Here is a 60,948-nt window from a genome sequence, read left to right on the forward strand (position 1 = left end):
CCATATTACTTTTATGGTCAAAAAAACCACAAACAACCAAATCATAAAATGGGCAGAAGATCTAAATAGACATTTCTCCAAAGAAGACATACAGATGGCCAAAAAGCACAGGAAAGGATGCTCAACATCACAAATTATTAAAGAAATGCTAATCAAAACTACAATGAGGTATCACCTCACACTGGTCAGAATGGACATCATCAAAAAGTCTACAAGCAGGGAATTCCCTGGTGGTCCAGTGGTTAGGATGCTGCACTTCCACTGCATGGGGCAGGGGTTCAATCCCTGGTGAAGGAACTAAGATTCCACAAGCTGTGCCACTTGGCCCCCCCCCAAAAAAATGTCTACAAACAATGAATGCTGGAGAGGGAACCCTCCTACACTGTTGTTGGGAATGTAAATTGGTACAACCACTATGAAGAACAGTATGGAAGTTCCTTAAAAAACTAAAATAGAACTACCATATGATCCAGCAAGCCTACTTCTGGGCATGTATCTGGAGAAAATCATAATTAGAAAGGATACATGCACCCCAATGTTCATTGCAGCACTATTTACAATAGCCAAGACATGGAAGCAACCTAAATGTCCATCGACAGATGAATGGATAAAGAAGATGTGGCACATATATACAATGGAATATTACTCAGCCATAAAAAAGAATGAAATAATGCCATTTGCAGCAACATGAATGGACCTAGAGACAATCGTACTCAGTGAAGTAAGTCAGATATAGAAAGACAAATATCATATGATATTACTTATATGTGGAATCTTAAAAAATTATAAAAATTAACTTATTTACAAAACAGAAACAGACTCACAGACTTTGAAAAAAATTTATGGTTATCAAAGGGGAAAGGTGGGGGGTGAATGTAAATTAGGAGTTTGGGATTAACATATACACACTACTCTCCATAAAATACTCAACAAGGACCTACTGTATAGCACAGAGAACTCTACTCAATATTCTATAATAACCTATATGGGAAAAGAACCTGAAAAAGAATGGATATATGTATATTTATAACTGATTTACTTTGCTGTACACCTGAAACTAACACAATATTGTAAATCAACCATACTCCAATATAAAATAAAAGTTAAATTAAAAAAAAAACCACAAGGGAAGAAACTTAAAAAAACAGAAAAGAACAAAGTACACACACACAAACATAGGTAACAAAATGGCAGTAAGTACATACCTATCAACAATCAATTTGAATATCAATGGAGTAAATTCTCCATTTGAAAGATATAGGGTAGTTTTATTTTTAGATTTATGAGAAACCTCCATACTCTTTTCCACAGTGGATGCACCAATTTACATTCCCACCAACAATGTACAAGGGTTCCCTTTTCTCCACACCCTTGCCAACATTTCTTATTTGTGTTGTTTTTGATGATAGCCATTCTGACAGGTGTGAAGTGATATCTCATTGTATTTTTTTTTTTTTTTTTTTTTTTTTGCGGTATGCAGGCCTCTCACTGTTGTGGCCTCTCCCGTTGTGGAGCACAGGCTCCGGATGCGCAGGCTCAGTGGCCATCGCTCATGGGCCCAGCCGCTCCACGGCATGTGGGATCTTCTTGGACCGGGGCACGAACCCGTGTCCCCTGCATTGGCAGGCGGACTCTCAACCACTGCGCCACCAGGGAAGCCCTCATTGTAGTTTTGTTTAGTATTTCCCTGATGATTTGCCATGTTGAACATCTTTTCATGTGCCTGTTGAACATCTGTATGTCTTCTTTGGAAAAATGTCTATTTGGGTCTTCTGTCCATTTTTGCTAGGGTTATTTCTTTTTTTGATATTGAGTTGTATGAGCTGTTTATTTATTTTGGATATTAACCTCTTATCTGACATACCACTTGCAAATATTTTCTCCCATTTAGTAGGTTGTCTTTTTGATTTGCTTTATCCAGCCAGAAACAGAAAGATCGCCCTGGAACCTCTGGCCTGGAATATGCATGTCCATGAGTCAAGGTTCTTGGAAAGGAGATGAGGTCAAATACTCTGCACTTTCCTTCCCTTTGTTATTACTTTTATGGTCAAAGTCGGGAGATAAGCACCTTTTTGGTACAGCCAGCTGCTACTTGTTTTTACATGGTAGGTTAGACTTTAGGTTTTACAGTGTTGGGTGTTTTTATTTGGAAAGGCCCCCTTTGCGCAGCCTGGCATTCTAGTCTTGGTCAGGTACACTGTCCCCGTGATCCTTCACGGTGCCCTCAGGAAGCCCGAGGACGTTTTGCAAGTTCCCAGAATTTAGGGATTGATTTCCTGACTGTAGTAGAGGCAAAAATTGCTAAGGAACCATCCTTGGTGTGAACCCTCACCGATAGGCAGAGACTGGGGAAAATGAGCTGGGGCTTATGTATACTGTTATTCTTTGAGTGTTTGTAGGAATAAGCTGTGGAGGTTGAAAAGGAAGGAGGAGAGAGGTTGTTTTGTTTTTAAGAGAAAAGAAATGATTTTCTCTTAGATGCATCTCGAGTTGGGGTTTTTGAGCCAACACAGACTGCCAATGCTGTTTTTTTCATTTGGGGAGCAGGGGTTGGACTGAAATCACTTTGGGATTTTTTTTTTCTGCAACACTGGTGAATTTTGCCTTTTACAAAATACACTTATGCGGGCTTCCCTGGTGGCGCAGTGGTTGAGAGTCTGCCTGCCAATGCAGGGGACGTGGGTTCGTGCCCTGGTACGGGAAGATCCCACATGCCACGGAGCAGCTAGGCCCGTGAGCCATGGCCACTGAGCCTGCGCGTCTGGAGCCTGTGTTCTGCAATGGGTGAGGCCACAACAGTGAGAGGCCCGCATACCGCAAAAAAAAAAAAAAAAAAACCCCAAAAAAACACTTATGGAGATATGTATATATATATTTTTTAATCTTTTTTATAAGAGACTCTCTTCATTAGGTGTGCACCTCCATCCTAGATCCTGTTAGAGACATTGTTTTGCTGTCAGCTGGGTTAAAGGGCTAACCCTGCATGAGTTTGGTTATAAGAGAGTTTTGAAGTTTAAAAAGAAATGGGCAGAAGGTCTGCATAGGCATTTTCCCCAAGAAGACATGCAAATTGGCAATAGGTACAGGAAAATATGCTCTACATTATTATTCATCACTGAAACACAAATCAAAACCACAATGCAATATCACCTCATTCTATTAGAATGGCTATATCAAAAATATTAACTAAAAATAACAAGTGTTGAAGATGATGTGGAGAAAAGGGAATTCTGCTCATTGAAGGGAATGTAAATTTGTGCAGTTACTATGGAAAACTGTATGGATTTTCCTCGAACAATTAAAAATAGAACTACCATATGATCTAGCGATTTCATTTTGTTTCATATGCAAAGAAAACGAAAACACTACCTTGAAAAGATATATGCACAGATGTTCATTACAGCATTATTTACAGTAGTCAATATATGGAAACAACCTAAGTGTCCATCGAGGGATGAATGCATAAAAATGTTGTGAGATATATATATATATATGTATATATATATACATATGTATATGTTTATATTTATATTATTCAGCCATAAAAATGAGGAAATCCTACCATTTGCAACAACATGAATGGACCTTGAACACATTATGCTGTGTGAAATAAGTCAGGCCAAGAAAGACAAATACTGTATGATTTCACTTATAGGTGGAATCTAAAAAAACAAAACTCCCCAAAACCCCACCCAACTCATAGAAAATGAGATCAGATTTGTAGTCACCAGAGGCGGGGTTGGGGTGAGGGATAGGGAACTGGAGGAAAACAGTCAAAATGTACAAACTTCCTGTTTAAGACAAATAAGTACTAGAGATGTAATGTACAGCATGATGACTCTAGTTAACACTGCTGTATGATATATAGGAAAGTTAAGAGAATAGATTCTAAGAGTTTCATCACAAGGAGAATTTTTTTCTTTTCTTTTGTTGTATCTGTATGAGATGACATATGTTCACTAAACCAATTGTGATAATCATTTCACAATATATGTAAATCAAACCATCATGCTGTACACCTTAAACTTATAGAGTGATGCATGTCAATTATTTATCAATAGAATTGGAATAAAATAAAATAAGAAATGAAAGGGAGCCATTACCATCAACCTTACAGAAATTAAAAGGATTATAAGAGACTACTATGAAGAACTGTACACCGACTAATTAGATAACCTAGATGAAATGGACATATTCCTAGAAACACACAAATTATTTACACTGACTCAGAAAGAAACAGAAAACCTGAGCACCTATGACAAGTAAGGAGACTGAATCAAAACCTTCTAACAAAGAAAAGCCCTAGAACAGGTGGTTTCATTGGTGAATTCTACCAAGCATTGAAAGAAGAATTAACACCAATCCTTCTCAAACCCTTCCCAATAATTGAAAAGGAAGGGACAATTCCTATCTCATTCTATGAGGCCAGTATTATTCTGATACCAAAGCCAAATAAAAATATCATAAGGAAAGAAAATTACATACCATTATCCATTATGGTTATAGATGGAAACATCCTTGACAAAATACTGGTAAACTGAATCAAATAGCATATTAAAAGGATTATACACTCTGACCAAGTGGGATTTATTCCAGAAATGCAAGGGTGGTTTAACATGAGAAAATCAATCAATACCTTATATTGATAGAACGAAGGAAAAAAAGCACATGATTATCTCAATTAATGCAGAAAGGCATTTGACAAGATCTAACACTTTCATGAAAGAACACTCAGAACATTAGAACAGAAAGGAAATTCCTCAATATTATAAAGGGCACTAATGAAAACCCCAAAAGTAACCTCATATTCAATGGGAAAAGACTGAAAGCCTTCTCCCTAAGATCAGGGATAAGTATTCCCACTTTTGCCACTGTTATTCAACACTGTATTGTAAATTCTAGCCAGAGCAATTAGACAAAAGAAAGAAATAAAAGGCACCCAAATTGGAAAGTAAAATGTAAAACTACCCTATTTACAGATGATATGATCCTATATAGGGAAAACAACAAGGAATCTGCAAGAAAGCTACTAGAGCTAATAAATGATTTTAACAAAGTTGTAGGGTACAAGAACAATACACACAAATCAGTTTTGTTTCTATAAATCAGCAATTAACAATCTGAGAAAAGAAATAAAGCAATTCCATTTATAATAACATCTGAAAGAATAAAATAACTAGGACTAAATTTAACCAAGGAGATGAAAGTCCTGTACACTGAAAAACTACAAAACAGTGCTGATAGAAATTAAAGAAAACCTAAATAAATGAAGAGACATCAAGCGTTTATTGACAGAAATACTTAACATTGTCAAGACCTTCATACTACTCAAAACAATCTACAGATTTAATATAATTTCTATCAATATTCCAACAGCCTATTTAGCGGATATGGAAAAGTTGATCCTTAAATTCATATGGAATTGCAAAGGGCTCCAAACAACCAAACAATCTTGAAAAAGAAGAACAAATTAAGAAGACTCACACTTCTTGATATCAAACCTTACTACTAAGTTATAGTAATGAAAACAGTGACAGTGTGCTGCTAGGATAAGGACTGACATATAGACAGTGCAATAGAAATGAGAGGCCAGAAATAAGCTCATATGTCTATGGCTGGTTGATTTTTCATAAGTGTGCTAAGTCCATTCAGTGAGGAAAGAATAGCCTCTCAACAGATGGTACTGGGATGACTGGATATCCACATGCAAAAGAATGAAGTTGGACACTTACCTCAAACCATATAAAAAAGTTAACTCAAAATGGATCAAAGACCTAAACATAAAGCTACAACCACAAAATTCTTAAAAGAAAACATAGAGGGAAATATTCATGACCTTGGATTTGGCAATGGATTCTTAGATATGACACCCAAAGTACAAGCAACAATAACCAAAACTACATAAGTTGCATGTCATCAAATTGAAAAGCTTTTGTGCATCAACAGATATTAACAATAAAAGCAAAAATATTATCTACAGAATAGGAGAAAATATTTGCAAATCATATAACTGGTAAGGGCTTAATATTGTTTATATAAGTACTCCCACAACTGAATAGCAAACAAACAACCCAATTTAAAAATGGGCAAAGAACTAGAATAGACATTTCTGCAAAGAAGATATACAAATGGGCAATAAGCACAAGAGAAGATGATCAAAATCCAGTCATCAGGAAAGTTCAAATCAAAACTACAATGAGATATCACTTCACACCCATTAGGATGGCTATTATATATATAATTACAAGTGTTAGCGAGGATGTAGATAAATTGGAACCCTTGTACATTGCTGTTGAAAATGTAAAATAGTACAGCTGCTGTGAAAAGTTTACCAACTCCATAAAAAACTAAACATAGAATTACCATATGATCCGGCAATTCCATTCCTACATGTATGTCCAAAAAATTGAAAACAGGGACTCAAACAGATACTTGTATGTTAATGCCCACTGCAGCCGTATCACAATAGCCAAAAGGTAGAAGCAAGCCAAGTGTCCATCATCAGATAAATGAATAAACAGATACTGTTATTTACATACAGTGGAATATCATTCAGCCTTAGAGGAATGAAGTTCTGACACATGCTAAAATGTGGATGAACTTTGAAAAATTATGCCAGACACAAAAGGATACATATTGTATGATTTCACTTACATGAAATATCTAGATTAGGCAAATTCATAGAGAGAGAAAGAAGATATAAGGTTACCAGGGTCTGGAGGGAGAGAATGGGGAATTATTGCTTAATGGTTAGAGTTTCTGTTTGGATAACAAAAAATGAAATAGTGGCTTGGTTGTACAACACTGTAAATATAATTAATGCCAGTGAAATGTGCACTTAAAATGATTAAAATGGCAAGTTTTATGTTATATATATTTTACCATGATAAAAAACAGAGAAATAAATACATTCCTAGACAAACAAGAAAGAGAGAATATGTTGCTAGCAGCCCTGCTTAGTAAGAAATGTGAAAGAAAGTTCTTTGGTATGAAAACAAGTGACCTCAGACAGTAATTCAAATTCCCACACACACAGAGTACCAGTAAAGGTAATTATAATTATATGTAATATAAATATACACAATTAAAATTCATAATATAATTATAAATGTATAAATGCATATTTTTTCCTTCCTTAACTGATAAAAGCAATTGTGCAAAACAATTTGTATATAATGTACTGTTGGACCTATAACATATAATAATATTATATATTTGGCAATTGAAGCACAAGGGAGGTAGGGGGGAGCAAAGCCATATCAGAGTAAGGAGATGATACAAGATAGTAAGTTGAATCTATACAAAACAATGAGAAAAGAAGAAATGATAAATAGGAAGGTTAATATAACAAACTCTGTGACTACATATTTATTCTTTCTTAGGTTCTTTAAAAGACATCAAATTATACAAAGTAACAATTGTAACAATGAACTGTTGGGTTTGTAACATTTAGATGTAATATATATAACAATAATAGCACAAAGAGGGGGAAGAGGGAATAGAGCTATACAGGAGTAACATTTCTATATGTCATTGGAATTCAGTATGAATCTAAAGTAGATTCTGGTTAAGTTGAGATGTATATTGTAAGCCCTGGAGTCTAAAGTAACCAATAAGAAAATAACACAAAAATATAGTGAACAATAATTAAAGTATAATATTATAAAACTTAATGCAAAAGAAAGTAGGGAAGGGAGAATGGAGGAACAAGAAAGATATAAAACATACAGAAAAGAAAAAGTAAAATGGCAGACATAAACCCAAGTATTGATACATCGATAATAATATTAAATGTGAATGAATTAATCAATACAATTAAAAGGCAGAAATTGTCAGAATGGATAAAATAATATCCAACTACATGCTGTAAACAGGAGAGACAGTTTAGATTCAAAAATAAAAATAGGCTGAAAGTAAAGACATATCATGCAAAGAGCAACCTTAAGAAAACTGAAGTGAGTATACTATTATCAGCCAAAATAGACTTCAAACAAAACATGTTAAGAGAGATGAAGAGGTATACATTTTATAATCATACTCAATGATGAAATTCTGAAATTATCCCCCCCTAAGATCAGGAACAAGACAAAGATGTCTGCTTTCACCACTTTTATTCAACATTATAATGGAAATTCTAGCCACAAGAATTTGGCAAAAAAGAAATAAAAGGCATTCAAATTGAAAAGGAAGAAGTAAAATTATTTCTATATGCATATAACATAATCTTATATATAGAAAATCCTAAAGATTACACACACACAAAAACCTTTTAGTGCTAATAAACAAATTCAGCAAAGTTGCAGGATATAAGATCAACTCAGGGACTTCCCCGGTGGTCCAGTGGTTAAGACTTCGCCTTCCAATGCAGGGGGTGTGGGTTTAATCCCTGGTCAGGGAGCTAAGATCCCACATGCCTCATGGCCAAAACACCAAGACATAAAAACAGAAGCAATATTGTAACAAATTCAATAAAGACTTTAAAAATGGTCCACATCAAAAAACTTTAAAGAAAAAAATAAAGATCAACACAGAAAATCACTACTATACCTATACAGTAGCAATGAACATTCTGAAAGGAAATTAAGAAAACAATTCCATTTACAATGGCATCAAAATGAATAAAATACTTAGGGATAAATTTAACCAAGGAGGTACAAGACTTGTACAATGAAAACTACAAAACATTGTTGAAAGAAATTAAAGACACAAATAAACGGAAAGATCTCATGTTCATGAATTGGAAAACAATATTGTTAAGATGTCAACATTACTCAAAGTGACCTGCAGATTCAATGTAATCCATATCAAAATCCCAGTGGCCCATTTTGCAGAAATGGAAAAGCTTATCTTAAAATTCATAAGGAATTGCAAGGGATTCCAAGTAGCCAAAATAATCCTAAAGAAGAAAAAAGTAGAAGAACTCAAACTTCCTGATATCAAAACTTACTAAAAAACTACAGTAATCAAAACTGACATAAGGGTAGACATATACAACAATGAAACAGAATTGAGAGTCCAAAAGTATACTCTTACATTTATGGTCAATTAATTTTTGACAGGGTACCAAGACAATTCAGTGGGGAATAAATACTTTTTAACAAATGGTGCTGAGATAACTGGATAAGTACAAAATGCAAAAGAATAAAGTCAGGAACTTCCCTGGCAGTCCAGTGGTTAAGACTCTGTGCTTCCACTGCAGGGGCTGCAGGTTTGATCCCTGGTTGGGGAACTAAGATCCTGCATGCCACACACAGCTCAGCCAAAAAGAAAAAAAAAGAATAAAGTCGAACTCTTTCCTTACAATATACATGAAAATCAACTGAAAACGGATCACATATTATACGATTACATTTATATCAAAGTTCAGAATAGGCAAATCCGAAAAGACAGGAAGTAGATTAGTGGTTTCCAGGGACTGATGGAGGGAAAATGGAGAGTGACTACTACAGTAAGTCCCCTACATACGAACCTTCAAGTTGCGAACTTTCAAAGATGTGAACGTATGTTTGCATGTCGAATCACGTAATTCACATGTCTGGCATATGTTGTCACATGTGTGTATCTTCTACAAGTGGTTGTGCTTTTGTGTACTTTATTGTACAGTACTGTATAGAGGACAGTAGTACAGCATCTTTATTTCAAGCCCAGGATGACGAGAAAAAAAGAGCTACTACCCAGACATCACTGGATCGTTTTTTCAAGAGGGTAGATAGAATTGAATCCAGCAAGGAACCAGAACCTGTGCCATCAACATCAGGTGTGAGTGAAACTGCAGCTTGCCCTTCGTCTCCTATTGCTGAGGATCCTTCAGCTCTACCATCTCCCACCTCCTCTCCCTCCTCCAGTCAGTAACTCTTCTTGCCTGTTCACTCAATGCCTGCCCCTGTATGCCAGCTGTTGTACTGGACTACTGTACTTTTCAAAGTATTGTACTGTAAGATTAAAAATGTTTTATTTTTTTGTGTTTATGTATTATTTGTGTAAAAAGTATTATAAACCTATTACAGTACAGTACTATACAGCCTATTGTGTTAGTTGGGTACCTAAGCTAACTTTGTTGGACTTACAAACAAATTGGACTTATGAAAAATGCTCTTGGAACGGAAATTGTTCGTATGTAGGGGACTTTCTGTAATGAATACAGGGTTTCTTACTGAGTTGATGAAAATGTTCTGGTAGGCTTGTATCCCCACAGGAAATGACCCTACCTTGAGACAAGGAGGGCCCGGGGAGGCCTTTATGGCATACTCAGAGTAAATTGCATCTAGGTGTGACTACTACACATATAACCTTAGTATGGGGGAGCCAACATTTTTGGGTACAAAACATGTATCCTAATCAAACTCAGGCAATTAGTGTGCAATGGCAACAACATGCCTGGTAGATTGGTCCATGAGATAGGAGACATTGGTCATGATATAGAAGAGAGCTGTAGGAGAGATAGGTGCCAGTTTAAGCATCAAAGGGCAAACTCAATTCACTTTTAATGAGTGGCAATCAGAAGAAAAAATTGTGTTAGTGAGGACAGACCAATTAGAAGGGATTCTCTTTCAGAAGAAAGGAAAAGAATGGGAATCAGCCTGGGAAGATGATGAGGCTTTAGTGAACTAAACCAGGCAGATTCAATGAATAATGCTGGACAATGCTAGGCCTTGATGTTGGGAAAGGGCTTGTACCCTAATCCCCAACAGGGTCTCTTGATTATTTTAAAACAGATTCAGCCTTAAGTAGCAATGGAGCAATGACTCTTCACCTAGGGCAAATTTATGAAAACTTTTGGACCTTCAGACATATGGAAGTTCTCTAGGGGCAAAGAGTAATTTCCACTGATGCAACTCTGCTAGCCCTCATCCCAAGAATGGATCAAAATCAGATATACCCTGTAATGCAGTCAGCAGGAGTAAGAACCATACTGAATTACTCTCTTGTCCTTGCCATAGGAAAGAGATAGGCCCTGCTACACAACAGCACATAATGGAAACAGTCTCAGTAAAATCATGTAAACGCCAAAAATGACTAGCTTTGTCTCCCTATTAGGGACAAAATCATATGTTGAAGCCTTAACCCCCAGTAACTCTGAGTGTGACTGTACAGGAGACAAGGCCTTTAAGGGGGTGATTAAGTTAAAGTGGGGCCATTAGGGTGGGCCCTTATCTAATATGACTGGTATCCTTATAAGAAGAGGAAATTAGGACACACAAGGGGAGACCAGGGATATGTACACACAGAGGAAAGACCATGTGAGGACAGAGAAGACAGCCATCTGCAAGCTAAGAAGAGAGTCCTCAGAAGACACTAAACCTGCCAACACCTTCATCTTAGACTTCTAGACTCCAAAACTGAGAAAATAAAATTCTGTTGTTTAAGCTACTCAGTCTATGATATTTTGTTATGACAACACTAGCAAATTAATACATGTGACTTAGAACCTGGAAATAACCCAATCCTGGCCAGTTGCGACAATACCCATCCATAATAACACCTTGTAAACGAGCAAAGGTCAGTTATGCTGGGAAGGTATAATAAGTACCTCTCTTGATTCTTACTGGCCTGTGGAATGAAACAAAACTGGACTAAAACCATAGTGTGATACAGTTTAATATTGGCATTGCTCCTAAGATTCAATTATCTCATATATATATTGATAAGTGTATGTATTGGGAAACTGAATTAAAGCCTCGCCAGGATGTGAAATCAATGGGAAATGGTTGATGTTAAGAGGAATCTGATGTAGTTAACATCAGTTAATTAATGTGCTAAATAGTTCTACACAAGTTTATCATAAGGTACAAATAACTATAGGCCAAAGACAAATTAATAAAAAAATATGGAGATTTATATAATGGCTTTATAGGATGGACTAGTTGCTTCTTCATGTCTATCCCTATCCTGCACTGGCTCCTCCATGCTGGGCATACTCATGTTAATATATTACTACATCTTTTATATCAATATAAATGCTAAACTAAATGTAGGTACTCAGAAAAATACAATCATTTTCCTGTAAGAGAGCCAAAGGCCAAGAGGGTGAATTTTGCAGAAAGAGTTGACTTAGCAGGTCTAAGTTGCTCAAAATCTGCACATTCCCATTAAGAGTCTGTTTTCATAAATGGCCCGTGTCCAACTACCAGGAATTGAGCTCTTAGAATATTTTAACTCATAAAAGTGTTTTTGCACACTTGGAGGTTTGAAACACAGTCTATCAATATGTTTAGATAGTCTGTAAATAATGTAATTTATGGTGAACACTTGCTTTCCTTAAGGTGGTCTGTTTTGATAACTGTGATCAATCATGCAGGCATTGGGTACCTATGTGACCAAACCTCAATAAAAACTCTGGAATCTTAAGCAAGTGAACTTCTCTGGTAGACTACACTTCACACATGTTACAATCTATAGATAGAGGAATTAAGTGCATCCTGTGCAGTTCTACTGGAAGAGGACTCTTGGAAGCTTGTACCTGATTTCCTCCAGACTTTGCCCCATGTGCTTTTCCCTTTGCTGATTGTGCTTCATATTCTTTTGCTGTAATAAATCATAACCATAATTATAATGAATTCTGAGACCTAATGAGCCCTGAGAGTGGTCTTGAAGATATCTGACACAGGCACACTAGAAAATATCCAATTAACATAAAAGAAAGCAGTAATGGAGGAACAGAGGAACAAAATAGATATATAAGACATATAGAAAACAAATAGCAAAATGGCAGATGTAAATCCTACTTTATCAGTAATTGCATTAAACATAAATGGAAGAATAACAGCAGACCTATCAATAACATGACAAGAAGGAGAGTGAAGCAACATCTTTATGGTACTGAAAGAGAAAAAACCGCCAAGCTAAAATTCCACACTGGAGAAATATCTTTCAAAAGCAGAGGTGAAATAAACTTTTTCATACACACAAAAGCTGAAAGAATCTCTTACTAGGAGACCTGCACTATAAGAAATGTTAAAGGAAGTCCTTTGGGTAGAAGGAAAATAATATGTGATGGAAACCTGGATCTACACAAAGAAATAGAAAGCACCCAAAATAGATAAATTAAAATGACTTCTTTTTTTTTCTTATTTCTTTTCACATCTCTTTAAAAGATAACTGTTGAAAGCAAAATATAATAGCAATGAATTGTGGAGTGTAACACATGTAGAAGTAAAATGTATGACAATAATAGCACAAAGGCTGGGGAGGGGGGAATGGAAGTACAATATATTGTTTAAGTTCTGAAATGTGAAATAGATTGTGATAAGTTAAAGATGTATACTATAAGCCCTAAAGGAACCACTAAAAAACAAAGCATTATATCTAATAAGCCATTAAAAGAGACAAAATGGAATCATAAATATTCAATTAATCCAAAGAAGGTCAAAAAAGAGGAAAAAGCAAATGGGACTAATAGAAGACAAATAGCAAAATGGTAGATTTAAAAACCAAGCATATCAATAATCACATTAAATTAAAATGATCTAAACATCCCAATTAAAAAAAGAGACTTGGATGAAAAAGCAAGATCCAACTCTAGGCTGCCTGCAGGAAATCCAGAATAAACATAAAACACAATAGGCTAAAAGTAAAAGGATGAAAAAAACAAATACCATACTAACACTATCAAAAGAAAGCTGGAATGTTTATATTTACAGCAGCCAAAGTAGATTTCAGAACAAAGAATATTACTAGGGATAAAAGGAGACATTTCATAATGACAAAGTATCAATCCATCAAGAGGACATAGCAATCCTAAAAGTTTATGCACCTAACAACAGAGCTTCAAAATACATGAAGGAAAAACTGATAGAACTGAAAGGAGAAACAGACAAATCCAGAATTTAAGTCAGCGATTTCAACACCCCTCTCAATAATTGATAGAATAAACAGAAAATTTGTAAATAAATCAAAGACCTGAACAACACCATCAATCAACATGAGCTAACTGACATTTATAGAACATTCCACCCAACAACAGTAGTATACACATACTTTTAAAGCACACAGGGAAGATTTACCAAGAGAGACTATATTATGGGCCATAAGACAAATAAATTTAAAATTGAAAAGGATTCAAATTATATGATGTATATTCTCTGAATTAAATTAGTAATCAATACCAAAAAGAAATCTAGAAAATCCAATAAATATTTGAAGATTAAATAGCACACTTCTAAATAGCCCTAGATCAAAGCAGGAATCAAAAGGGAAATGAAAAAAGTATTTTGACCCAAATGAAAATGAAAACACAACATATCAAAATTTGTAGGGTATAACCAAACCAGTATTTATAGGGAAATTTGTATAATTAAATGCTTATATAAGAAATGTCTCAAATCAAGTTGTGGCCACCCAACCAGCAACATCAGTATCACCTAGGAACTTAGATATGCAAGTCCTTGGGACCTACTCCAGACCTACTGAATCAGAAACTCTAGGTGTGAGGCCCAGCCATCTGTGGCCCTCCAGGTGATTCTGATGCACATTCAACTTTTGATAGACACTCATGTATACTGCTTCTTGTTTTTATTGTGTTAGGGTTTCTTTCTTCAATAAGGAATCTACACAGTTTATACTGTTGTGAAGTTCACGTCCTTAAAAACAATCTAGTTTTAAAAAAAAACAATCTAGTTTTGAATAGACTGTTGATTTTGTGTCATTTAGAAAATTTCATGGGTTCAAAAGAGTCCTGCAATTGGTTAACCCTACAAATAATGCCTCATTTGCTAAAAAGATTCAAACTTCAAAAGACATAGTTACAACTGCTCTTGAAATCTGCAGAGGGGTAGAGGACAATCACCAGTGGGAAATGTGACCCCACTGAATAATTCCTACTGCTTATAGTAGGAATTCCGTTTATGTGGGAACCAAATGTAGTCAATTCCCAATCATGTTCAGTGATGAAAAGGAACAGAGACACATTAAATTTAAATGGCTGATAATATAAAATTAATTTGCTTGAAATATTTTATACCTATACTCGAATATGAATTTGTCTAATGTTCTGGAAAGTCACTTCAAACAAAATACTGAAACCCTAATATAAGCACTAACTCAGAAGCACTGATTCCTACAGTGGTAGACATCACCTTTCCAAACTAATTCAGTGCATCAACCTGAAGCAGATCTGGTCTCTATCTAAATTTGCTGGCTCACATCTTTCCTGGGACAAGGAGATAAAGATCTTGGTTTTAATGGGCTTCAGTTAGAGCTTCTGCTAATCAGTAGTAAACAAAATCTACACTGTATCAACATACTTAACTGACAAATACAGATGATAATTTCAACAAGAACATGAGAGCAACATTTGCCTTGGAAGAATTGTAATATGGGTAATCTATCAATTAATCTCAGTTTATTATGATAGTCTTCAAAAATAAAGGGAAAAATATAGTGAAGTCCTTCTAGGCTCCAAAGGGAAAATGCAGTCCATTCTACACCAGCTTTCCTTCCTTTCCCGGAATTTTTGCTGACTTCTGTCAGCTTTGATTCTAAGAAATGGGCTTCTGTTCTTTTCTGCTTTTTTTTTTTTTAAAAAAAACAGAAGGCCACAAGAGCTGCCTATGGGGCTATAGGAGTATAATTAATCAAGTAATCAGCCAGCCACCATTGTTAAAATGTTTTAATATCAATGTAAAATGAGATCAGGGTTTTACAAGCAAGTTTCAGAACATGAACATCCTTTCCTAAAATGATTTATCTTCCTTTCAGAAGCCTAAATATGAACACATATAAATCTTAGGGATTTTTTTTAATATCATGGTATTTTTTCCCATTTTAATACATCTAGAATTGACAAACATGCAAAAGAACTAAGTTCCAAATTAAAAGCCTCTAGTAGAAACATCCAAATTAAAAATGAAGCATTTTATTTTTTTATTTTTTTCACGTGGGAGATTTTTTTTTACATCTTTATTAGAGTATAATTGCTTTACAATGGTGTGTTAGTTTCTGCTTTATAACAAAGTGAATCAGTTATACATATACATATGTTCCCATATCTCTTCCCTCTTGCATCTCCCTCCCTCCCACTCCCCCTATCCCACCCCTCCAGGCGGCCACAAAGCACCAAACTGATCTCCCTGTGCTATGCTGCTGCTTCCCACTAGCTATCTACCTTACATTTGGTAGTGTATATATATGTCCATGCCTCTCTCTCGCTTTGTCACAGCTCACCCTTCCCCCTCCCCATATCCTCAAGTCCATTCTCTAGTAGGTCTGTGTCTTTATTCCTGCCTTACCCCTAGGTTCTTCATGATTTTTTTTTCTTAAATTCCATATATATGTGTTAGCATACGGTATTTGTCTTTCGCTTTATGACTTACTTCACTCTGTATGACAGACTCTAGGTCCAACCACCTCATTACAAATAGCTCAAATTCGTTTCTTTTTATGGCTGAGTAATATTCCATTGTATATATGTGCCACATCTTCTTTATCCATTCATCCGATGATGGACACTTAGGTTGTTTCCATCTCCGGGCTATTGTAAATAGAGCTGCAATGAACATTTTGGTACATGACTCTTTCTGAATTATGGTTTTCTCAGGGTATGTGCCCAGTAGTGGGATTGCTGGGTCATATGGTAGTTCTATTTGTAGGTTTTTAAGGAACCTCCATACTGTTCTCCACAGTGGCTGTACCAATTCACATTCCCACGAGCAGTGCAAGAGTGTTCCCTTTTCTCCACACCGTCTCCAGCATTTATTGTTTCTAGATTTTTTGATGATGGCCATTCTGACTGGTGTGAGATGATATTTCATTGTAGTTTTGCTTTGCATTTCTCTAATGATTAATGATGTTGAGCATTCTTTCATGTGTTTGTTGGCAGTCTGTATATCTTCTTTGGAGAAATGTCTATTTAGTTCTTCTGCCCATTTTTGGATTGGGTTGTTTGTTTTTTTGTTATTGAGCTGCATGAGCTGCTTATAAATTTTGAAGATTAATCCTTTGTCAGTTGCTTCATTTGCAAATATTTTCTCCCATTCTGAGGGTTGTCTTTTGGTCTTGTTTAGTTTCCTTTGCTGTGCAAAAGCTTTGAAGTTTCATTACGTCCCATGTGTTTATTTTTGGTTTTATTTCCATTTCTCTAGGAGGTGGGTCAAAAAGGATCTTGCTGTGATTTATGTCATAGAGTGTTCTGCCTATGTTTTCCTCTAAGAGTTTGATAGTTCTGCCAATAAAATGTACAATCTGGAAGAAATGAATAAAGTCTTAGGAATTCACAACCTGCCAAGACTGAATCAGGAAGAAATAGAAAATATGAACAGACCAATCACAAGCACTGAAATTGAAACTGTGATTAAAAATCTTCCAACAAACAAAAGCCCAGGACCAGATGGCTTCACAGGCGAATTCTATCAAACATTTAGAGAAAAGCTAACACCTATCCTTCTCAAACTCTTCCAAAATATAGCAGAGGGAGGAACACCCCCAAACTCATTCTACGAGGCCATCATCAGCCTGATACCAAAACCAGTCAAGGATGTCACAAAGAAAGAAAACTACAGGCCAATATCACTGATGAACATAGATGCAAAAATCCTCAACAAAATACTAGCAAATAGAATGCATCAGCACATTAAAAGGATCATACACCATGATCAAGTGGGGTTTATTCCAGGAATGCAAGGATTCTTCAATATACACAAATCAATCAATGTGATAAACCATATTAACAAATTGAAGGAGAAAAACCATATGATCATCTCAATAGATGCAGAGAAAGCTTTTGAAAAAATTCAACACCCATTTATGATAAAAACCCTGCAGAAAGTAGGCATAGAGGGAACTTTCCTCAACATAATACAGGCCATATATGACAAGCCCACAGCAAACATCATCCTCAATGGTGAAAAACTGAAAGCATTTCAAGTAAGATCAGGAACAAGACAAGGTTGCCCACTCTCACCACTCTTATTCAACATAGTTTTGGAAGTTTCAGACACAGCAATCAGAGAAGAAAAGCAAATAAAAGGAATCCAAATCGGAAAAGAAGTAAAGCTGTCACTGTTTGCAGATGACATGATACTATACATAGAGGATCCTATATATGCTACCAGAAAACTACTAGAGCTAATCAATGAATCTGGTAAAGTAGCAGGATACAAAATTAATGCACAGAAATCTCTGGCATTCCTATACACTAATGATGAAAAATCTGCAAGTGAAATCAAGAAAACACTCCTATTTACCATTGCAACAAAAATAATAAAATATCTAGGAATAAACCTACCTAAGGAGACAAAAGACCTGTATGCAGAAAATTATAAGACACTGATGAAAGAAATTAAAGATGATACAAACAGATGGAGAGATATACCATGTTCTTGGATTGGACGAATCAACATTGTGAAAATGACTCTACTACACAAAGCAATCTACAAGATTCAATGCAATCCCTGTCAAACTACCACTGGCATTTTTCACAGAACTAGAACAAAAAATTTCACAATTTATATGAAAACACAAAAATGAAGCATTTTAATTTACTTATTGGCCATACGCCCAGCAAAAAACCATCCATTCCCCCACACCTCAGAAAAATCACCACCAATTCATTTCTAGGTCATTGATGGCATTAACAGTATTTAGCCCTCCCTTGTCAACATCCAGACATCCCTGGTTCAGTCTGAGCAATTAGTGTTACATTTCCAGTTGCTGGAATGCCCCACCATCGTCTTCACTGCATTACACTTGACAAGGCACCTACCAACAATGCACATGGTAGGAAGTGAGCCATGAAGAACATAATGGCTTGAACGAAGAGCTAACTGTATACCCTGGATCTGCCAACTGAGTAAGGACACTAATGGAAACGTAAAATTATATGAGGCATTCTTTATTCATCCTCTCCAAGTTACCAGTGTGTATTGTACTAGGAAGTAAAGAGTAGAGGAAGGTGACAACAGCCACATATATGAAATCTCCCTAGAACTAAAAGCAAACTAAACAAAATGCAAACTAGAGTGGGCCAATGAACTGACTCCCATTTGGGTTTTACTTGTGGCTGCAAGCAACCTCTAAACTGAGGTTCATAAATTAGGGAACAGTTTAATGCACTGATGGATCAGCAATTTGCATAAGGACATTATTAAAATATTTTTGAAGAGCTGCGTGTGCTTCATTGCTGAATTTGGTGCCAACGGTCAAGAAATAGCTAAATAAAAAAACAAACCTCAAGTATTTCCTTTTAATATACCTATTTCCAAAACTTACAAAGTATCTTTAAAATGATTTTCTATGTCATTCCTCAAGTGAATTAGTCAAACAGGTAGAAACTCATAACTGTAATATTACACAATAGAATAATTTTCCTTCAATAACTTAGTCTGTTCCAAAGTATTTCTGTCCAAAATGTGTAGGTGCAACAGGATGAACTTCAGTAGTTAAAATTGTGATCTCTGGAAACTCTTGAATGATTGATTTGGCACCTTCAAAAAATAAAAGAGAATTGTCATTATGGCAGAATTTTTTGATAACATTACTTGGAATTCAGTAATTTTATAATCAGTCACTAGGTCTAATATTGACAGACCAAGAGCAATGACCTTTGGACACATAGTCAGACTTGGTTAATCTCTTAGTTTATATAATGTCTGTATCTGAAAAATTTTGATAGTAGTCAGACTATGTTTCCACCCACTCACTAATAAATTCTTAGAATCAAATTGTTTTCTATCCAAGATTTGAAAAATATATTCAGTTATAGCAACTTTTCCCCTGAAGAGTCTTTTTTTGTTTTATTTTAAAGGCAGCTGGAACACAGAGAATACAGTCCTTTCTGGAAACAGGATCATACATAAGATGCTGGTTTCTCAACTGGAACACTGTTGAAACAAGTGCAAAGACTTCTTTGTTATGTTAGAGAAAGCTAGCTTTTGAGAAGTTATGACTCTAGCTTGGGTGGGGAGGAGATGGAGGAAGAAAGGAAAGGGACTAGCTAGGATGCCAGTCAAACTAAAAAGCCATAGCAAGGCTGCCACGGAATAAGATTTTTTCATCTATAATGTCAAAGAATTAGTATACTATTCTAATGTATACTATTACAACTAACATGGTTACTTTTCTACTCCCAAAGACAGAAAACCCAATAATTATTTGGTTATCTCAGTGTTTACAATGCCACCTCTGTTATATGGATGGATAACCAAGCAAATTACCCTTTGTCACCATGAACATTTGAACTACAGGTAATTTTTTATTATGAAACAGCAAGATAATCAATGGCATACTAAATGCAGCCATCCCAACTGGTTTCTCTGTAGCCTCTTCAGGGTTGGCTGAGACTTGGAACCTTTGGAAATGAGGAAATGCCCTAACTAGAAGCCACATATTTCTTTCTTTTCGATTATGAAACAAATACAAATTCATTGTAGAACATTTGGAAAATACAAAAAAAAAGCTTAAAAAAGAAAATGAATCACTTAGAATCCCACCACCCTAAGACAACCACTATTAATATTATGTGATTTAAAATGAAAATTGAAATAGTATTGTGCATCTGTCTAGCCTTTCATGCTGAGGAAAGATTTATTAGGTCCCATCTTAATCCAAGTCTGATTTTGGTAGTCATAATAGTCATAATTTGTATTAGTCATCTCTAAACTTGGTGATGACATTTTATACTATTCTAATGCTGTTGTTTATTCTGCTCTTACATTTACCAGATTCTTTGATGTCATTAAATGTTTTTTCAAAAACATGATCTAACAGTTATATAATATTATACTCTTTGAATATACAGTTGACCCTTGAACAACATGGGGGTTAATCCATAGATATAACTTATAGTTGACCCTCTGTATCTGCAGTTCCTCTGCATACATGAATTCAACCAACCATGGACTGTGTAGTACTGTAGTTTTCAGTATTGAAAAATATCCACGTATAAGTGGACCAACGCAGTTCAAACCCACGTTGTTCAAGGGTCAACTGTATATTTATTTAACCATTTCCAAGTAAGTCATTTATATACTTTCAAATTTTCTCTTACATGAAATACAGCTTTACAGTGACTATCCTAAATGCTGAATTTCTACATGCCTTTATGATTATTTTCTTAGGATACTTTCACAATCGTCTTAGATTACATGGCAAAAAAAACTAGGGTCGTAAATTAGGCTTACCTCTCTCAGGAAATAGAGGACACAAGTTCTTTCACTGTGCCCTTTGAGCAGAAGTCTAACTTTACAAACTTTTGATCTTTGCTTCACACTGCAAAGCTTACTTCAGTAAGACCACAGGGCTAGCTAGAACCTTGAGTTTCTTGCTGTTTGAGAGCAGTTTTCAGGCTCAGGTCGGGAGGCAGGAGAAATAGTGACCTTTCAGCCATTTGCAAGCTCTACTCAAACAGGGCCACCATGAAAACAACTGCAATCCCCTTCAATGGAATTAGTTCGTACTTCTTCATTTGAATTTGAACAACAGTAGAATGGTGTAAAGTATTACCACTAAGCTTAGAGATGACAAACACAAGTTATAACTACCAAAATTCAATTTGAATTTAATGTGGAAGCAAATGAACTTTTCCTCAGGATAAGAGGCTGGGCAGATGTACACTTAACCACCCCATGACCATCAAGAGCATGAACTCACCATGAGGAGTGGAGAACAGACTGAGTAGGATAATAACACTAGGTTGAACTCCATGTTCTATGAGAACCTTTACAGCTTCAATTACAGTGTTTCCAGTGCCTGAAATAAAATGACAACCAAATGCATTGGCAACTTTAACATTCATCTCAAAATGTCTTTGAGTTTCTTTGAAGTAAAGGCAGTTTAGTAATGTAATACAAGATACTACTAGAGGGCTTCCCTGGTGGCGCAGTGGTTGAGAATCTGCCTGCCAATGCAGGGGACACGGGTTCAAGCCCTGGTCTGGGAAGATCCCACATGCCGCGGAGCAGCTGGGCCCATGAGCCACAATTACTGAGCCTGCGCGTCTGGAGCCTGTGCTCCGCAGAGAACAAGAGAAGCAGCGATAGTGAGAGGCCTGCGCACCGCAATGAAGAGTGGCCCCCACTTACCACAACTAGAGAAAGCCCTCGCACAAAAATGAAGACCCAACACAGCCATAAATAAATTAATTAATTAAAAAAAAAGATACTACTAGACACCTTGAGAAAACCATAGTTCAAAAAGAGTCATGGACCACAATGTTCATTGAAGCTGTATTTACAACAGCCAGGACATGGAAGCAACCTAAGTGTCCATCAACAGATGAATGGATAAAGAAGATGTGGCACAACCTAGAGGGGTGGGATAGGGAGGGTGGGAGGGAGGGAGACGCAAGAGGGAAGAGATATGGAAACATGTATATGTATAACTGATTCACTTTGTTATAAAGCAGAAACTAACACACCATTGTAAAGCAATTATACTCCAATAAAGATGTAAAAAATAGATAAATAAAAAATAAAATAAAAATAAAATAATGTGGCACATATATACAATGGAATATTACTCAGCCATAAAAAGAAGCAAAATTGAGTTATATGTAGTGAGGTGGATGGACCTAGAGTCTGTCATACAATGCAGTAAGTCAGAAAAAGAAAAACAAATACCATATGCTAACACATATATATGGAATCTAAAAAAAAAAAAAAGGGTTCTGAAGAACCTAGGGGCAGGACAGGAATAAAGATGCAGATGTAGGGAATGGACTTAAGGACACAGGGAGGGGGAAGGGTAAGCTGGGACGAAGTGAGAGAGTGGCATGGACATATATACACTACCAATTGTAAAACAGATAGCCAGTGAGAAGCAGCCGCATAGCACAGAGAGATCAGCTCGGTGCTTTGTGACCACCTAAACGGGTGGGATAGGGAGGGTGGGAGGGAGATGCAAGAGGAAGGAGATATGGGGTATATGTATATGTATAGCTGATTCACTCTGTTATAAAGCAGAAACTAACACACCATTGTAAAGGAATTATACTCCAATAAAGCTGTTAAAAAAAAAGATACTACAAGACAAAGCTTCATTTGAAGGTGCCTGTTTTTTATCAATGATGTTATTTTCAATAACAGACATAACCCATATACTTTTCAGTTTTCAAATGCACAACAAGCCCTAAATTCGTTCAGTATTTGAGATATCAAATATAACACCCACCCACCACCCCTAACCCCAGGATATGAGTAAGCTTAGGAAACAGACTAGAATAGGAAAAAAAAAATTACCTCCAAAGAGGATAAATCCTTGAGAAAATCATTGCTATACTCATTGGGCTAGAGAAGGGACATATTTCAATGTATTTTCTGTGTTCTATATATTTTGCCTCATTAAATCCTTTGCTTCAATGTGTTAATTTTAAGATAGAAGTTTTTGGAGCTAATAAAGTTTGACTAATGTGTATTCTCTTATTACACAATAAGAATTCCCCAGAGAACTGCCCAGGGCAACTCCAAATCAAAACAAAACATTTAGAACAAAACAAAACATTTAGAAATGGCTTTCTAAAGAATGGTTTTTGAGAAAAACAAAAAACACATTTAGAAATGGTTTTCGCCTTTATATAAGGGTACCTAGAAGGCAAGCACTAAGTTGAATTTAAACCCTAACCAAAGGTTACAAATTAAACACAAGCCACTCACTGAGAATCGGATACATCAGAAGGACTTTTCTCCTGTAAATGTCTGGGGGGAACTTGGCATAATATACTTTGGCTCTTTGTGTCTCCTCATCACTCTGAATCAGGATCTTTCCAATTCGTATGGATCGACAGCAGTCTCGTAAACCTTGTTCCATTGCCTCACCTTGAAGAAGGAAATAAAAAAGAAGGAAAGAGGGATTAGGAGGAGATACAGTGAAAGTCCAAGAATAGGCCAAAGCAGAGTTTTTGACTGTTATTAATACAATAAATAAAGACATTGTCAAAATGGAAGCAATTCTTCTTAAGCTAACAGCTTTTACTTCGGATATGCTCATATTTTATACTTAGTTCAGGTCAATGAAACTAGGATACGCTAGTTTTATTGCTGGCTTGCAAGTTTTAGAGCTGTCATGCTTCCATGATTACAGTAAATAAAGTGTTTTATTAAGCTGCTCCTTGAACTTTTCTAATATCAGGAACATTTTACTCCTATTATTTTAAAGAAACTGTGTTACTTTCATCTGGCAAAAATATAAAATATTTATGGAAGAATGGGGGCTACAGACCAAAGGCTCTCCATTTAGATTAAGCTGGCGTCAAGAGATATCACTTAGACCCAGCAATGACTTCAATGGCAGAGGCTTCATTGGCAAACAGTGAAAAAGTAATATATGTTCCCTCTCCCCGCTAGAGAACCACAACCAACACCACCACCACACCCTTGGTTTCTGAACACAGAGCTATTTTTGAGTCTGAATTCCTTTAAGGAAGTGTTTGCCAAAGGTCAACCATTTTCATACCATCGTCAAGATTTTAGGCCACATCAAAATTCTACTTGTATGGTTATTTACTTAATATTTTTCTTTAAATTAACTGGTTTTTTTACATTTATTTTAAAAGGAAACTTTATATCATTAGTGAAAATATAAAAACAGTTTCTTTCTATTAGGTATGAAAATCAACCAATAGCTATTAAGGTTAAAAACACCCTGTCTATGCATCACCCCCAAGGTCATCCTGTATACACTAGGGGTGCGAGGACCATGCTGCTGCCTTTAGGGCAGAAGCTGGACTAAAACAGAAGAAATTGTGCCTTAAAAGCCCATCTCCATTGTCTTCACCAGTTTTAAAAGGTTGAACACCATTGTCCTGAAAATCCTATCGTTGCTTAAGAGCTACCTTCTATAAAAAAGGGAGCTTAAAGCTCCTATTTTATTGGAGATATTCAATTGTTCACAAACAGAACTTCATAGCCAGAGAAGAAAAGGGAATGTTTATATGTGAAATAAAAATCCGGGGACTTCCCTGGTGGTCCAGTGGTTAAGACTCCATGCTGCCACTGCAGGGGACACAGGTTGGATCCTTAGGGGAACTAAGATCCCACATGCTGCATGGTGTGGCAAAAAAAAAAAAATCTGTTTCCAATGCAAGCAAGTGGGGCTTCTACCATACCTTGGATCCTGTACAAAGAATAATTAAGGAATTAAGTTGCTGAACGGAAATAATCATCCCCATGTAACAGGTATAGGTCCTAATTACAGGCATGTGATTTTGCTGCACAAAGGTTGGTTTAGAAGGATAATCGGTTGGACTCAAACACAAATATTTATAAGACTAGCAATTGGAAATACCTAGAGTTAATCACAGTTAAGTTCTTTTGCCTACATAGTCACATACTCATCAAATATAAAACTAAAAATATTAAACAAGCCATTCAGTCCAGTTCCTGACAGGGTAGGACTGTTCCTCACAAAAGAAATTAAAAAAAAACAGAACAAAGATTTTCTCTAGTTGGGTGCTCAGAGTTCTGCAGGCCTGAATTTGTGCTGTATTCCCTCAAAATTCAAGCTGCCCTGTTCTCTCCAAGATAGCATCATTGCATCCTCTTGTTCTCCCACCCTCCTCTGAATCTTTCAAAGCTGGCTTGCCCATGGGGATAGGCCACTAGGGAAGATGCTCTGCAGTTAAAATTAGCCAAACTCGGCGACACATAGGCTATGATTCCAAGGCACCATGAGGATAGACAACACAGGTGGTGAGATTTAAGCTAAGGAAGGCTGCAATTGTGACAGACAAGACCGCCTCTCTCCTGGAAAATAGCAACTGCATCTATGCACGCAAAGAGACAAAGTCACACATATGCAAACCTACCGCTTCTCATTATGCTGACCCCACAGTTTCCCTTCTCAAATTTCACTCCTTCATACTTGTACCCTGTTGGGGAATAAAACCGAAGAATTTATCTTTCATCATTGGAGAGACCTACTTATTTAATAAAGTATCTAAGCTTTAAAGCAGATGGGTACAGAGCAACTCTTGTCCAGACATACTGTATAACATCATAGGTTCCCTGTGAAAGTAATAAGAAGAGCCATGATTTTTCATATTTACTTTTTAATTCTTCATAAAAAACCTGTGGGAATAATTGGGAGAGAGGTAGACTTCATCGACTGGGAACAGGCCTTATGATAGAATGATATTCACATACATGTTCCTCAAACTGAATTCAGACAAGAATTGTACTCCAAGAATGCTAGAAAGCCCATCAATTCAAACTGGGACCCCACTGTGAGCCACAGCAGAGAGCCTCCTCATTCCGGTCCCTTTTTATGAGCCTCCATTCTGCATTAAAAAGCAGAAGAGAAAGGTTGAAGTAATTATCAAGACATGTTCATGCCTTGGTCTCATCCTGAATTTGTATCAATTATGATGCAGCAAATTCAGCCCCCAATTTTCATAAAATCAACCTTTGGATATAACAGCTTCCATTATTTACTAAAGAACCAAATCAGAATTTCAAATCCCTAAAATAGGGATCCTTGGTTTCTTTCTATTAGAGCAGAACAAAGCCCCTTCTCTAATCCTCATCATTTTTAGTTTTCCTTTTTTTTTTTTTTTTACTTTTCATCCTTTTACCTGGAGTTTCAATGCCAAACCAGCCCACCCATTTGTTAACACCAGAAGCTTCCCTACAGAGGTGAAGATAAGCTGCCAGCAATTCTTAGCTCTGGTCCCAATGTGCCATCATCAAAGGCAACACCTGCATGCTGAAGAATATTTATTAACCTTTAACTTGAACTGACCAGCAAGCCATTAACAAAAGGTCATCCACATAAATTTCTTTGCTAAATGTCTCCAAGTTTATTAAGTTGTTTAAAAGAACAGCTCCACATAGACTCCTCATTTTGCATACTGATTTACTCAGACTGCTTTTTTTCCATTTTCCCCCAATTCTATCTCAGAATTTTTATGAGGCGAATATGAGAGTAACAGCCCTGGTTACCTGTTGGAGTGGTCACCATGCATTCTTTATATGGTAGCTGATTCAATCCCTCTTCCACAACAAGTCTGATCTAGAGAGTCAAAGGAAGAATAAGTTGAGAACTTGCTAAGAATCTCCTGTTAGCTGTAAGCCTCAGGAGCTGAAAACTAGGCAAAAAGTCAGTAACATACTAGGCAAGGATTTAGCTTATGGAAGTAGGAAGGGGGCCCCTATCATGTGTTAGATACAGAGATAGAAACAAATGCCAGGCTGCTTGCTGCTAGGTATCCAACCTCGGTTAGGCACATGATTGCCACTAAAAGGCTCAAGTATGCTTTCTGATTCTCATTCAGTCAGTCCAGGCTATATTATGAGAAATGCAATACTACAGCAAGTGTCAAGAGTCATGGCAGGAACACTTGGAAGTAATATACTTCTGGCTACTCTAGAAATAGTGCTCACTGGAAACTTCTTTGCCTTGTTTAGTACTCTGAAACTGTCAAGTCAGATACTTTTTAACAAAGGCCCACCATAATGCAAAATAAAGCCTGAATTTCTTAGGAGGAAATAAATGAGTGGATGGGGCTGAACCAATTTACTGAACTTGAAGAAGGATCCAGTCGAATGCATTGGGACTTCCCAGCTTAAAAAAAAAAAAAAGGCTCCTAATGATCTTAATATGTGGTACAGAGGAAAGAATCCATCAGAACTACTAGGAATAGCCTCCAAAAACCACCGGTTATGGTATTTCTATGACTACCCAGAGCCCATTACAAAAAGGCAGTGCTGAGTCTGCAAAGCACATTTTCTCCAATCAATATTACATTACTGATTGAGACTCAGGAACATCAGGGAGAAATGTCAGGCCCCATGCTCTGTTATCACAACAAAACATCCTGCTGCCATTAAAATGATCAATGCTAAATGGGCCAGCACTTTGTCAACCTGCAGCACCAGAGGGTCAAGGAAGCTCATGAATACCGTGTGTGTGTGCATACTCACCTCTAGCCACCACCTTCTGTGGAGGTTAATGTTTCTTACGAGCAAAAAGTACAAGGGAAGAAGAGGATCATTTTCTTTGAAGAGCCTAGTTCTCCTAGTAACACTCCTCTAAAGAGTCTTACCTCCTGCCCATCTCCTGCAACTCTGGGACAGAAACTAGTGTGTCCAAGCCTTACAGGAGAACATAAAACCAGAAGAAGGGTGACTAAAATATAAAGAACTCAAGATCTGAGCACCAGGAGAGCCAATCCTGACAAATTCAGGATAGAATTAATGTCCACTATAACAGGACCCTTGTGCTAGAAGAGACAGTGTACTAGAAATCCTCAACACTAGAAACCTCAACAGCTCCTGTCCCTACCACAATCACAACTGACCCTCCACACCCCCCACCCCCAATATCAGGACCTTCAAATCCAACTGCAGAGAACAGACAGGTCCTAATTACCATCCCCTGAGGTGAATTATGCCCTGGATCCTTATTATCTCACTTGACTAAGATATAATATTTGCCCTTCCAGGCAAGCATTTTACAATAACCATGAACTTACTTCCTATGTTCTCCAGAAAAATGGAACAAGGAGAGCAAAAGAAAGAGCAATCATTTTCTACCAGTGAACACCAAGACCTCTTGTTTTCCCCACAGCAGCCACTGACACAATTGCCTTGAACCTGTCCCTTTGGTTTGATAAAAGCATAAAGACAGAATAACCTATCACTCCAAGAATGTCAACTACATTTATCTTGATGCAGTCCAAGGATTATTACTGGCCCTGGAAGCTCAAATAGAAGTGGCCTTTGAACCAAGAATACTTAAAGTCAAAAATGGAACAGGAGTTGTCTACACTCTTTTGGAATAAAGATTTCCCTAGGGAAAAGGTAAATAAAGAGTTTCACGCCTCCCCCCACCAACACCATCACATTCCCTTTAATAATATATCTTCTACTATCTGATTATAACTATAAGCTTAATAAGTCACTTTTCTTTCTTTCCCAAACTAAATACTGAGAACAGTATTTAGATTGTAAACCCCACAATATCAGACACCATGCTATATGCTTTACCACTGTATCTCCTCCCCCCACAACACAGTCTAGCACAGTGTCTGACTCACATGAGTTCAATGTATATTTCATGAACAGATGAATACTAATAACCACAGCAGAATATGTGTCAACCTCATTCTAAGCACTGAACAAATTTAGATATAAACACAAGAAGTAAACAGGGCTTACCCAAGACAGCCCAATTTGGCCTGAGAACCTCTCAGATGACACTAACTAAACAGAATTGGGCTTGGTCAATTCTTAACAGCAAGTCCCTGAGCATAGACAGTACAACTTAGTATTTCACGTGTGAGGATACTACAGAAAAGAAGAGGCAAAATAGATATCCAACCCCATGTAAACTACAAGCTAGGTATTAGTTTTTGTGCATTCGATGGATCCCACAAGGGTAACTACTAGGTCTTTTACATCTTTGATTTCCTTTTAATTTACTTCACTTCACTGCCCTAAGAGGAGGCATTTAAGCCTCAGGATCAGGTTACCAAGATCCACTTGAAAGGTAGTAAGTGGTACCTCAGAACTACAGAGAATTAGTTCATGGACAATGCTTTGAGGTGAATGGGACTGAGGCAGAGCTTTAATGCAACAGTAGAAACAACACTTGCAAAGTCTAGCAAGATGTGGGTTACTTGGTACAATCTCTTTTGACCCCAGAATGCTCTAGAACAAAAAAGCCCCTTGGCCTACTACGATTGTATCACTAGGAACAACAGTGAAATGAAAATGGAAAGCCTCCATCCACCTACCAAACGATCCGCAGAAAACATGAAGTCCCCTCTACTGGCTGTCCTAAAAAAAAAGTACAAGTTTTAGTCTAGATTAGAGCTTTAAAGTGAAATATTACTTAATATATATAGTAACTCTGATATTAAAACGTATTACATGCTAAAAGCTTAAAGGCTTACCTGTAACAGACTATTATTGAGACATGACATTTTTCACTAGGATACAGGAACCTAAATGGAATGACTTGGTAAATATTATTGAAAATGCTCATTTGATATTAACACTAGAGAGAGGAATTGAAAAGATCATGCAGTCTCCCACGGAACTGCCCAAGTATATACTCTTCAATCAGGAGATGAACAAGTTCCCCCTGGAAGATGGCAGCAAGTCCAGAGCTCAAGTTAAGAAAAAAACTTTGCAGTTAGAAAACCAGGTTCTCCCCATTCTCGCGCACCATTCACCTTGATCTAAAACCCTATTACCAACATAAGTAACCCATCTATTGATACTCTGTCTCTAATCCTTTTTGGAATGAGATTGGCACAAACAAGTAAATCCTCTGTTTCTGCCATTGCTTTCAAGAAGACATAACCTAATTTCCAAGACCTTTCTCAAACTATTGATAACTTTTTCCCTTTGCCTGTTTTTCAACCAAATAGTTTATTCCGTACATCTTTCTACCTACTGCCTGTACACTTCCTTCTGGCCAGTACTTTCAGATCCTGAGGTACCCAAGTAATAATAATCGAGGGTTGCACCTACCCACAAACTGTTACCCAGCCAAAAGAAGAATGTTTATAAGGCTGACATTTTTTCTGTATGTAAAAACCTAGCATTGTTCCTCCTCTTTCTCTCATGTAAGTTAAACGATCTGACAGACTTACAGTTTATGTACTTAAAAATCCCCATCTGCCTATCCATAGCATACCTAAAATATTCCCCAACACAGCATCAAAATGGCATATGCAAGCATATATTATCTCACTATACGATTAATCATGACTCTTTTTCAAGCTTCATTTACTTTCTCTGACAGGGAAAAGCAATGAAATACCCCTGACACAAATGGCATTAGGTTTCTTAGAGTAACCACAGTTCTATCATTATTACAGATACTAACTCTCTAAAATATGGACTATAATTGAGCAATAGGAAGAATATAGGCCTGTATTCTTTTCTTAATTTTAATTTTTTACATCTTTATTGGAGTATAATTGCTTTACAATGGTGTGTTAGTTTCTGCTGTATAACAAAGTGAATCAGTTATACATATACATATGTTCCCATATCTCTTCCCTCTTGCGTCTCCCTCCCTCCCACCCTCCCTATCCCACCCCTCCAGGTGGTCACAAAGCACTGAGATGATCTCCCTGAGCTATGCGGCTGCTTCCCACTAGCTATCTACCTTACATTGGGTAGTGTATATATGCCCATGCCTCTCTCTCGTTTGTCAAAGCTTAGCCTTCCCCCTCCCCATATCCTCAAGTCCATTCTCTAGTAGGTCTGTGTCTTTATTCCTGCCTTACCCCAGGTTCTTCATGACATTTTTTTTCTTAAATTCCATATATATGTGTTAGCATATGGTATTTGTCTTTCTCTTTCTGACTTACTTCACTCTGTATGACAGACTCTAGCTCTATCCACCTCATTACAAATAGCTCAATTTCGTTTCTTTTTATGGATGAGTAATATTCCATTGCATATATGTGCCACATCTTCTTTATCCATTCATCCGATGATGGACACTTAGGTTGTTTCCATCTCCGGGCTGCTGTAAATAGAGCTGCAATGAACATTTTGGTACATGACTCTTTTTGAATTATGGTTTTCTCAGGGTATATGCCCAGTAGTGGGATTGCTGGGTCATATGGTAGCTCTGTTTGTAGTTTTTCAAGGAACCTCCATACTGTTCTTCATAGTGGCTGTACCAATTCACGTTCGCACCAGCAGCACAAGCGTGTCCACACCCTCTCCAGCATTTATTGTTTCTAGATTTTTTGATGATGGCCATTCTGACTGGTGTGAGATGATATCTCATTGAAGTTTTAATTTGCATTTCTTTAATGATTAATGATGTTGAGCATTCTTTCATGTGTTTGCTGGCAGTCTGTATATCTTTTTTGGAGAAATGTCTATTTAGATCTTCTGCCCATTTTTGGATTGGGGTGTTTGTTTTTTTTGTTATTGAGCTGCATGAGCTGCTTATAAATTATGGAGATTAATCCTTTGTCAGTTGCTTCATTTGCAAATATTTTCTCCCATTCTGAGGCTTGTCTTTTGGTCTTGTTTATGGTTTCCTTTGCTGTGCAAATGCTGTGTAGTTTCATTAGGTCCCATTTGTTTATTTTTGTTTTTATTTCTGTTTCTCTAGGAAGTGAGTCAAAAAGGATCTTGCTGTGATTTATGTCATAGAGTGTTCTGCCTATGCTTTCCTCTAAGAGTTTGATAGTTTCTGGCCTTATATTTAGGTCTTTAATCCATTTTGAGCTTATTTTTGTGTATGGTGTTAGGGAGTGATCTAATCTCATACTTTTACAAGTACCTGTCAAGTTTTCCCAGCACCACTTATTGAAGAGGCTGTCCTTTCTCCACTGTATATTCCTGCCTCCTTTATCAAAGATAAGGTGACCATATGTGCCTGGGTTTATCTCTGAGCTTTCTATCCTGTTCCATTGATCTATCTTTTTCATTTTGTGCCAGTACCATACTGTCTTGATTACTGTAGCTTTGTACTATAGTCTGAAATCACGAAGCCTGATTACTCCAGCTCCGTTTTTTGTTCTCAAGATTGCTTTGGCTCTTCAGGATCTTTTCTGTCTCCATACAAATTGTGAAATTTTTTGTTCTAGTTCTGTGAAAAATGCCACTGGTAGTTTGATAGGGATTGCATTGAATCTATAGATTGCTTTGGGTAGTAGAGTCATTTTCACAATGTTGATTCTTCCAATCCAAGAACATGGTATACCTCTCCATCTATTTGTACCATCTTTAATTTCTTTCATGAGTGTCTTATAATTTTCTGCAAACAGGTCTTTTGTCTCCTTAGGTAGGTTTATTCCTAGATATTTTAATCTTTTTGTTGCAGTGGTAAATGGGAGTGTTTTCTTGATTTCACTTTCAGATTATTCATCATTAGTGTATAGGAATGCCAGAGATTTCTGTGCATTAATTTTGTATCCTGCTACTTTACCTAATTCATTGATTAGCTCTAGTAGTTTTCTGGTAGCATCTTTAGGATTCTCTATGCATAGTATCATGTCATCTGCAAACAGTGACAGCTTTACTTCTTCTTTTCCGATTTGGATTCCTTTATTTCCTTTTCTTCTCTGATTGCTGTGGCTAAAACTTCCAAAACTATGTTGAATAAGAGTGATGAGAGTGGGCAACCTTGTCTTCTTCCTGATCTTAGTGGAAATGCTTTCAGTTTTTCACCATTGAGGATGATGTTGGATGTGGGCTTGTCATATATGGCCTTTATTATGTTGAGGAAAGTTCACTCTATGTCTACTTCCTGCAGGGTTTTTATCATAAATGGGTGTTGAATTCTGTCGAAAGCTTTCTCTGCATCTATTGAGATGATCATATGGTGTTTCTCCTTCAATATGTTAATATGGTATATCACGTTGATTGATTTGCGTATAATGAACAATCCTTGCATTCCTGGAATAAACCCCACTTGATCATGGTGTATGATCCGTTTAATGTGTTGGATTCTGTTTGCTAGTATTTTGTTGAGGATTTTTGCATCTATGTTCATCAGTGATATTGGCCTGTAGTTTTCTTTCTTTGTGACATCCTTGTCTGGTTTTGGTATCAGGCTGATGGTGGCCTCGTAGAATGAGTTTGGGAGTGTTCCTCCCTCTGCTATATTTTGGAAGAGTTTGAGAAGGACAGGTGTTAGCTCTTCTCTAAATGTTTAATAGAATTTGCCTGTGAAGCCAACTGGCCCTGGGCTTTTGTTTATTGGAAGATTTTTAATCACAGTTTCAATTTCAGTGCTTGTGATTTGTCTCTTCATATTTTCTATTTCTTCCTGATTCAGTCTTGGCAGGTTGTGCATTTCTAAGAATTTGACCATTTCTTCCAGTTTGTCCATTTTTTTGGCAGAGGGCTGCTTGTAGTAATCTCTCCTGATCTTTTGTAATTCTGCAGTGTCACTTGTTACTTCTCTTTTTTCATTTCTAATTCTATTGATTTGAGTCTTCTCCCTTTTTTGCTTGATGAGTCTCGCTAATGGTTTATCAATTTTGTTTATCTTCTCAAAGAACCAGCTTTTAGTTTTATTGATCTTTGCTATCGTTTCCTTCATTTCTTTTTCATTTATTTCTGATCTGATCTTTATGATTACTTTCCTTCTGCTAACATTGGGGTTTTTTTGTTTTTCTTTCTCTAATTGCTTTAGGTGCAAGGTTAGGTTGTTTATTTGAGATGTTTCCTGTTTCTTAAGGTAGGACTGTATTGCTATAAACTTCCGTCTTAGATCTGCTTTTGCTGCATCCCATAGGTTTTGGGTCATCGTGTCTCCATTGTCATTTGTTTCTACGTATTTTTTGATTTCCTGTTTGATTTCTTCAGTTATCACTTCATTAGTAAGTCATGTATTGTTTAGCCTCCGTGTGTTTGTATTTTTACAGATATTTTCCTGTAATTGATATCTAGTCTCATAGCGCTGTGGTCAGATAAGATACTTGATACAATTTCAATTTTCTTAAATTTACCAAGGCTTGATTTGTGACACAAGATATGATCTATCCTGGAGAATGTTTCATGAGCACTTGAGAAAAATGTGTATTCTGTTGTTTTTGGATGGAATGTCCTATAAATATCAATTAAGTCCATCTTGTTTAATGTATCATTTAAAGCTTGTGTTTCCTTATTTGTTTTCATTTTGGATGATGTGTCCATTGGTGAAAGTGGGGTGTTAAAGTCCCCTGCTATGAATGTGTTACTGTCGATTTCCCCTTTTATGGCTGTTAGTATTTGCCTTATGTATTGAGATGCTCCTGTGTTGGCTGCATAAATATTTACAATTGCTATACTTTCTTCTTGGAGCGATCCCTTGATCATTATGTAGTGTCCTTCTTTGTCTCTTCTAATAGCCTTTATTTTAAAGTCTATTTTCTCTGATATGAGAATTGCTACTCCAGCTTTCTTTTGCTTTCCATTTGCATGGAATATCTTTTACCATCCACTATCAGTCTGTATGTGTCTCTAAGTCTGAAGTGGGTCTCTTGCAGACAGCGTATATATGGGTCTCGTTTTCGTATCCATTCAGCCAATCTGTGTCTTTTGGTGGGAGCATTTATTCCATTTACATTTAAGGTAATTATCGATATGTATGTTCCTATTCCCATTTTCTTAATTGTTTTGGGTTCGTTGTTGTAGGTCTTTTCCTTCTCTTGTGTTTCTTGCCTAGAGAAGTTCATTTAGCACTTGTAAACCTGGTTTGGTGGTGCTGAACACTCTCAGCTTTTGCTTGTCTGTAAAGGTTTTAATTTCTCCATCAAATCTGAATGAGATCCGTGCTGGGTAGAGTAATCTTGGTTGAAGGTTTTTTCTACTTCATCACTTTAAATATGTCCTGCCAGTCCCTTCTGGCTTACAGAGTTTCTGCTAAAAGGTCAGAGGTTAACCTTAAGGGGATTCCCTTGTGTGTTATTTGTTGTTTTTCCCTTGCTGCTTTTAATATGTTTTCTTTTTATTTATTTTTTGACAGCTTGATTAATATGTGTCTTGGCGTATTTCTCCTTGGATTTATCCTGTATGGGACTCTCTGTGCTTCCTGGAGTTGATTAACTATTTCCTTTCCCATATTAGGGAAGTTTTCAACTATAATCTCTTCAAATATTTTCTCAGTCCCTTTCTTTTTCTCTTCTTCTTCTGGAACCCCTATAATTCGAATGTTGGTGCATTTGATGTTGTCCCAGAGGTCGCTGAGACTGTCCTCAGTTCTTTTCATTCTTTTCTCTATATTCTGCTCTACAGTAGTTATTTCCACTATTTTATCTTCCAGGCCACTTACCCATCTTCTGCCTCAGTTATTCTGCTATTGATCCCATCTAGAGTATTTTTAATTTCATTTATTGTGTTGTTCATCATTGTTTGTTTCATCTTTAGTTCTTCTAGGTCCTTGTTAAATGTTTCTTGTATTTTCTGTATTCTATTTCTAAGATTTTGGATCATCTTTACTATCATTATTCTGAATTCTTTTTCAGGTAGACTGCATATTTCCTCTTCATTTGTTAGGTCTTGTGGGTTTTTATCTTGCTCCTTCAACTGATGTGTGTTTTTCTGTCCTCTCATTTTGCTTATCTTACTGTGTTTGGGATCTCCTTTTTGCAGGCTGCAGGTTCATAGTTCCCGTTGTTTTTGGTGTCTGTCCCCAGTGGCTAAGGTTGGTTCAGTGGGCTGTGTAGGCTTCCTGGTGGAGGGAACTAGTGTCTGTGTTCTGGTGGATGAGGCTGGATCTTGTCTTTCTGGTGGGCAAGTCCACGTCTGTTGGTGTGTTTCTGGGTGTCTGTCGACTTATTATGATTTTAGGCAGCCTCTCTGCTAATGGGTGGGGTTGTGTTCCTGTCTTGCTAGTTGTTTGGTATAGGGTGTGCAGCACTGTAGCTTGTTGGTCGTTGGGTGAAGCTGGCTGCTAGTGTTGAGATGGAGATTTCTGGGACATTTTCGCCATTTGATATTACGTGGAGCTGGGAGGTCTCTTGTGGACCAGTGTCCTGAAGTTGGCTCTCCCACCTCAGAGGCACAGCACTGACTCCTGGCTGCAGCACCTACAGCCTTTCATCCACACGGCTCAGAATAAAAGGGAGAAAAAGTAGAAAGAAAGAATTAGTAGAAGTAGAAAGAAAGAAAGAAAGAAAGAAAGGAAGAAAGGAGAGAGGGAGGGAGGGAGAGAGGGAAGAAGGAAGGAGGGAAGGAAGGAAAAAAGAAAGAAAGAAGATAAAGTAAAATAAAATAAAGTAAGATAAAACAAAAGAAAGTTATTAACGTAAAAAATAACTATTAAGAAGAAAACATTAAAAAAAAATGGACAGATAGTACCCTACAACAAATGGTGGAAGCAAAGCTATACAGACAAAATCTCACACAGAAGCATACACATACACACTCACAAAAAGAGGAAAAGGGGAAAAAATCATAAATCTTGCTCTCAAAGTCCACCTACTCAATTTGGGGTGATTTGTTGTCTAAAGGAGGGAAGGAAGGAAAGAAAGAAAGAAGATAAAGTAAAATAAAATAAAAATAAAATAAAGTTACTAAAATAAAAAATATTAAGAAAAAAATTTTTAAAGAAGGATGGATAGAACCCTACGACAAATGGTGGAAGCAAAGCTATGCAGACAAAATCTCACACAGAAGGATACACATACACACTCACAAAAAGAGGAAAAGGGGAAAAAAATCATTAATCTTGCTCTCAAAGTCCACCTCCTCAATTTTGGATGATTTGTTGTCTATTCAGGTATTCCACAGATGCAGGGTACATCAAGTTGATTGTGGAGCTTTAATCCGCTGCTTCCGAGGATGCTGGGAGAGCCTTCCCTTTCTCTTCTTTTTTCTCTCAGTTCCCGGGGCTCAGCTTTGGATTTGGCCCCGCCTCTGAGTGTAGGTCGCCGGAGGGCATCTGTTCTTCGCTCAGACAGGACGGGGTTAAAGGAGCAGCTGCTTCAGGGACTCTGGCTCACTCAGGCCGCGGGAGGGAGGGGTACGGAGTGTGGGGTGAACCTGCGGCGGCAGAGGCCGGCGTGATGTTGCACCAGCCTGAGGCGCGCCATGCGTTCTCCCGGGGAAGTTGTACCTGGATCTCAGGACCCTGGCAGTGGTGGGCTGCACAGGCTCCCCAGAAGGGGCGTGTGGATAGTGACCTGTGTTCACACACAGGCTTCTTAGTGGCGGCAGCAACAGCCTTAGCATCTTATGCCCGTCTCTGTGGTCCGTGCTTTTAGCCGCGGCTCACGCCCGTCTCTGGAGCTCCTTTAAGCAGCGCTCTTAATCCCCTCTCCTCCCACACCAGGAAACAAAGAGGGAAGAAAAAGTCTCTTGCCTCTTCGGCAGGTCCAGACTTTTCCCCGGACTCCCTCCCGCCTAGCCGTGGTGCACTAACGCCCTGCAGGCTGTGCTCATGCCGCCAACCCCAGTCCTCTCCCTGCACTCTGACCGAAGCCCGAGCCTCAGCTCCCAGCCCTGCCCACTCCGGCGGGTGAGCAGACAAGCCTCTTGAGCTGGTGTGTGCTGGTCCACTGATCCTCTGTGCGGGAATCTCTCCACTTTGCCCTCTGCACCCCTGTTGCTGTTCTCTCCTCCGTGGCTCCGAAGCTTTTCCCCCTCCGCCACCCGCAGTCTCTGCCCACGACGGGGCTTCCTAGTGTGTGGAAACCTTTCCTCCTTCACATCTCCCTCCCAATGGTGCAGGTCCTGTCCCTATCCTTTTGTCTCTGTTTATTCTTTTTTCTTTTGCCCTACCCAGGTATGTGGGGAGTTTCTTGCCTTTTGGGAGGTCTGAGGTCTTCTGCCAGCATTCAGGAGGTGTTCTGTATGAGTTCTTCCACGTGTAGATGTATTTCTGGTGTATCTGTGGGGAGGAAGGTGATCTCGCATCTTACTCTTCTGCCATCTTCCAAAATCCCTAAGTCTGTATTCTTTATATATAAATACTCCCTAAACTCAGAAAACTCTATCCACACACCTACACATAGACAGCCCATTTAAAACAGGCTTTATGTACTGTGGTTTTCAAATGAAACTATACTAATAATATTACACTTTCACCTTTCATTTCTATAATTAACCTTCACAACATGCTTGTCAAAGAAGTAAAAGTCAGCGAACTACCAAGAAAAAAGAAAAAAAGACTGACGCCTACTTCCCCATTCGCTAGACCTACATAAACTTGTCTAAGTAGCCAGAACACAGTTTTTCAATAGGGAAGATAAGTCTGGATTTGTCTTAAAGAAATATTCAATAGTATATCTTGAGAACACATCTGAAATGTTTGTCTTTAATTTTTAAACAGTTACACAAATATATTACATAGAAAAGTTAGGTTAATTGATCAGAGTTGCCCAAATTCATTATTTTACTTTAGAAACAGACATTGTAACATCTTCACACTCTCCTCAAAAGTATCAGCATCATCTGATAACTTCTGGATGATAAGCACTTCTCTACATTCCAAAAAAGGTACACACTATGAGAACCTAATGTGAACTGTTATCTCTTCATAGCTATTTGACTTCCAGTTAAAGCAGTCACTGCTCCAGGTCATCCCACTACAAACAGTAATTACTAACTTATCCCCTGATGTTTTTGACAGGCTTCAGATGGACACTGTTTACTTAAATCAATTTAGAAATTAAAGTACAGTTAGAATACAGTAAGTGGGTTGCATTCCTTAAAAACCCACAGTCACACCGCACGGGTTTGTGACCAGGGGCTGTCGCAGTCCTCATTCTGGGCTATGGTTTTATGTTTAAATTATCCACATCAATCAGCAGCATCATTTGGGATTTCTGAGCAGACACTTCAAGCACAATTTCTGGACTGAAGGGGCGAAAAATGTCTGACACCAATGCAAGCTTACTCCGTGCTGCCAGAGCAGGCAACTTAGACAAAGTAGTGGAATATCTCAAGGTGGGCATATACATCAATACCTGCAACCAGCCGTGTGGATGAAAGGCTCTTGGTGCTGCAGCCAGGAGTCAGTGCTGTGCCTCTGAGGTGGAAGACCCAACCTCAGGACACTGGTCCACAAGAGACCTCCCAGCTCCACATAATATCAAATGGCGAAAATCTCCCAGAGATGTCCATCTCAACACCAACACCCAGCTTCACTCAACGACCAGCAAGCTACAGTGCTGGACACCCTATGCCAAACAACTAGTAAGAGAGGAACACAACCCCACCCATTAGCAGAGAGGCTGCCTAAAATCATAATAAGTCCACAGACACCCCAAAACACACCACCAGACGTGGACCTGCCCACCAGAAAGACAAGAACCAGCCTCATCCACCAGAACACAGGCACTACTCCCCTCTACCAGGAAGCCTACACAACCCACTGAACCAACCTAACCCACTGGGGACAGACACCAAAAACAACGGGAATTACGAACCCACAGCCTGCAAAAAGGAGACCCCCAAAACAGTAAGATAAGCAAAATGAAAAGGCAGAAAAACACACAGCAGATGAAGGAGCAAGATAAAAACCCACAAGACCTAACAAATGAAGAGGAAATGGGCAAGCTACCTGAAAAAGAATTCAGAATAATGATAGTAAAGATGATCCAAAATCTTAGAAATAGAATACAGAAAATACAAGAAACATTTAACAAGGACCTAGAAGAATTAAAGATGAAACAAGCAACGAAGAACAACACAATAAATGAAATTAAAAATACTCTAGAAGGGATCAATAGCAGAATAACTGAGGCAGAAGAACGGATAAGTGACCTGGAAGATAAAATAGTGGAAGTAACTACTGCAGAGCAGAATAAAGAAAAAAGAATGAAAAGAACTGATAACAGTCTCAGAGACCTCTGGGACAACATCAAACGCACCAACATTCGAATTATAGGGGTTCCAGAAGAAGAAGAGAAAAAGAAAGGGACTGAGAAAATATTTGAAGAGATTATAGTTGAAAACTTCCCTAATATGGGAAAGGAAATAGTTAATCAACTCCAGGAAGCACAGAGAGTCCCATACAGGATAAATACAAGAAGAAACACAGCAAGACACACATTAATCAAACTGTCAAAAAATAAATAAAAAGAAAACAAATTAAAAGCAGCAAGGGAAAAAAAAAAAGCAGCAAGGGAAAAACAACAAATAACACACAAGGGAATCCCCATAAGGTTAACAGCTGATCTTTCAGCAGAAACTATGCAAGTCAGAAGGGACTGGCAGGACATATTTAAAGTGATGAAGGAGAAAAACCTGCAACCAAGATTACTCTACCCAGCACGGATCTCATTCAGATTTGATGGAGAAATTAAAACCTTTACAGACAAGCAAAAGCTGAGAGAGTTCAGCACCACCAAACCAGCTTTATAGCAAAGGTTAAAGGACCTTCTCTAGGCAAGAAACACAAGAGAAGGAAAAGCCTTACAATAACAAACCAAAACACTTAAGAAAATGGGAATAGGAACATACATATCAATAATTACCTTAAATGTAAATGGACTAAATGCTCCCACCAAAAGACACTGACTGGCTGAATGGATACAAAGACAAGACCCATATATATGCTGTCTACAAGAGACCCACTTCAGACCTAGAGACACATACAGACTGAAAGTGAGGGGATGGAAAAATATATTCCATGCAAATGGAAAACAAAAGAAAGCTGTAGTATCAATTCTCATATCAGGAAAAATAGACTTTAAAATAAAGACTATTAGAAGAGACAAAGAAAGACACTACATAATGATCAAGGTATTGATCCAAGAAGAAGATATAACAATTGTAAATATTTATGCACCCAACATAGGAGCACCTCAATACATAAGGCAAATACTAACAGCCATAAAAGGGGAAATCGACAGTAACACAATCATAGTAGAGGACTTTAAAACCTCACTTTCACCAATGAACAGATCATCCAAAATGAAGATAAATAAGGAAACAGAAGCTATAAATGATACACTAAAAAAGATGGACTTAATTGAGATTTATAGAACATTCCATCCAAAAACTGCAGAATACACATTTTCTCAAGTGCTCATGAAACATTCTGCAGGACAGATCATATATTGGGTCACAAATCAAGCCTGGTAAATTTAAGAAAATTAAAATTGTATCAAGTATCTTTTCCGACCACAATGCTAGGAGACTAGATATCAATTACAGAAAAAGACCTCTAAAAAATACAAACACATGGAGGGTAAACAATACAGTACTTAATAACGAAGTGATCACTGAAAAAATAAAAGAGGAAATCAAAAAATACCTTGAAACAAATGACAATGAAGACACGACGAACAAAAATCTATGGGATGCAGCAAAAGGAGTTCTAAGAGGAAAGTTTATAGCAATACAATCCTACCTTAAGATACAGGAAACAACTCAAATAAACAAAGTAACCTTGAACCTAAAGCAATAAGACAAAGAAGAACAAAAAAACCCCAAAGTTAGCAGAAGGAATGAAATTATAAAAATCAGATCAGAAATAAATGAAAAATAAATGAAGGAAATGATAGCAAAGATAATAAAACTAAAAGCTGGTTCTTTGAGAAGGTAAACAAAATTGATAAATCATTAGCCAGACTGATCAAGAATAAAAGGAAGAAGACTCAAATCAATAGAATTGGAAATGAAAAAGGAGAAGTAACAACTGACACTGCACAAATACAAAAGATCATGAGAGATTACTACAGGCAACTCTATGCCAATAAAATGGACAACCTGGAAGAAAAGGACAAATTCTTAGAAATGCATAAACTTCTGAGACTGAACCAGGAAAATATAGAATATATGAACAGAAAAATCACAAGCACTGAAATTGAAACTGTGATTTAAAATCTTCCAACAAACAAAAGCCCAGGACCAGATGGCTTCACAGGTGAATTCTATCAAACATTTAGAGAAGAGCTAACACCTATCCTTCTCAAACTCTTCCAAAATATAGCAGAGGGAGGAACATTCCCAAACTCATTCTACGAGGCCACCATCACCTTGATACCAAAACTAGACAAGGATGTCACAAAGAAAGAAAACTACAGGCCAATATCACTGATGAACATAGATGCAAATATCCTCAACAAAATACTAGCAAACAGAATCCAACAACACATTAAAAGAATCATACACCATGATCAAGTGGGGTTTATTCCAGGAATGCAAGGATTGTTCAATATATGCAAACCAATCAATGTGATCCACCATATTAACAAATTGAAGGAGAAAAACCGCACGATCATCTCAATAGATGCAGAGAAAGCTTTTGACAAAATTCAACAACAATTTATGATAAAAAGTCCTGGAGAAAGTAGGCAGAGAGGGAACGTTCCTCAACATAATAAAGGCCATGTATGACAAACCGACAGTCAACATCGTCCTCAATGGTGAAAAACTGAAAGCATTTCACTAAGATCAGGAAGAAGACAAGGTTGCCCACTCTCACCACTCTTATTCAACATAGTTTTGGAAGTTTCAGCCACAGCAATCAGAGAAGAAAAGGAAATAAAAGGAATCCAAATTGGAAAAGAAAAAGTAAAGCTGTCACTGTTTGCAGATGACATGATACTATACATAGAGAATCCTAAAGATGCTACCACAAAACTACTAGAAGTAATCAATGACTCTGGTAAAGTAGCAGGATACAAAATTAATGAACAGAAATCTCTGGCATTCCTATACACTAATGATGAAAAATCTGAAAGTGAAATCAAGAAAACACTCCCATGTACCATTGCAACAAAAATAATAAAATATCTAGGAATAAACCTACCTAAGGAGACAAAAGACCTGTATGCAAAAAATTATAAGATACTGATGAAAGAAATTAAAGATGATACAAATAGATGGAGAGATATACCATGTTCTTGGATTGGACGAATCAACATTGTGAAAATGACTCTACTACCCAAAGCAATCTATATATTCAATGCAATCCCTATCAAACTGCCACTGGTATTTTTCATAGAACTAGAACAAAAAATTTCACAATTTGTATGGAAACAAAAAGACCCCAAATAGCCAGAGCAATCTTGAAAACGAAAAATGGAGCTGGAGGAATCAGGCTGCCTGACTTCAGACTACAGTACAAAGCTACAGTAATCAAGACAGTATGGTACTGGCACAAAAACAGAAACATAGATCAAAGGAAAAGGACAGAAAGCCCAGAGATAAACCCACACACATATGGTCACCTTATCTTTGATAAAGGAGGCAAGAATGTACAGTGGAGAAAGGACAGCCTCTTCAATAAGTGGTGCTGGGAAAAGTGGACAAGTACATGTGACACTATGAGATTAGATCTCTCCCAAACACCATACACAAAAATAAGCTCAAAATGGATTAAAGACCTAAATGTAGCACCAGAAACTTTCAAGCTCTTAGAGGAAAACATAGGCAGAACACTCTATGACATAAATTGCAGCAAGATCCTATTTGACCCACCTCCTAGAGAAATGGAAATAAAAACAAAAATAAACAAATGGGACCTAATGAAACTTCAAAGCTTTTGCAGAGCAAAGGAAACCATAAACACGACCAAAAGACAACCCTGAGAATGGGAGAAAATATTTGCAAATGAAGCAACTGACAAAGGATTAATCTCCAAAATTTATAAGCATCTCCTGCAGCTCAATAACATAAAATCAAAAAACTCAATCCAAACATGGGCAGAAGACCTAAATAGACATTTCTCCATAGAAGATATACAGACTGCCAACAAACACATGAAAGAATGTTCAACATCATTATTCATTAGAGAAATGTAAATCAAAACTACAAGGAGATATCATCTCACACCAGTCAGAATGGCCATCATCAAAGAATCTAGAAACAATAAATGCTGGAGAGGGTGTGGAGTAAAGGGAACACTCTTGCACTGCTGGTGGGAATGTGAATTGGTACAGCCACTATGGAGAACAGTATGGAGGTTCCTTAAAAAACTACAAATAGAGCTATGATATAACCCAGCAATCCCACTACTGGGCATATACCCTGAGAAAACCATAATTCAAAAAGAGTCATGTACCAAAATGTTCATTGCAGCTCTATTTACAGCAGCCCGGAGATGGAAACAACCTAAGTGTCCATCATCGGATGAATTTATAAAGAAGACGTGGCACATATATACAATGGAATATTACTCATCCATAAAAAGAAACGAAATTGAGCTATTTGTAATGAGGTGGATAGAGCTAGAGTCTGTCATACAGAGTGAAGTAAGTCAGAAAGAGAAAGACAAATACCATATGCTAACACATATATATGGAATTTAAGAAAAAAAATGTCATGAAGAACCTAGGGGTAAGACAGGAATAAAGACACAGACCTACTAGAGAATGGACTTGAGGATACGGGGAGGGGGAAGGGTAAGCTGTGACAAAGTGAGAGAGAGGCTCTCTCACTATATATATAGTGTATATATATATACACACTGCCAAACGTAAGGTAGATAGCCAGTGGGAAGCAGCCGTATAGCACAGGGATATCAGCTCAGGGCTTTGTGACCGCCTGGATGGGTGCTATAGGGAGGGTGGAAGGGAGGGAGATGCAAGAGGGAAGAGATATGGGAACATATGTATATGTACAACTGATTCATTTTGTTATAAAGCAGAAACTAACACACAATTGTAAAGTAATTATACTCCAATAAAGATGTAAAAAAAAAAGAGGAAATCGACAGTAACACATTCATAGTAGGGGATTTTTACACCCCACTTTCACCAATGAACAGATCATCCAAAATGAAAATAAGTAAGGAAACACAAGCTTTAAATGATCCACTAAACAAGAAACACTTAATTGATATTTATAGGACATTCCATCCAAAAACAACAGAATACACATTTTTCTCAAGTGCTCATGGAACACTCTCCAGGATAGATCATATCTTGGGTCACAAATCCAGCCTTGGTAAATTTAAGAAACTTGAAATCGTATCAAGTATCTTTTCCGACCACAACGCTATGAGACTAGATATCAATTACAGAAAAAGACCTGTAAAAACTACAAACATATGGAGGCTAAATAATGCACTACTTAATAACGAAGTTATCACTGAAGAAATCAAAGAGGAAATCAAAAAATACCTAGAAACAAATGACAATGGAGACACGAAGACCCAAAACCTATGGGATGCAGCAAAAGCAGTTCTAAGAGGGAAGTTTATACCAATACCATCCTACCTTAAGAAACAGGAAAAATCTCGAATAAACAAGCTAATCTTGCATCTAAAGCAATTAGAGTAAAAAGTACAAAAAAATCCAAAGTTAGCAGAAGGAAAGAAATCATAAAAATCAGATCAGAAATAAATGAAAAAGAAATGAAGGAAACGACAGCAAAGATCAATAAAACTAAAAGCTGGTTCTTTGGGAAGATAAACAAAATTGATAAACCATTAGCCAGACTCATCAAGAAAAAAAGGGAGAAGACTCAAATCCATAGAATTAGAAATGAAAAGGGAGAAGTAAGAACTGACACTGCAGAAATACAAAAGATCATGAGAGATTACTACAGGCAACTCTATGGCAATAAAATGGACAACCTGGAAGAAATGGACAAATTCTTAGAAATGCACAACCTGCCAAAACTGTATCAGGAAGAAATAGTAAATATGAACAGACCATCACAAGCACTGAAATTGAAACTGTGATTTAAAATCTTCCAACAAACAAAAGCCCAGTACCAAATGGCTTCACAGGTGAATTCTATCAAAAATTTAGGGAAGAGCAAAAACCTATCCTTCTCAAACTCTTCCAAAATACAGCAGAGGGAGGAACACTCCCAAACTCATTCTACGAGGCCACCATAGCCTGATATCAAAACCAGACAAGGATGTCACAAAGAAAGAAAACAACAGGCCAATATCACTGATGAACATAGATGCAAAAATCCTCAACAAAATGCTGGCAAACAGAACCCAACAGCACATTAAAAGGATCATACACCATGATCGAGTGGGGTTTTTTCCAGGAATGCAAGGTTTCTTCAATATACACAAATCAATCAACGTGATACACCATATTAACAAATTGAAGAAGAAAAACCATATGGTCATATCAAGAGACGCAGAGAAAGCTTTTGACAAAATTCAACACACATTTATGATAAAAACTCTCCAGAAAGTAGGCATAGAGGGAAGTTTCCTCAACATAATAAAGGCCATATATAACAAACACACAGCCAACATCGTCCTCAATGGTGAAAAACTGAAAGCATTTCCACTAAGATCAGGAACAAGACAAGGTTGCCCACTCTCACCACTCTTATTCAACATAGTTTTGGAAGTTTCAGCCACAGCAATCAGAGAAGAAAAGGAAATAAAAGGAATCCAAATCAGAAAAGAAGTAAAGCTGTCACTGTTTGCAGATGACATGATACTATGCATAGAGAATCCTAAAGATGCTACCACAAAACTACTAGAGCTAATCAATGACTTTGGTAAAGTAGCAGGATACAAAATTAATGCACAGAAATCTCTGGCATTCCTATACACTAATGATGAAAAATCTGAAAGTGAAATCAAGAAAACACTCCCATGTACCATTGCAACAAAAATAATAAAATATCTAGGAATAAACCTACCAAAGGAGACAAAAGACCTGTATGCAGAAAATTATAAGACACTGGTGAATGAAATTAAAGATGATACAAATAGATGGAGAGATATACCATGTTCTTGGATTGGAAGAATCAACATTGTGAAAATGACTCTACTACCCAAAGCAATCTATATATGCAATGCAATCCCTATCAAACTACCACTGGCATTTTTCACAGAACTAGAACAAAAAATTTCACAATTTGTATGGAAACAAAAAAGACCCTGAATAGCCAAAGCAATCTTGAGAAAGAAAAGCGGAGCTTGAGGAATCTGGCTCACTGACTTCAGACAATACTACAAAGCTACAGTAATCAAGACAGTATGGTACTGGCACAAAAACAGAAATATAGATCAATGGAAAAGGATAGAGAGCCCAGAGATAAACCCTCGCACAGATGGTCACCTTATCTTTGATAAAGGAGGCAGGAATGTACAGTAGAGAAAGGACAGCCTCTGCAATAAGTGGTGCTTGGAAAACTGGACAGGTACATGTAAATGTATGAGATTAGATCACTCCCTAACAGCATACACAAAAATAAGCTCAAAATGGATTAAAGACCTAAATGTAAGGACAGAAACTATCAAACTCTTAGAGGAAAACATAGGCAGAACACTCTATGACATAAATCACAGCAAGATCCTTTTTTAACCACCTCCTAGAAAATGGAAATAAAAACATAAATAAAGAAACTGGACCTAATGAAACTTCTAAGCTTTTGCACAGGAAAGGGAACCATAAGCAAGACCAAAAGGCAACCCTCTGAATGGGAGAAAATATTTGCAAATGAAGCAACTGACAAAGGATTAATCTCCAAAATTTACAAACAGCTCATGTAGCTCAATAACAGAAAAACAAACAACCCATTCCAAAAATGGGCAGAAGACCTAAATAGCGATTTCTCCAAAGAAGATATACAGATTGCCAAAAAATACATGAAAGAATGCTCAACATCATTAATCATTAGAGAAATGCAAAGCAAAAGTACAATGAGATACCATCTAACACCAGTTAGAATGGCCATCATCAAAGAATCTAGAAACAATAAATGCTGGAGAGGGTGTGGAGAAAAGGGAACACTCTTGCACTGCTGGTGGGAATGTGAATTGGTACAGCCACTATGGAAAACAGTATGGAGGTTCCTTAAAAAACTACAAATAGAACTACCATATGACTCAGCAATCCCACTACTGGGCATATACCCTGAGAAAACCATAATTCTAATAGAGTCATGTACCAAAATGTTCATTGCAGCTCTATTTACAATAGCCCGGAGATGGAAACAACCTACGTGTCCATCATCTGATGAATGGATAAAGAAGATGTGGCACATATATACAATGGAATATTACTCAGCCATAAAAAGAAACGAATTTGAGCTATTTGTAATAAGGTGGATGGACCTAGAGTCTGTCATACAGAGTGAAGTAAGTCAGAAAGAGAAAGACAAATACCGTATGCTAACACATATATATGGAATTTAAGGCAAAAAATGTCATGAAAAACCTAAGGGTAAGACACGAATAAAGACACAGATCTACTAGAGAATGGACTTGAGGATATGGGGAGGAGGAAATGTAAGCTGTGACAAAGTGAGAGAGTGGCATGGACATATATACACTACCAAACGTAAAATAGATAGCTAGTGGGAAGCAGCCGCGTAGCACAGGGATATCAGCTCGGTGTTCTGTGACCACCTAGGGGGTGGGATAGTGAGAGTGGGAGGGAGGGAGATGCAAGAGGGAAGAGATATGGGAACATATGTATATGTATAACTGATTCACTTTGTTATAAAGCAGAAACTAACACACCATTGTAAGGCAATTATACTCCAATAAAGATGTAAAACAAACAAACAAACAAACAACAACAAAAAACCCACAGTGGTCTGCAATATCCACATCTATATCCCTTACACTGTTAACACTAGAGTTTCATAAAACAGATATTTATTTGTTGGATCAATTGAGTTGCACATAATCTTTGGACCCCTACTTTAGGCCCAACACTGGACTAAAGTATGTGTTAATAAAGATGTTTTAATGTAAACCAGACCCCAGGTCTTATTGACTCCATATGCTTTGTTTCAAATCATAACTCTATACACTTTTGTCTCAAAACCACTTTTAAAAAAAATCTATCATACTGGAAACAAAGTTTTGAAAGAGATTTTAATCATCTTGTATCTGATAACTGTCCCAAATAATATCTAATGCAAAATTATCACAAAGCAACACACACACTGACACACATCCCTGGAATATTCTAAAATATATTCAAATATTTAAACAGTGAGATCCAGGTGCTCATAATTCAGAGCATAGAAATCTAACTAATGTTAAGCAGAGTATCTTTTAAATTGTGCAAACCCCATATAGGATTAACAATGCAGACCTAACCATATCTGAGAATATACTTTTCTTGACACTCCCCCCAACAAATGTGTCACACATCTATAGTAACAAAATGAAAGCCAAAGGTAGCCATTTTTTAAAAAAATGATCTTCACACAGAAACAACAAAAGAATGAGAATCATACCAGAAGCCAAATCCTCATTTTAATGTGGATTTGGTAAACCAGACTCTTCCCTACTTAAGACTGTCTATAAAGCACTTTAAAATTTCCAGAGAGGCTATAGCAATTGTATATTTATATATTTTAAGACACGTACATCTCATAGCAAACCCCAACGAAGATGAAATCAAGAGAAATCTCTGACCTTTCTTCCAAAAGGCTAATAGGTATTTACTTATCATCCATAACATATGGAACTATGAGAGGAATGTCTTTATAATATTAAAAAATTAAGACTTCAAGTAGAGATCCTCTCCCCTCTTCTTACTAGATCTCACTACTACTACTGCTGCTGCTGCTATTACTACTACCACCACCACCATCACCACCACCATCATCACCACCACTAGAGGGATTCTCTAGTGTGTTGGAAGACATCCTCTCCTGGGGCAATTACACTTCAATTTCTACAGCAGAAACTTCCATTTGATCACTATCTGCTACTTCTCTCTATTCAGAATAAACTTGACAACCTCTCCTCTTCTTTTATAAAGAAAATTCATTTAATAACTGTACACACACACACACACACCCAAGTGTACAAGATCTATTTAAAAGGCTTTTCTTAAAAGGTCCAAAAGTTACAGCAGGTACGTAATATTATACATATATTACTCCCTTCGTTCCCACAGCTCATCATTTATTAAAAGCTTCTTTGGTGCCAAGTATTAAGCACTTTTCGTGCATTACCTGGTCTAATCCTCACATAATCTTAAAAGGTAGATTCTATTCTTACCACCTCTTTAGTGAAGAAAGTAGTGAGGCTTATAGAGGTGAAGTATTCCAAGGTTCTTCCCAGACTGAAGCTCTCTTAAGTCCCTGAGTAAAGCCATTATCTATATTTTGCTCTAATAAGGGAACGTTTACTAAAAGGTAACCAGTTTTTAGGTGTATTTTAATGAGATTTCTCTCCCTGTCAATCAGACTGGCATGTACATACAATGCAAATAATGAAATAAAGAGACTGGCCGGCACATAAAACATCATTAAAATTTTCCTTCTCAAGATAGAGAAGCTGCTATTATAATGTGGCTTGTAAAGAGTATGTAATTAAGGTTAAAACAAGAATACACCCTTTTCAAATGATTAAATTAAAACCTCTGACTCATAACTTAAAAAACAATTTAATTTAAATCCAAGTAGTACTGAATTAGGTGTCATTTTTTTCTCTAAATATTTTTTTATTTCCTCTTTGATTTCTTCAGTGATCTCTTGGTTATTTAGTAACGTATTGTTTAGCCTCCATGTGTTTGTATTCTTCACATTTTTTTCCCTGTAATTTATTTCTAATCTCATAGTGCTGTGGTCAGAAAAGATGCTTGATACGATTTTAATTTTCTTAAATTTACCGAGGCTAGATTTGGGACACAAGATGTGACTTATCCTGGAGAATGTTCCGTGTGCACTTGAGAAGAAAGTGTAATCTGCTGTTTTTGGATGGAATGTCCTATAAATATCAGTTAAATCCATCTGGTCTATTGTGTCATTTAAAGCTTCTGTTTCCTTATTAATTTTCTGTCTGGATGATCTGTCCATTAGTGTAAGTGAAGTGTTAAAAGTCCCCCACTATTATTGTGTCACTGTCGATTTCCTCTTTTATAGCTGTTAGCAGTTGCCTTATGTATTGAGGTGCTCCTATGTTGGGTGCATATATATTTATAATTGTTATATATTCTTGGATTGATCTCTTGATCATTATGTAGTGTCCCTTCTTGTCTCTTGTAACATTCTTTATTTTAAAGTCTATTTTATCTGATACAAGTATTGCTACTCCAGCTTTCTTTTGATTTCCATTTGCATGGAATATCTTTTTCCATCACCTCACTTTCAGTCTGTATGTGTCCCTAGGTCTGAAGTGATTCTCTTGTAGACAGCATATATATGGTTTTTTTTTTTTTTTTTGCTGTATGTGGGCCTCTCACTGTTGTGGCCTCTCCCGCTGCAGAGCACAGGCTCTGGACGCGCAGGCTCAGCAGCCACGGCTCACAGGCCTAGCTGCTCCGCAGCATATGGGATCTTCCCAGACCAGGGCACGAACCCATGACCCCTGCATCGGCAGGCGGACTCTCAACCACTGCACCACCAGGGAAACCCTACATGGGTCTTTTTGTATCCATTCAGCGAGCCTGTGTCTTTTGGTTGGAGCATTTAATCCATTCACATTTAAGGTAATTATTGTTATGTATGGTCCTATAACTATTTTCTTAATTGCTTTGGGTTTGTTTTTGTAGGTCCTTTCCTTCTCTTGTGTTTCCCACTTAGAGATGTTCCTTTAGCATTTGTTGTAGAGCTGATTTGGTGGTGCTAAATTCTCTTAGCTTTTGTTTGTCTGTAAAGCTTTTGATTTCTCCGTTGAATCTTCAGGAGATCCTTGCCAGCTACAGTGATCTTGGTTGTAGGTTCCTCCCTTTCATCAAATATATCATGCCACTCCCTTCTGGACTGTAGAGTTTCTGCTGAGAAATCAGCTGTTAACCTTATGGGAGTTCCCTTGTGTGTTATTTGTTATTTTTCCCTTGTTGCTTTTAATAATTTTTCTTTGTCTTTAATTTTTGTCAATTTGATAACTATGTGTCTTGGCGTGTTTCTCCTTATCCTGCCTGGGACTCTCTGTGCTTCCTGTACTTGGGTGGCTATTTCCTGACCCATGTTAGGAAAGTTTTTGACTATAATTTCTTCAAATATTTTCTCGGATCCTTTCTCTGTCTCTTCTCCTTCTGGGACCCCAATAATGTGAATGTTGTTGCATTTAATGTTGTCCCAGAGGTCTCTTAGGTTGTCTTCATTTCTTTTCATTCTTTTTTATTTATTGGTTCCATAGCAGTGAATTCCACCATTCTGTCTTCCAGGTCACTTATCCATTCTTCTGCCTCAGTTATTCTGCTATTGATTCCTTCTAGTGTATTTTTCATTTCAGTTATTGTATTGTTCATCTCTGTTTGTTCTTGAATTCTTCTAGGTGTTTGTTCTTGAATTCTTCTAGGTCTTTGTTAAACATTTCTTGCATCTTCTTGATCTTTGCCTCCATTCTTTTTCCAAGGTCCTGGATGATCTTCACTATCATTATTCTGAATTCTTTTTCTGGAAGGTTGCCTATCTCCACTTCATCTAGTTGTCTTTCTGGGGTTTTATCTTGTTCTTTTTATCTCGTTCCTTGTTCCTAAATAGTCCTCTGCCTTTTCATTTTGTCTATCTTTCTGTGAATGTGGTTTTTGTTCCATAGGCTGCAGGACTGTAGTTATTCTTGCTTCTGCTGTCCTAGGTCTCATTTTTGAAAATGAGGATTATACACAAAGATTGTCTTTAGCATTGGGGGTGGGAGAAGTTAAGTCTGGGCATAAAGTTGCCAGATTTAGCAAATAAAAATACAGGACACCCAGTTAAATTTGTATTTCAGAAGTATGTCCCATACAATGTTTAGGATATACTAAGAAAAGTATTCATTGTTTATCTGAACTCAACTTTAACTGGGTGTCCTGTATTTATCTAGCAATCTAAGCTAAGGAGGAAGAACTAAATGGACTCAGTTTTAGCTCTAATATGTTCTTGGTTTTTTGTTTTGTTTTGTTTTTTTAAGCAACAGTTTAAAGGGAAGTAAAAAATATAAGCTTTTCTGGCAGGTTTAAACCAAAGGAATGTTTCACTTAGAGTTAATGTTTAGTGGAAGCTCTGAAAACACAAGCACTACTTCCATAGCTACTTTGTTATGTGATCATTAAAATAAAGAAGCTCTAAGCTCAGTCTGTCATTGTATACAGATGATTTATAAATGATTTTCCTCCTCCTTCCTTCCCCCTCAAAAAAAACAAAATGCAGTGAAGTACTTGCAGCAAACCTAATCTGATATGAAAACCAAAACAAACAACAACAAAAAAATGAAAATAGCTTTTACTACCTGCCAGGTGCATGTCATCAGGGCCACAGATCTTCAGCACCTTCTTAAGAATCTCATAAAATAGTGTCATTAATTATTTATTTGCACCTCAAAGCAGAGTTCAATGTAAACATTCGAGATCAGGTAGAAAAAGAAGAGAAGCTATCATTTTCCTTTAGAACCCAGGACTCAGTCATTCAAGTTGATTTATTAATTTTTATAATGATTGGAACATTAATTCCCCTATATGCCAGGTACTGTGCCAGGCCACACTTTCTTTCTGCCTCCCCAGAGTCCAGACTAGCTGGTAAGAGATTACTAGGATATGCCCAATAAATATTATAACAGAGGTATGTATAAAAAGTCGACTTCCTCACTCCTGGCCTAAAAGCCAGTTAGAAAATTCACATGGAAAACCAAAACCATGTCCGTGATTTATTGATAAATAACTTGTAGGTCATAGTGTTTTCTGTGGTGGACATTTTGGTTTTGTATAAGTTGAAGGGAACAGTTCTGAGATTCCTCCAGTCTCAGGGTGATACCAGGCCAGGTTCTCTAGGCTGGTTCTGTTTAGTTTAGAATCCTTGGCTCAGCCTACACCCTAAATCCAAAACTAGCCAAATCACCACGCAAGGGAGAATGGCCATTCTCCCGCAGGCAGTGGCCCAGCCTGAGCACAGCACAATAACCTGTGGTGTTTGAAAAGCTACAACTGCTCAGGTTCCACCCAAGACTACTCTACTACTCCACTCTAAGGATGGGTTCCAAAAAAAAAAAAAGACTCCCCAAGCAATTCAAATGTACAGCTTTGGTTAAGAACACTACCTAGCCAAATGACGCAAATCACATCAGGCTGTGCTCATATTAGGGCTGCACAGGATGTTCATCCATCCTGAGGTTAATTGTCTCCCCACCAGGTGACTAAAAAAAAAAAGTCACAAGAATGAATGTGTTCTTTCTTTAGCGCTATTTCATGGACTAAAATACTCTAAGATGGCTCAACTTTCATCCAAGCTGCCTGCTGAGGCCATGGTGAAACCCCTTTGAGGGCAAATATACAGGAAACATTCAATAGCTCATGAAACAGCTTTACTTTAATGTTTCAGAAAACGAAAGAAAACAAAAACTGGGGCTAGGAGATGATCTTTTAAATACACTGCACTGCCTTATATATGAGGTCATGAACTGTGTTCAAGGGAACAGTGCATTACACTCAGATTTTGCTGGGTTTAGTATATAAAGGAGGCAGAAAGGGAAGGATGTGTGGTTTAAATCCACTGCAACAACAAAAACTGCAAATGAAGCAGTCATTTCTTCCTGAGTTCATGAGTGACCCCTGTGTGACAGAGTAAATTATCTGATCATTTGATGTTTAGACTACTGCATACTCAAATAGAGAAAAAAACATTTCCTTGAAATTCAATAATACCACCAACATTTTATGCTGCAAATACAGCACATTTCAAAAAAATAAGTAAAAAGATATTTTAAATAAGTCCAATGTTCTCAATCTTGCCTGCTTTATGTATTTACAACAACATGCAGTTCTCTGGCTCAACCCCATTTCCCCATGCCAAAGTCAATTCAGAAAGCAATCCCTTCACTAGATAGACACTAAGGACCAGGAACAATAAAAGGAGTAACAAGTACTTCAATGGCCTCTATCATCAGACAGTTCCATAGTGCACATATATGATGTCACATCAAAATAGAGAAGAGCATAAGGGTACAAGGAAGACAGACTGATAACTGATGGCACCTTCCATAACTAGACCCCTGTAAATATAGCTCCTCTAACCACGAGCACTCCACACCAGCCCCGGATAAAACAGGTCCTGTTTGTGTGAGGGGATGCCAATTTTTTAAGATAAAGGAACAGAGGCCTCCATTAACAGATTTGATTAACAGAAACAAAACTAAAACTCTGTCTCCACCCTAAATAAGCATCAATTAGTTATTAAAAATTGTAATGAGTTTTTCTATTCTGTATCATAGCAGGATAAAAATAATCTAGGATCTCTCAGTGTTGTTTTTTAAAATAAGAATGTGCATTCTATGTAGTTAAATTCCTTTTACTGTCTCCCAAAAGCTGAAGAAACCAGCACTTACGGATACAATCTGAACCATGCACAAATCTAAACATAAAGGCTTGAAATGCCGTAAATATGCATACTGTTCACAGTTTACAACAAATGTTCATAGACAGTATCTTGTTTTAGCCTCCCAGGAGCTTCATGAGACATTAGGAACATCCTCATTTTACAAATGATAAAGCTGAAGCACAGAGATGCTAAACATCTTGCCTAAGATGATTCTGGATCCTGCTGTCTCCTCCCAAACTCAGAAAAAAAAAAAGAAAAAAAATATTTTGCTTACACCCAGGTTTACTACACCACCCAGGCTTTTCTGAGTAATGCAGTAAAATCAGGTATTAATACTGTCATATATGAATGCTGAATGTCATGCCCTCTCCAAGTTCTATAGCAACTGTTCACTTTTACATGGTCAGGAAGACCCCTTTGTGAAATCTAATGAAAGCGAAGGAATCCCCACCCCATAAAAAAGCACATATGCAAATGTTCATAGTAGCATTATTCATAATAGCCAAAAAATGGAAACCAAACCACCCAAATGTCCATCACCTGATGAATGGATAAACAAAATGTGGTATATCCATACAGAGGAATATCATTCAGCCAAAAAAGAAATGGTGTACTGATACAAGATGGATAAAGCTTGAAAACATTATGCTAAATAAAAGAAACTAGCCACAAAAGACCACATGTCATATGATTCTATTTACATGAAACAACCAGAATAGGCACATCAATAGACACAGAAGGTAGATTAGTGGTTGTCTAGGGCTCTTGGTGGGTTGGAGGGAAGTGGGGAGTGACTGCTCATGGGTGTGGGCTTTCTTGTTGAGCTGATGAAAATGTTCTAAAATTGTGTGGGTGGCTGCAAAGCAATAAACATACTTGAAAACCACTGAATTGTACACTTTAAAAGGTGTATTGTATGGTATGTAAATTATAGCTCAATAAAGATGTTATGGGACTTCCCTTGTGGTGCAGTGATTAAGAATCTGCCTGCCAATGCAGGGGACATGGGTTTGAGCCCTGGCCTGGGAAGATCCCACATGCCCATGGAGCAACTAAGCCCGTGTGCCACAACTACTGAAGCCCGTGCACCTAGAGCCCATGCTCCACAACAGAAGAAGCCACTGCAATGAGAAGCCCGTGCACCACAACGAAGAGTAGCCTCAACTCGCCGCAACTAGAAAAAGCCTGCATGCAGCAACCAAGACCCAATGCAATATTTTTGTATTTATTTACAAAAATAAATAAATTTTAAAAATACTAAAAAATAATGCTATTTAAAAAAATCATTTAAAATGCACATACAAATAACATTTCCCAGATAATTTCTGAGGGTTTGCTAAAGCCCAGAAACCCATCTACAGGTACAGCACAAGGTCCAAGACAGCACAGGTCCAAGACACAAAGTCAGTAACTCTTGCTCTATAGAAACAAGAATCATCCTATTTTCTTTGTTTTACAGATTAAGTCTTATTTCAGTTCCCCCCACCACAACTACCAAGCCTGTCTCCTACTTTTTAAGATCACTACTTCATTTATTGGTTCATGTGACCACAGTTTTCAATATTAATTCATTAAAAACCATTAAATACTTTCATAAATATAACTTTAACAGCTACAAAGAACTTTTAGTAATTGAATGACTACTGCTTGCAAGGCATAGTTGGAATTCAAAAATGTAAAAGATACTTCTGCCCTCAAGGAGCTTAAAATCTAACAAGTGCGATAAGAGCGAAACGAACAACAATACACAAAACAGAAGGTGAATCTTGCACTAAAAAGGCCAGGGAAGATCAGTGAGGAAGAATGATTGAAGGAAAGCTTCTTGGCAGAGGTGGACATTTAATGCTGAATGTTGAAGAGTAGGTAGGATTTGAACATGCAGAGGAGTAAAGAGAATTTGAGATGCGAGAAGTGGGGATGTTTCAGAATAGTTCCTAGGGACCACGAAGATGGGCCTTAATGTCAAGCTAAGGATCCTGACTTTGTTTGGTAGGCTCAGAGAAGCCAAAGAAGGCTGCTGAGTACGGTAGTTAGCGAATCAAAGCAGTATATTAAGAAGATTAATTGTTCAGTAATGTGTGGGTACACGTAGAAGAGAGAAATGGAGACAAGGAAACAAACTGGGAGTCTATTAAACAGTATGAAGTGAAAGGGCTACGCTCTCTGCCCTGTGTCTGTTCACGTGGTAAACCTACAACCCAGAAATGGTTACTGCCCACGAGAACAGGCACAGGGCAGATCAGCACGTTTACCTGACTGGAATGACTGAGTATTCCGCTCATAAGAGACAAAGAGGAAACAGGAGGTTACCTAAAATGCTTCCAAACTACACAAAGCGATGTTAAACACAGGTACTGGGAAAAAGGGTAGGAGGCCTGAGTCAAGTGACACCGTCCCGCAAAGAAAATGCCCTGCCGAAATCTCCAGACCAGCTTCCCTAGGCCAAGAACCTTCGCCCTTTTACTTCCAATCCCCGCCCAACCCCTGAGAGACCCTCCACCTCCCCTTCCCCTTCCGCTCTGGCTCACTTGTCCCGGATGATGGTCTGCAGCTCCCGGATCTGATCATTCATTGGCAGGAGCTTAAGCTGCGCCCCGATCTGTCGGGAGAGTTCGCAGTCCCCTAGGAGGGAGTCGCTGGCTGGCGCGTCAGAGTTGCCAGTGCCACCGTTGCTCTCTGAGTTGAGGGTGGCGCCGCCGCAGGCCTGTGAGTCCCGCTCAGCCGGTACGCTAGAAGAGCTTACTCTCCCCCTGAGGAGAGTCAGCTTGCCCGCGAAGTCGCTGTTTCCCCCGGCATGGTCCGGGATCAGTTCGCCAGCTTGCTGCGGCTCGGGGTTTTGGGTCGAGGCACAGTTTACTTGCTGGTTGTGACAGGGCATGGAGTCCAGACACCGTAACTCCGTGGCCATACACCAGGCACCAGGCCGTCCCCGACCCCTAAGGATAAAGGAGAGCAGGGAGAACGGACCAAAGCTCCTATGCTCTCCCGGTCGCCCCGCCTCCTCGCAACCTCTAACCGCCGCTGCCCTCTCACCCCTTTGGCCTCCACCGCTTCCCTTTCGCACATTACGTCCCGGCCCCGCCCACACCAGACTTACAGCCCGCCTAGACACTCGATTGGCTTTGCTCCCTGCCACTCTGCAGCGAACGGCTTGTTAACCCTTTGCGTTGCCCCAGCTGCGTGGGGATCCCACACCGAACTTGGCAGACAAGGTGAGGCCAGGGATATTTGGTTTCCGGGTCTCCCGGGAGCCTCTAGGGATTCTGCCTGCAGAACTTTGAGTGAGTGAGAGAGCCGGGAGAAAACTAGGGCTGGAGAGTGCTAAAATGATGACACACAAAGACCCATGTTTTCAGACTTTGTGTCTTGGCAGAAAAGTTAAACTTCAGTAACTGCATCTACTGTATGCTTGTCTGTGTAGCCCAAAAAGGAAGTTTAAAAATGCCTAGCAGCATGCTGAAGAGCCTGCCCTCTACTAGACTGTTGTACCAGCTGCAGCTTCCCAAGTGTGCTTGACTACTAGAGCTTTCCTTATCTTTATTGGTTGGACCCTACACTGTACAGTTACCATGAGGATTCTGACAGCATTTCAGATCCACTACCGCTTTGCTTCTTTTAAATACTTGGAAAGACACTTTTTTTGTTTGTTTGTTTGTTTTTAACGTGAGGATATAGTATAAAGGCTTGAGCTAAGAATGTCTAGGGCAGTGCTTTTCAACACCTTTGTGTGTTAGAACAATTATAAAGTTTGTTAAAATGCAGGTTATCGTGGCCTACCTTTGAGATTCTGATTCAGTAGATCTGAGATGGGACCCAAGAATCTTTATTTTTAACACGTAACCCAACAATTCTGATTTTTTTAAAATGGTACTTTTTGAGAACAGTGGCTTACAGGCTCCCTTTTTGAAGAGCTACAAAGTCAGAAACCTGCTAATTCTACTAAAAAATTATTGAGCAGTATTTAACAATTTCCCTCCCGTCTCTGGACTTGACTTTGTCCATCTATAAATGAGATGCATTAACTATTTGACCCCTAAATGTTCTTCCAATTTTGACATTCTGTAATTCTATTTTGCCTTCCAAAAGCCAATTCTTAAAATTCCTTGTTCCACACCGGAACATAACCAGCATATGCAGAGATTCAAACAAATATGAGTAACGGATAACAGGAATATCAAGGCCTTTGGTGAGACTTGAGCCTTGATCTGGCTCTCTTTTCCATTTTTTCTTTGTTTGTTTGGTTTTTGTTTTGGTATCAGTATTAATGGTATTTTTCTCCCTTTTTTCTCTCCCATATTCTCTGCTTTGTGTCTTACCCTCTAGGTCAGTACACTGTTAGCTGTAATTATAGAGAGTTTAAATTTGATTGGATGATAAAAATTGCAGCCTTAAACTGTAATCCCACTCATTTTTGAAAGCCTGTGCATCTTTTCTCCTAGCACACAATGTGACTCAAAGGATCTCTGGGTTTAAAAGCTGAATCTGATAACATGAAGTGGGCAGGAGCAGTTAAATGGCTACTTTGCCAATGAATACTCTAAGGAAAACAATGAAATACAATATTTTTCATTATCAGTACTTTAAATGCAGTAATGAATTTAAAATGGTATTGTGAGACATCCCAGGACCAAAACTGTACTGAAGTCATTTTTGTCTAGTGTTTCATCAGGCAAATGACCTTGTTCTCAGTGCCACAGAATATGAATTAGAACAGTACAACCACCAGTGTGTCTTGTGTTTTCACTCTTATAAGAAACACCCATGCATATACTTACCTATATTAACCAATAATCATTAGCAAATCTATTTATCTAGTCAATTTAATTATTTAAGATGCTATTGAAGTAAAATTCACTGATGATTAATGATAACACCTTAAATTTGGTGGTTTATAACCTACAAAGACCTTCTATACATTCTCAAAAAAAAGTTTGAGGATTACCAAGCCCTGTTTATAGATGATAACTATGTAATTCTTTTTCCTAAAGTGACTTCTCCAAGGTCACACATCCAAAATGGAGAAAAGCAGAGACAGAAACCCCAGTCTTTTCACTTTAAATCCAGTCTTTTTTACACATACCTACAGATTCATGAAATCATTTAGTTAACAAATATTGGTTGAGTCCTTACTATTTGCCAATCATGTTTCTAGGTGCTAGAACAGATACAAAGAAAAATGAATGAAGATCTTAGAATTCTCCATGGTTGTAGAGGGCATGGAGGTCATGGATAATATGGATCTTTGAAAACCAAAGGATAATGTTAGGCAGCATGGAAGCCTACGCTAAAGATACTAACAGCAGAACTGACAAATGTGAATATAGCTCTCTTGCTTCCCACTTTTTGATGGAGGTACAAAGCCAGATAAAGCAAAAAGCTGGAAAATTCTCCTGTAATAATTGAGATGACTATAAACTTCATTTTAGGTTTTGAGTTATAAATTTGAGATGATCCCTAAAAATTATGGGAAGCAGTAAAC

The 60,948-nt window shown here is 37.6% G+C and overlaps 1 protein-coding gene across 6 annotated transcripts; it reads right to left on the bottom strand.

Moving 5' to 3' along the window:
- Window positions 1-15,592: 15,592 nt before the first annotated feature.
- On the bottom strand, window positions 15,593-58,501 carry UPRT (uracil phosphoribosyltransferase homolog). Of its 6 annotated transcripts, none has more exons than XM_060292844.1 (8): window positions 57,998-58,501; window positions 29,819-29,869; window positions 29,660-29,702; window positions 26,865-26,934; window positions 25,733-25,795; window positions 23,583-23,744; window positions 21,583-21,681; window positions 15,593-19,418 (listed from the first exon to the last, which is right to left on the bottom strand). In XM_060292844.1, exons 1-8 carry the CDS (start codon window positions 58,375-58,377, stop codon window positions 19,312-19,314), a joined length of 975 nt encoding a protein of 324 aa, XP_060148827.1. In that variant the 5' UTR covers window positions 58,378-58,501; the 3' UTR covers window positions 15,593-19,311. The 6 variants fall into 6 exon arrangements, with proteins under 6 accessions (XP_060148827.1, XP_060148831.1, XP_060148829.1 ...); XM_060292848.1 differs by lacking the exon at window positions 29,819-29,869 and adding an exon at window positions 38,136-38,220 and having other exon boundaries at window positions 57,998-58,119; XM_060292846.1 differs by lacking the exon at window positions 29,819-29,869 and adding an exon at window positions 38,112-38,220 and having other exon boundaries at window positions 57,998-58,119.
- Window positions 58,502-60,948: the final 2,447 nt, after the last annotated feature.

The sequence above is a fragment of the Globicephala melas genome, chromosome X (genome assembly GCF_963455315.2).
Source record: "Globicephala melas chromosome X, mGloMel1.2, whole genome shotgun sequence".
Classification (NCBI taxonomy): Eukaryota; Metazoa; Chordata; class Mammalia; order Artiodactyla; family Delphinidae; genus Globicephala; species Globicephala melas.

Coding starts and splice junctions, on each gene's coding strand:
- UPRT (XM_060292844.1), bottom strand. CDS start 58,377: ATGGCCACGGAGTTACGGTGTCTGGACTCCATGCCCTGTCACAACCAG. Junction 26,935..29,659: donor TGTTTTCTGCGGATCGTTTG/GTAGGTGGATGG, acceptor TTGACTCTCTAG/ATCAGACTTGTTGTGGAAGA. Junction 23,745..25,732: donor GGTCAGCATAATGAGAAGCG/GTAGGTTTGCAT, acceptor TCCTTCTTCAAG/GTGAGGCAATGGAACAAGGT.